At 39.0% G+C, this 72089-nt stretch overlaps 1 protein-coding gene across 1 annotated transcript; it reads left to right on the forward strand.

Annotated features, from left to right (window-relative positions):
* Positions 1–625: 625 nt before the first annotated feature.
* Positions 626–33233, forward strand: THBS2 (thrombospondin 2). Its single transcript, XM_048298695.1, has 22 exons — positions 626–881; positions 2016–2090; positions 3007–3563; positions 5065–5149; positions 9095–9288; positions 10078–10218; positions 10466–10562; positions 11300–11470; positions 12299–12475; positions 13216–13389; positions 13832–13959; positions 14065–14217; positions 15268–15486; positions 18550–18657; positions 20437–20596; positions 22048–22166; positions 22595–22829; positions 25643–25870; positions 26336–26607; positions 27603–27700; positions 29889–30028; positions 30719–33233. The coding sequence occupies exons 1-22, from the start codon at positions 875–877 to the stop codon at positions 30724–30726; spliced, it is 3546 nt and encodes a 1181-aa protein (XP_048154652.1). The 5' UTR covers positions 626–874; the 3' UTR covers positions 30727–33233.
* The last annotated feature ends 38856 nt before the right edge of the window (positions 33234–72089 follow it).

Here is a 72089-nt window from a genome sequence, read left to right on the forward strand (position 1 = left end):
GACCGAGGTGTTGGGCTCACTTGAGAAGCTGCTGACTGCCCTGCAATGAGCACTTTGCCAGCTGACCAAGGAACGTGACCGGGGCAAGTCTCGGGTTTGGTCTGTTGTACAATTTAAAAATAAAAAAGGATAAAAATGATAGAACTGAGCCCTTGAGAAGGCCGGTTTTTGCCGCGGTGGCGGCAGGAGCACCGAGCTCTCTGGCTACAAGTGCTCCCGGGGGAGCCGGGCCGGCCGAAGGGGCCGAGGATACGCTTCTCGCTCGCGGGAACCGGGCTCGGGACGCCCCGACGGCGGGGCCCGGCCGCGCCCCTGTCCCCGCTGCGGGGCCTGGCGCCGCCTCCCGGGGGCTCTGCCGCGCTCGGCCCCCGCCACACCGACGGCAGGCTCCCCTCCCGCCCCTCCGCGCCGCTCCGCTCCCCGGGGGGAGGCCGCTGCCGCCCTGCCCGCCTCCCGCACCGCCCCTGCACCGCCCGCCAGGGGCGGGCCCGGGGCCGCGATGGCCTCGCAGGTAGGCGAGGTGGGGAGGGGGCGGCGGGGGGTTATGTCACCGCCGCGGAGGGGCGAGCCGGGGGCGCGCCCCGGCGCCGCTGATTGACAGCGGGGCCCGGCCCGCAGCCCATAAAGGCGTCGGCGCGGGGCGCGGGGCCGAGGAGGGACTTGTGACGGTGTCGACAGCGGCGGCAGCATCGCATCGCATCGCATCGCATCGCATCGCATCGCATCGCATCGCATCGCATCGCATCGCATCGCATCGCATCGCATCGCATCGCATCGCATCGCATCGCATCGCATCGCCTCGCCTCGCATCGCATCGCACTCCACTCCCGACCGACCTCTCCCCGCAGAGCCCCAGCGCACCGTCGGCTCCCCGATGCCAGGTGAGGCGCAAGGCGGGGAGGTGCCGTGCCCGCCGCGAAGCCCCCTCGGGGGGCGGAGGAGGCTGTCAGCCCGCTCCCCCGCCGGCCTCTCGGAACTCGCTGTGGGCAGCCGCCCCGCTGCCGACCCCGCGGGGACTCGGGGTGCGAGGTGAGGGGAGCAGCCGCGGGACAGGCGGGTGTGCGGCACCTGCCCGCAGCAGCCCTGCCGCTGCCGCGCCCGCCGTCCGGGCACGGTCTGTTCCGCCGGGAACCGCTGAGTTCGAGAGGCGAGAGAGGCATCCTGGCCGCTGCCGGTAGTTGGCTGTAGCGGTGGTACCCTGGGGATGCCAGGTAATAGGAGTTCCCGTAGGACAAAGAAAATGTAGACAGAAAGCGCTGGCGGCATCCCTGCGTCCTTGCAAAAATGTGTGGAGTTGGCAGTGCTGAAGCTATTTGGCTGAACCCAGAGAACTGGATTTCTACACATTCCGGGGAATGCTTCTGCTCCATTCATTGTGAGTTGAGACACATATGGAGATGCAATTATGTGGTTTATAACTGCACAGTGCTACAGGGCAAACCCAGCATCACGTTAAGAGTCACTTTATCTAGCTATGGTTGGGTACAGAGGATTGTATATATATGGAAGAGAGAGGAGTTTGTATCATGGTGCTAAAAAAGGTACTGACAAGTACCCCTATTACTCAGAACCATCATCTAGTTTAGATCTCATTATCCTACAAGGATTTGTGGCTAAATATTGTGCTCCAAAGTAAAGATGTGCTAGCAATAAGCTGTATCTCCTGTAGTGTCATATGCTTTCTATGCCAGCTACTGAAATGTAATGGAGAAAATAAGAATTCATATGTTTTCTGTATGACTTTCCTTTTTTTTTTTTTTTTTTTTTTTTATTAAGGACATTTCCATTAAAAGGATCTTTAACTTTTATAATTTCTCTTCCCTTCATCTGATGTAACATTTTACTTCTGCCATCAAGAATAGACCCAGAATAAATATTACAAGAATCAGTCAAAATAAAAATTCTGATTTTATATGTATAGTTGCTGTTTACGGCATTTCATGAGGAAAATTGCACTATTTATAGTTGATAAATATTATTTCCTCAATACTTACTACTTTTTGATTTATTCATAGGAGTTATGCTGAAGAGGAGAGGGTTGTTGTGGCTTGCTGTCTTGATAACCCTGTGGGCTTCCTCAAATGCTCAGGGTAAGTTCAAACACTTCTTAACTGGATACAGAGTAACTCCCAAAGTTAAAAGTCGTTGTAAATGTTGGCTTACCTGAACTACAGTGGGAAAAGTAATAAGAAAGGAATTTTTTAGAAGTGCCTGGGATATTTGTGGTAGATATACCTTGCCAATGCTGAATGAAGATTTCTCAATATATCTCAAAATTACTTTTTTTAGAAATTTTTGATTAATATGTGTATAATCCCAGAAATAATTGATATACTTTTCTATGTGGTGGAAATGTATGGTGAAAGTAGCATAGACAGAATCACTGTGTGGGATGAATATTTTAAAAAGATAGAGGTGGAGAAATAGACATCTACAGATGAGATATAAGTAGAATACAAATTGGCACAATGCCAGATCCTCATTTACACCTCACCTATTGGTTGAAGTCTTTAAAAAGCAAATCTCTTTTTTGCGGTCATCATGTAGGCACACGGATCCTCATAATTTGATTTCCATTATCTGGTAATCAAAAGATAGGAATTGCCTCAAATTCCTTATCCATTCATATAAATTAAAATATTTAATGGATAAATTGCTACAGGCATCCATGTGTAGGCATATATGTGGCATATAGCATATATATATATACAAGTACCTACTATATAGTGCTAGAAAATATGAAGCCATACATATAAATATATAATCAAAAGTATTTGTACACATAGAAGAAGAGAATTGTCATGGAAATGAAAATGTTGGGTAGTAAATATGATTCACTTGCCTGCTAGCAGGAACAGTTCCATTTGTGGAAGTGGGAAAGTACTGGGTTTACTCTGCTGGTCCTTAATGTCTGTCATATAATTGCGGTTACTAATTATAGTGTACAGAGCTGTTTCTTGTAAGACTTTCTGTAGATGCATTGTCACACACTGTTAACTTTTTCAGATGGTGACAAGGAAGAGGAGACTACCTTCGATTTACTTCAAGTCAGTAGCATAAACCGAAAGACAATTGGAGCAAAGGTGTTCCGGGGCCCAGACCCCACTATGCCAGCATATCGTTTCATTCGGTTTGACCATATACCTCCATGTAAACCGGAGAAATTAAAAAAGATCATAAAACTAATACGGCAGAATGAGGGCTTTATCCTTTCAGCCACTCTGAGGCAGGACAGGCAATCTAGAGGCACTATCCTTGCTTTAGAGGGTCCCGGCATCAGTGAGAGGCAGTTTGAGATCATTTCCAATGGCCGGGCCAACACCCTGGACCTTATCTATTGGGTGGATGGCTTCCAGAACGTGATTTCCCTGGAAGACGTGGACCTTGCTGACTCACAGTGGAAGAACCTCACCGTGCAGATAACAGGGGAGAACTACAACCTCTATGTTGGCTGTGACCTTATTGACAGCTTCATCCTGGAGGAGCCTTTCTATGAGCAGCTGAAAGCAGAGAGCAGCAGGCTGTACTTGGCGAAGGGTTCCACTCGGGAGAATCATTTCAGGGTAGGTGACGTGGAGAAGCTGGGGTCTCTGGTGTGGTAAGAAGGTAACTGCAAGTAGTTTGGGAAGATGCAGTAGGTGCAGTTTTGTTCTCCCAATGCCTCTTGGATTTGATGGGGTCACAGGTGTTCCCAAGCAGACTTTCTTCAGAGTGTGTTTTTATTAATTGCTGGATCTGTGTTGTGTCATTTTGGGGTTCCTGAAAGCAAAGGCCTGGCAAACCAAAGTCTAAACCCAGGAAAAGTGTGAAAAACCAATTTTTGGGCTTTCCTATACATCTCTTTTCTTTTCCAGATGTAAGTCTTCTAGAGATGTTGGATTTTTGTGGTGATTTGTAGAATTCTTTGCAAATTTCTTGAAGAACTGGTTTTCCATTGAAATATATCTATTCAAATAATGAGAACATGTCAATATTTTTGCTTTTTATTTGAAAGAAGAAGGAAAAAAAGAATTTTTAATGGAGCTGAAGCATGTGGTATTGTTCCATCCTGTAACAGAACATCCTGGTTTGCCATTTTGAACATTTCTTTTCAATTTAAATCAAAAAAAGAGGAAAATGTTGAAAAAATAAATAGAATAAAGAGTTTTGATCAGCACTGTAAATGAGATTGTTTTTCTTTTTGTGAAAAACATTTGAGATGAAGTACTTATAAGCTTTCTGATTTTCCTATCAAATGAAAACAACCTTCTGCCTCCTATCATACAGTGATATGATCTGGCCCAACAGCTTTAAGGATGGCTTCTTTTCTCTCACAGCTGATATCAAACTGGAACTCATGGCTCCAAAAATTTCAAAAAGCCATTTTTTTCTCATCATGTTGTGCCATCTTGTTTTCAGGCAGAGCCTGACATGCTGGAGGGATGACCAGTTTTGGCAGGGACGTCAGAAGTTCTTGCCCACAGCCTCTCCATTCCTGCCTCCATGACTAACTCACTCCACCAGTAGTGCTCATACAACTGTTTCTGAAGATGTACTGTTAAGTGGCTCACTGAAATAATCTGGTTTTTAATTACTTTTTTTCTTCTTTGAGGATTTTTTTCCCCAAGTGAAATAGATACATGTCTGGTTTTAGAATGTTGTCTCAGGGTAGCATCAGCACAACTGAGAAAGCAGTGAACTATGGTGCATGGGAACAACTGGCTAAGGATGGAAGTGTGATGGTGCAGGAAAGTTGGCTTTGACCGTATGACAAATGTCTTGTAGAACTACAATCTAAAATTCACTATGGAAATGGAGATTTGAGCTCTTAGTGGATTAATATCTTTTAATGTGACATGTTTCAGAACATACCTAGCTTTGTGGCTTATAGCACTGAAATTGTATATAACAAAGCTATAACCACTTCTGTTTCTGTGTCTCAGGTTTAATGCCTTGTAGATTGTTTTTTATATATCTGCTTATGTCTGAATCTAGTCAGTAGCATGGGATTGAAACAGGAAAGTTATTAGTTACTCAAAAATTGATCTTACTGTTTTTAATTGCTATTTAAAATTATCATTACAGGGTCTTTTGCAAAATATTCAATTAATCTTTGGTACTTCAATAGAGGATGTTCTGCGTAAGAAAGGATGCCAGAGAAGCCAGTCAAGTAAGGCTTTTGATGTCTTGTTAACACTGTTCAATATTAATACTGTGAAATATTTAATAATGTGAGAGCTAGAAATGTCAGCAGTGACTTATCGTCCTAAAACTATGCAACAGATCCCTTTGAAATGAAAAGTAGAATGAGTTAATTTTTGGTGGTAATGGGAACTTATATGTTTATATGATGTCATTTCTACTCTCCAGTCTATTATTTTAGTTTGGTTGCTTAGGTCCATAACTCTGAGTCTCTAAGTTGGGAAAAAAAATGTTGAGCAAGAAATTAGTAGAAATGGAAGGAAAAATGCATATGTATGAAAATATATATTTTCTTACATGAGTTTTCTGTAATTCTTTGAGCACAAGATGGGTAATGGTTCTGAATTCTGCTTCTGACTGTCAATGGGCCCACAAACTAGTCTGCCATTCTTAAAGACACTGAATTCATTGGCTGAAAGAGGCTTTGGGTTTGAATCCCGAAATATTGTTAATGAAAACATCCTCAGGAAAATAAGAAATCAAAGGAAGAGGTAGGGAAGGCATGTATGTTATGGGCTGACGTGTTCTTGTTAGTCCAGTTCATGCTTACCCCGCCAGGAGGGGAGCACTCTGTGTGTAGGCGTGTAGTGGATTCCTCATAAAAGAATTAGGATTATTTGTCAAATGTGTCCTAAGGTTTTGTACTCAAGCTCATAGGAGGTGCTGACTGTTTTACTTCCCAGTGCTTGTAGCTGACAATAATTCTCAGTAAAGAATTATTTAGCAAATAATTCGATTCACAGTATTTTTACTTTTACTTTGCAACACGAAGAGAACGCTACAAGATGGAAATTTCTTGTGCAGGAACAGAAGGGAACAAATAGCACAGTAAGGCCATCAAAATTATTTAAGAGGTTTGTTATGTGCATGTCTGATTCTGACATTGCCTATCCAGCTTAATTACATACTCACAGAATGGGTCAGGTTGAAAAGGACCACAGGGTGTCATTGGTGTAACCTCTCTGCTCAGGCAGGGTCATCCTAGATCACATTTCACAGGATTATATCTGGATGGTTCTTGAATATCTCCAGTGAGGGAGACTCCACAACCTCTCTGGGCAACTGTTCCAGTGCTTAGTCACCCACACAGTAAAGAAGTTCCTCATGTTCAGGTGGAACTTCCTGTGTATCAGTATCTGCCCATTGCTTCTTGTGCTATTGCTTGGCACCACTGAACAGAGCCTGGCTCCATCCTCTTGGCACCTCCCTTCAGATACTCACAGACATTGATGAGGTCCTCTCTCAGTTGTCTCTCCTTGAGGCTGAATATGCCCAGCTCCTTCAGCCTTTCCTCAAAAGAGGGAGGCTCCAATCCTTTAATTACCTTTGTAGTCCTTGGCTGGACTCAATCCAGGAGCTCCATATCTTTCTTGTACTGAGGAGCCCAGAATTAGACAAAACACTTCAAATGTGTCTGAGGATGAGGAGAGGGGCAGAATGGTTCTTTTCTGCCCATCTCTCCAGCCTATCAAGATCTTTATGGAGGTCTGTACAGCCCTCTGGGCTAGTGGTCACTCCTCCCAGCTTTGTGTCATCAGTGAACTTGCTGAGGAGGCATCTGTCCCTTCATCCAAGTCATTGATGCATGGTTTAAACAATACTGGGCCCAGTACTGAAATCTGGGGGGATGCTGCTAATGACAATTACCACAGTTGAAAAGCCATGAGTGAAGTTACTGACCACAAGATACATATTTTCCCATTTTGATGGCTCACTTGTTGAGCTGAAGTACAGGCATTAAGATGACATATTTTTGTGTTAATGTTCCATAACAGCAAGGCAGATGTTACAAATGAAGGTCCCTCAGCCCTGAGGACACAAAAAGAGACAGGACTGTGTTTTCCCAATGTATCTTTAAGCCTAATATGGGAATGTGACATACGGTGAAATGGTGGCTTGGGAATGCTGTTTGGTTAAGGGTAGAAAAGTATGCCTGTGGCATAGTGGCTGCAAATCCTTTAGGCAGGATTTATACACTGCACTGGATAGGAAAGATAACAAAAATACACCTAAATAGGCACATCAATAAAATCCCTTCTTGAGTTATATCAACAGAATGACATTTGCATATGTGAGAGGATGCACATTTTACTCTTCTGGTTTCTCATTTTAAAGATAATCATGTGGTCCTTAGGAAATTAGCAGGAAGTCAGCAACAGGGAACTGATTTCCCAGTGATCCCCAGGCATCTTCTTTCAGTCATTGCCAAGTACCAGTAGGAAGTGGGGATTTAGTTCTTCTAACATAGTTTTGGTTTATGTTTCCTGCTGAGATTGCAATTTTATTAATGTCCTCAGAATGTTCTGGTCAAGGCACACTCCATGTTGGCTTGAAAAATATGAAATTAATGATCTGAGAAGTGCTGTGGGGGGATCTGAGAAATCTAATGTTTCAATGTGGTAGGAAAATTGCATTCTTTCCAGGGAATCAAAAACCAGCTGAAATAAACTGTTATGACACAGAGAGTTCTGATCTGCTATGTGGTTTTCTTCCATCCTGTAAAAGAGGCTGGACAATTGCTTCAACTTTGGAAAACTGTGAATAATTTTTTGTAGACCTTGGCTAGGTGCAGATGTTTCATAGCTAATTTAAAAGCACATCAAGCCAATAATTTTAAGTTTGGTTGAGAAGTAATCACTTAATGTCATATTGTGGGTTGGTTATTTGTTCTTTTATTTTTAGCCTTCCAAATGAATGAAGAATACTTTGCTCCTGTTTTCATGTACTTCTTTGTTTAAATATAACACTTTACATTGTATGGTAAAGCACCAAATCAAGCCCTTAACATCTCTGAAGCTTGGCCACCTTTGGTGATTTGTCAACACTGAATGGTGTTGGGGTTTTGAAGCATATGTTTTATGGCACATGTTCCTGTGCTGATTTCTTCTTTTTAAATTGCTGTATACTTTGCTTGTCTTTTCTCTTTGGTAACCTTGAGCTATTCCAACATCACTAAATCTGGTAAATAAGTCTTTGTTGAGAGATAGGGTAGTGTGGACTTCTGTACAGCTGATACCAAATTTGAGTGTATCATGGAGTCCTTAGAGAAATCTTCCATGGAATCCATAAGACATTTACCTGATAGACATTTAAATGCTTAACAGAACATAGACTGTTTTATGTAGTTTTCTATGTGCTTTTTTCTTATTAATTACAAATCAAGCTTTCTTTATGTTATTTTTCAGGAATGTGCTGTAGATAGGGATGTGTTTTAAAATTATATTAGAACATGTCCAGTTCTCCCTGTCGAATGCATGCAAAGTTCTGTTTTAGTTACAATCTGCCTTTTGGAGGAGGGTTTGAAATGACAAATCAAATAATCAGTCTGATCTTAGCTTGACCTCCATTTCACTTCAGAATGAAACTACTGTTATAACAGCTCCTCTTAGCTTAACACTGGGCAGTGCAATATAGAGCAGCCCAAAGTCTGGTATACATTGCATAATGGTCCAAATTTGATCCAACCGTGGAATTTATGGACGGAACAAGGACAACAACTTTCTGCAAGGAAACTCTTTCTCCTGCCTTTTTCCCTGCCTTGAGAAAGTTTGATAGGTCATGAACAAATCTGAATCCTTTTATGTCTGAGTGGCTAAATGGGTTTGCTTTTTTGATACTGTGTTCTTTTGTTAGCCTTCTTCATAAATGAATGTGTTGCAGTGCCAACAATTTTAAAGTGAGGGCCATGTGAGACACAGCTTGGCTCTTAATTTTGAAAAGGGAAAGCCTATAATTGGAACCAGCTGACATCTAACTCCTCTTTTATTCATGGGTTTAATAAGCATGAAGCTGTGCCAAAATAGATGTGTTTAAACCCTACTCATGGGTGCCAATCTGTGATTTCAGCAGGAATCTGTAATCTGTGGAAGAGCTTTGTATATGCTTCTCTTCTCTTTCATTCTCTTGCTACCAGCTGAAGTGAACACCATCAACGAGAGCACTGAGATCCTTCATTTGAGCCCTGCTGTCACAACCGAGTATGTGGGTGAGAAACCGGAGAAGGCCGAATTCTGTGACCGCTCCTGTGAAGAGCTGGGATCAATGTTCACAGAGCTCACCGGCCTGCGCATCGTGGTGAACAACTTGGCTGATAACCTCCAAAAAGTGGTAGGTACCTGTAAATCTGGAGAACTGACAGAGGTCTGCTGTGCAGTGCTCTTTCCTTACTTATTTTGTGCCCGGGCAGTTAATAGAGATTTCTGTATTACATATGAACACTTGTTACTATATCTACATAATGTAAAGATGTCCTCTTTTCATTGTGACTAGTTTGGTATTTCTCGAGTATAACACTTTCATCAAGACTTGGTTTTCACAGACTGGGTTTAAAAGAGCACACACACATGCACTCATACACAGGGGAAATCCTCCTAAAGGTTTGGAAATTGAAAGCTATCAATCCCAACCTTGCCTGCATACTGTTAAAGCCTTGTTACCATGTTTGCAACATTTATGAATGCATCAGTAAGTGGCTACATGGGGTACCTAAACTGTAAGTAAATGTATGGGATTTTCATAGTTGAAGCATGATGGTGATGTTTTGCTGAAGTCTGCCTCTCTTCTTATTCTGAATCAGCTAATTATTTCGGAAGGAATTTTATTGCTATGCCATATGTCTCAGGATTAAAATCTTCTCATCTAAAGATGAGCTGTACTAGAGGAAAGCAAAACGACTAAGAAGAGATTTCCCTTAGTATCGTGTGACTGTTTTTTACCATTGCTAGAAGAATTGCTATGCAGGACTACAATACTTGAGATCATCTTCCTTATCTACATAAATATGTAAAAATACTTTTTTTAATGGAAGAATTAAGTCCAGTGGTGTCTCAGTTTTGTCTATTTAAAACAGTTTGCTTATGAAATACACAACTTGTTTTCATTAACTCTGTCTTCTAGTCTGAAGAGAACCAAATTATGTGGGAACTGATTGGGCCTAACAAAACACTGAAGAGCCAACCAGTTTGCTGGCAGGATGGCCGTGTATTCGCAGATAATGAAAGCTGGATTGTAGATAGCTGCACCAAGTGCGTTTGCCAGGTAAGGTTTTGGAAACCTTCTTCTCTGCAGAAATGGACAGTGGGTTTAATCCAGCTCATCTGTCCAGGTCAGGTCGTATTTACTTAGAGTTTGGCCGAACTTCATGACATTTATAAAAAGTAGTCCCCATGTCCAGGGTAGTTAGATCAAATCAAAACATTTCCACACATGAAACTTCTCCAGATGCCCACCTTCATTTACCTCTGTCTGTGAGCATAAATCAGTAAGTTGATTTCTTTGCCTTTAGGATTCCAAAATTGTGTGCAATCAGATCACCTGCCCAGCAGTCTCCTGTGCTGATCCAGCTTTTGTTGAAGGTGAATGCTGTCCAGTCTGCTCTCACTGTGAGTATTTAGCTGAGGAGAAAGACAGATAGTCTTTGGCATTATTTAAAATCACTACTAGTGTTTTTGAAAGCTCAAAACAAGCAAGATGTCAAGGCGGGTAAGATCAAATATAAAACTTTTATGTGTACAAAGATCATATGAAGTAACTTGGGTGCCTGAAGTTACCCCCTGAAGGACTTGGTCTGTCCTCATTGATTATATTGGTTGCTTAGAATTAACATGATAACCTGCCTAGCTACCTTGGGCATAAACTGTTGAAAGCATGCTTCGCGCCAGTCATGTTTCACGTTTTTTTGCCCATTCAAAGCATAGGGCATATTCTTACAATGTGCTCTTGATCATGTTCACCATTATGTAGCTTTTAAAGGTGGGGCCACATCTCATCATACTGACCTATATTCTGAAGGCAAGGGCCATTTGGACTCAGTTTTGGGCTTGGTCCATTCTAGAGATAAGATGTTCTTCCTCCAAAGATCAGTGCTTCATGCAAACACACTGCACACAAGTTCATGAAGATCCAGGATTCTTACCTGAACTAACCTCTCATTATATTACACCATAATTCCCTTACTTCAGCAGCAGCTTGGGAAAGCAAAATTAGGAGAGATCTAAATGTTAAAGTACATATTCTACAGAGAAAAAGAAGTGAGTATCTTCTAAATAGGATAATAGAGCAACTTTGAAAACTAAGGCAAAAAAACAAAAGGCACTTTTTCTTGCCTTTTGCTCCGCAGCTGATGACAGTGAGGAGGGCTGGTCACCATGGTCAGACTGGACAAAGTGCTCAGTTACCTGTGGCTCTGGGACTCAGATGCGAGGAAGGTCGTGTGATGTCACCAGGAGTGCTTGCACAGGCCCACACATCCAAACAAGGATGTGCAGCTTTAAGAAATGTGACCATCGCAGTAAGTAATAAAATTTCTTCTTTTTTAAAAGCTTCTTTGGACATCTCAAAGCAAAACCAAGCTAAGTCAGGATAGTATGTACTTGAGAAATCCTATATGCACAATTAAAGTAGCTGTCATTAGATTCGTTGTCATTTTTCCCCTTTCGAATATTCCTCCCTTTCCTGACAATTTCATAGGTATGTACATTTTGGGCTCAGCTATGTTAATAAAAAAGATGATGAGTGATCCTTTTTTTAACATTATGAACTGGAGTCTTTTGTTTGAACTCAGTTTGGAGACAACCCTCAGTTCGTAACGATGATATACGGGGCTGTGTTTACATCTGCCATTCATTGATTGTTGGACCATTCCATTAACTTAGTTGTGTTTAGGAATACAATAATCATGGAAGATTTTTGCAAAATATCAAACTGCTTTTATATTTAAGGCACTTAAAAGGATGCTATTCCAGAAGCGTAATTAATACTATTGCAGGTACCTGTGATATCCGGGCTAATATAGTATGTAAGGCAGTATCTAGCAGCTGAGACTGCTAGATGTCCAAATGTGCATTTTGAACAAGTGTTTGTTTCACTGGAAAAGTTTATTTTTAAGTAAAATGTATAAAATAATTGTTAGTAATACACTGGTTACTGAAATTCCTAAGAAAGCTGTTCTTGAGTACCTGAGCTGGCATGCTGGGCTTTGTAAGTGAAATGGTGGGAAAGAGATGGGACATTCATCAGATGTGGTGAGAGGCTCATTAGAAGGCTAACTTCTCAAAGTGAGTTTGTATTAGTGCTCAAGGTGGGCTGTTTGCTTGAGTTTTGCTCTTTTCTTTGGCAGTACGTCAAGATGGTGGCTGGAGTCATTGGTCTCCCTGGTCTTCCTGTTCAGTAACCTGTGGTGTAGGAAATATCACCCGCATCCGCCTCTGCAATTCTCCTATTCCCCAGATGGGTGGGAAAAACTGTGTGGGAAATGGGCGTGAAACGGAGAAGTGTGAGAAGGCTCCATGTCCAGGTATGTCTGTGGTCTTGAATCAAAAGTAACACAATAATATTCCAGCTGAATTCCTTCTCTTTATTCAGATCTAAATGACAGTGAATTTCTATGACGGAAAATATAATTCTATCTTGCGAGTGAAATAACACACAAGGATGCTTCGAAAATGAGGACAACAATGCAGTCAGAGGTTCTGTAAACCTTCCAAGTTATAATTTGGCTTTAAATATTAAGAGTTAGAGAAATTTCCATTTTAGTGATATATCTCTGCATATCAAAAATAAACACTTCCTTTCTAAAAGGAAGCTGTCTCTGTACTTGTTCAGAATAGACATAGAATCCCCCAATAGTCAGATTTCTTTGAAATTGTGCATGCATTTTTTATACATTCAACACAATTTTTATTATAATTCTTTCTTATTCATCTACATTTCTAAGCCATTTTTAGAGACCTTTCATTCCACACACTTTCACTTCCCTTTCATATAATTTTTCCTCCCTTTTTTCTCTTTGCATATCCAGTTGGCATGGCATGCTGTTTTGAATTATTGGCCAAAAAATGCCTATGAAGCAGTTGGGTATTTTTCATTTGTTTGTTTCTGAAATACTGCTATCTCAGTGCAAACATCTGCCAACATCTTTCTATGTACGTAGCGAGAAACTGTCTCTAGCCAGGGATCTGATGAAGGGTTGTTGTCATTGGCACCAGATGTCCCCACTTTATTGCCTGTGATGCTCTTCTTTTCTGCATATCTTAGTGAATGGCCAGTGGGGTCCTTGGTCTCCGTGGTCTGCCTGCACTGTTACCTGTGGAGGAGGAATTCGTGAGCGGTCTCGCCTCTGTAACAGTCCAGAGCCACAGTATGGAGGAAAGCCATGCGTGGGAGATACCAAGCAGCATGATATGTGCAATAAGAAGGATTGCCCAATTGGTTGGTATTCATTCTTTATTCAGTCTGAGCAATTATTGTTGCTGTTATCTTTTTAATGGGTAATTTATGAAGTGACACTACAGGAGTCTGCTAACTATACCTTTGTTTCTGGAGAGGACATTTAACTATTTTGAGTACTGTTTTGTGGGATTTTATATATATTCTCAATAATGACTTCTTGAACAAGTATACCTTTCTTAAATAAGGATTCAACATGATGTAATGTATTCAAGCAGATGTAGCAATCCATAATCTTTTCATATTAAATCAATAGTACTTAGTCTTAAATGCACTTAATAACTCTAATTTTAGGGGTTTTATAAGAATCTGTTGCATCAAGTGTGGTTTAAGCTAATGATCAGAGAATACCTGTTTCTTAAATGAAGTTTTACATGCCTTTTATCCTCCTTACTTAATTTACAGTTTTGTTTGTATTTGCCAGATGGGTGTTTGTCAAATCCTTGCTTTCCTGGAGCAGAATGCAACAGTTACCCAGATGGGTCTTGGTCATGTGGGGCATGCCCAGCAGGATACCTTGGCAATGGTACCGTCTGTGAGGATCTTGATGAGGTATTGACTTTGTTTCCATTAACACCAGGCAATCACCATGAAAAATTAATATTTGGGAATTATACAGCCATCTAATTTTTTCCTTCTTTCTTTCTTTACCTGCAGTGTATAGCTGTGTCAGATGTTTGCTTTAAAGTGAATCAGGTCCATCGCTGTGTGAACACAAACCCGGGTTTCCACTGCTTGCCGTGTCCTCCACGCTATAAAGGAAGTCAGCCCTATGGAGTAGGGCTGGAAGTTGCCAAGACAGAGAAGCAAGTAAGTGAAGTTGAAGGGAATTTGATGGCTTTGAGTAATTCTCATTTGAAATATCTTTTAATGATGGCGTGTGATAAACTTGGATATCAAACAAAAATGGCCTGAAATAAATAACTGGTGTTCCAGAGTATTTTTGATTTGAGTAACAAAACACTGAATTTGGGATTGGCTTTTTTAAGGGTTTGATTTTCTTTAGGCATCTGCACAGTTGTACCAAATGAGCCTAAAATTCCAGGAGCAAACATTTCCCTGCTTTGCACTCCTTTCTCCAAGGTTTACATACCTATTCTGGAGAGTGGAAACTGAAGAATTAGGATTGTTTTTTTCATAAATATAATGCTGTTAATGTCAGTGTTATCAGACACATCTGAAGTTCTCAGTCCCTAAATTCCATTGGGCCAAAATTTATCAGCAGTGAAGGACAGCAGGAAGTGGAAGTGAGATTGAAGACTACAGTTTTCTAGACAAGACAAAGATGTTAAAGCGGAAGTAATGGGATGCCTTCTCTTTGTTGCTGTTGAATCAATCTGTGGTTAGCTCAGCTTTTGAATTCTACATGTAAACCATCTGTGTAAGATTCTCAAATACTGGCAATGAAAAATATAGTGATAAGCAAGGGGTAACAAAAACCTACATGAGGTCAACACAAGAATTCCTTAGGGTCTCTTTGATTTAAGAAAATAAGGTAGTCCTTTTATACTGTCAGGCAGAACACTAAAGAAAAGAGGTCAGTAAAATCTACTTTCTGTTGCAGTTAGTTTCTGGGGTTTAATGACATCTGGAAGAAGGCAGATACAGTGCTGAAATTGTTAACCACTTTAATTACTTTTTAAATAATGTCCAATTTTTCCTGTGGTTTCTTTTAATTACTTTCATTGTACATATTTGTTGGAATTGTGAACTGACAGAGCAGTATGATTTACTAACCACAATTAAAACAAAGTTCCTGTCTTCAGACTTCTAAATAACGGGTCTGATTTTGATAAAGTTGAGGCACACACAGCTGGCTGTGATTATCAAGTTTCAGTGAATATGCTCCATCATTTATAGGTCTGTGAACCTGAGAATCCATGCAAGGACAAGACACACAGCTGCCATAAGTCTGCAGACTGCATCTATCTGGGCCATTTCAGTGATCCAATGTACAAATGTGAATGTAGGACAGGGTATGCTGGTGATGGACGCATCTGTGGTGAGGATTCAGATTTGGATGGCTGGCCTAACAACAACTTGGTCTGTGCTGCTAATGCAACATACCACTGTGTGAAGGTGGGTGAAAAAGGTTGATAAAAATACCACGCATTAACAAAATGTTCTCTTTTTCCTAAGTAGTAGTGAGTAACGCTTTTAATTCGTGATGCTGGTAGTTGCTTTCAGTAAGCTTTTGACTGTTACAGCATGCTCATTTTCTAGGAGATGCTGTGGAATGTGTATTCACTTAATCTGGTAAAATACTGTAAGGGATTCTCAAAATTAAATCCAGAGTCCTCTGCTTTGGATTTCTTCCTATGCAGAATTGGATGATTGGGATGCCTGTGAATGGAGTTAGCACACTGAGCAGGAATTACCTAAAGCATGGCTGTGAAGCACACAGCTAGAGAGAACCAAACAGGGATTTGGGGGCCCAGGTGAGTGTGAAATCCTACCTGCAGGACTTGTAAAAAGACACTGACAGCCATGTAAGGGCTACACTTCTAAAAGCTCTCTTGAACTACTCCTTCCTTTCAAAGAGTTAAACAGACCACATGCTGTGAAAACTGGATTCAGAGCCTGAGATAATTTTTGGCAATAGGAGCCTAAGAGAGGAATGAATGTGAATAGTTAGAGGGGTTCTCCTTATTGCAAAAGCTCACAGGAACAGGATGAGAGATTCAGCCTCTCTCACCCTTCAGAGATGTGAAGTCCTAGCTCTCACTCTTCCAAGCATGACCTGCCTGCAACCATTGGCTCTACACCTGGCAACTGGGACTTGTCCAGTCTTGCTGTGCAGCTGGGATGTTGTAGTGAACAATGAAAGATTACTAGACCAATGAGAAAATCAGCATCAGGGAGCCTGAAAATGGTGGCATGTAGCTTCAGTAGGGTGTGTCCACCATGGTATGTTCCCTGGGACCTGGTTTGGTGCTCATCTGAAGCACACAGTAAGTCCTTCTTGGTTTCACGGCCTGAGGTTCCTTCCAGTGGGAATTGCTCAAAAATGGTGAGCCTCCTTGTAGGTCTCATCCCGATGCAGTTATACTGCTGTATGAAACCAGGCTGAAAGTTGTTCCAGGTCCACCAGTTTAACAATGGCCCAAACAGCTGAGGGACAAAGGCACTTCCTGACAGGCAATTCCCTGGATCTTTGTTCTGAGCGGTGGCCTTGCTGGTGGTTGAATGACAGCCACAGTACAAAGGGGCATACACTGTTTGCAACAGCAAATTAAGCAACTTGGATGGAGGAGTTTTGTCTGAGAAGAAGACATATGCAGGTGTTCAGTTTTAAACACCTACCTATGGGACCACTGACAACACTGGATTACCTGTATATGTTCACTAGGCAGATGCTCAAGTATTTTGCTGATCAGTCATGGCTCTCAGGGCAAGCTTTCTCTTCTGAGGTTTTTGAGGGCTTCTTTTCCCAGACCTGAAACATTTTTGTTTCTTCTCCGTGCTAAAGTGATCTACTTATAAACATTCTTGAAGTTCTAGCACAAAACCTTCTGCTTAAAAAAATGAGGAAAGAAATGCAAACCACTACTATAGTGGTTAAAACAAATACAGACCAAGAGGCTAGGAAAGTTTGAAATCAGGTTGTTTGAGGGAATAAGTTACTTGTGTGAATCTGGGCTCTATTATCTGAAGAGTTTCAGATATGGATGGAAATTTGGACCTCAAATGTAGGTCTTCCTCACGGTAATTGATGTCTGCTCATTGTGGATTCAGCCAACTCAGCTGTTGCAGTTCTTATAGCTTTCTTTCACTTCCTGTCATCAGAATTTCCAACGTGTTCACTCATGATGTAACACAAAGCACTAGTTTTGATTAAACACAGCATGCTGAACTCATTCAGGAAAAACTTGTTTCTAAAGATTGTTTCATGTTTTGTGTAATGTGTTGATCTAATAGGCACAAGTACTTCATTTAAGGGGATCCCTCCATCCACCAAAAAAAACGCATTAAAAATACCACAAATTTTCAGGCCCTTATGTTCTTTACAAAATATCCTAGTTGAGTAATTTGATTTTTAAAAGCTTCTTTTCTTGAGCTGATAATGATTGAAAATTAACTTACTCTTGTGACTAATTTCTTTCATTGTTTCAAAATTTTTTTTGTATCACTGGTAACCAATGTCGAGGTCAACAGTCAAGACTCTTCGCAGGTATTTGGTAAAAATTTTGGGTGTTTGATTCTTATCACAAAATTTTCAATTTTCTTAAGTTGTCTGTACTTTTAGAACCATTGAGATTGAAAACGTAACTATAATATTACTTTTTTAGAGTATGTGTTACAAAAAAGATATTTCTGGACTCTATTGACAGATTCAGTTTTGGGTGAGGTAGATCTGGAATGTGAGTAAAAATGAGAATAATAGAGTGTGTTTTCAGAGATGTATTTATTCACAGCAAGTGGTAGAATTGCAATCCATTTTAGCTGGTTTTAGTATTTTTAAGAACTCATGTTAAAAGTTTGGCAAGCAATTTACTTCTTATTTTTCAGCGTAACTTAAGAATTGCTTATTTAAAATAATCATTCTTTACAAAGCTGTTATGCAAAATAAAGAGATCCATTTGTCTTTTATTTTTAAAGACATGGGAGTGCAGAGGTACTGTTTTGCAGAACAGTATAAAGACACTTTTTTCAAAATTTTCTTATAGTGTTCCCCTTCATTAATGTGCAGTACTTTCCATTGCTGTGTAGTGGCTTTCCATGTGAACAACTGTTTCTGAAGACCTTCTCTTGGCTTGTATCTTTATTTTTCTGGCAACCAAACCTGGCCATTTTTTACATAAGCTTCAAACATATCTCATGAATTGTCTATTAAAAGTTCATGTAAGCATGCATGTCTGTGTGTGTGGTGTGTTTGTTCTCTGATAGTTTCCTCTAAAATTTACTAGAAAAGTCACTTGAATAGCAGCTGGGAAATAGAATTATTTGCAGATGTGTTTTACTTTACAATATGAAAGCAGCAAATGAGTACTATCTTTGGCAGAAAACAAACAGGCACTTTAAAAAGTACTTTGCTGATTGCTCTTATTTTATATTCTCTGGTGTACCATATCTACTCCTCTGCCCGGGCAAGTTACTCTGACATAATGTAAACATAATGCATTGATTATTTCTTTTGACCAGGATAACTGCCCCCTTCTGCCTAACTCTGGCCAAGAAGACTTTGATAAAGATGGCAAAGGAGATGCCTGTGATGAAGACGATGACAATGATGGTGTTGAAGATGACAAAGTAAGAGGTGTATCTGTCTGCAGTACACTTGACCTAAACATCTGGTTTTAAGGAAAAACATTACAATAGATGTAAACTTTATCGTTCAGAGCTTCAGCTGAGTTATTCTGCACTTCCTTCCCTGAATGATGGGTAGTGCAGAGTAAAGCTGTGTTCAGTCAAAGGAAAGTAGTATTGTGCAGAGCAAAGTAGCCCGGGGAACCGTAGGATCTATGTTCTCTGTATCAGTTTTGTGTTCAATTATGTACATGAAAACAGTTTAATGGAAAGTGGTGTTGGATTTTTTATATTGTAATGGGAGAATGACAAGTCTATGGTATTTGAAAAGCTGGTAAATGTTACATATATGATGTTATTTTCATTAATTGTAACCTGTTTCTAAAACAACTATAAACACAGCCAGTATCAAGGGGAAATGATGGGACGAAAATACCTAGCCTGGTTCATACTTTCCTTCAGATCTGCCCAGAAGACAAATTCATTTACCTGCAGAACCTAAAAGATAGACAGTCTAAAACTGTTACCTTGTACATTCAACAGAAGGACAGAGGCACTTTCAGAGTGTGCTTCACCCTGGCTTTTCTGAGCATGTTTAGGATGAGTTGGTATTAGAATTTTACTCTTCCTCTTTGTTCCCTTCAGAGGGAACCTAGATGCTCCAGAGCTTCAGATGGTTAAAGCTGGGTAAGAGCTTTGTTCATTTGGTGTCTGTTTGGAAAATTTAAAAAAAACCTCAAAGAATCATTTGATAAAGTAATATGATTTAGTATGTATATTTTTTAAAATTGTAGCTAGAAGTTATTTGATGAACAGCATAAGATTTTGACTGGCCTCTATATGTTGCCCTTGATTATACGAAACGTATTTCTGGGGAATTTAAAATATTGTGCTAAAAAATTATTTCCTGGTAAATGTTGGTTTTTTTCTCTTTAGCAGAGAAAAAGTAGTTTAAAGATTTTTTCATTATGTCTCCCTTCAGATTGCATGACACTGATGTAGCCCTCACACCCACTGTTTTGGTTTTCTTTCTTTCTTCTTTGCATTTCACAAAGTACTTTCTCATGCCTGTGCAAAAGTCCATGTGTAATTTGGGAATGTGTGAAACATGAGAATTCTTCTTCTGGCAGATTTTGAAATTCAAGTGATAGGAAGGTTTCAAAAGTCCATTAAAAGGAATGGTCTCAGGGAAAAATATTTTTGATAAATGACAGTATTTCATTTTAACATTTTAAAAAACTTTTTACATTTTATTATTGTGCTCAATAGAACACAACCAACAAAAAGTCAATACTTGTTTAAATTGAAAAATCAAAATATGTGATATCAACTTGAAAATACTGATATTAGTCTGTTCCAAAAAAGTCAGAGTAACAATTCTAGTTGGTTTTTTTTTGTTTTTCAAAAATTATAAAATGCAGCTGAAGTTGGCCTGATTTTGCAACATGTTCTGTTTTTTTTTTTCTAAAGTACATGTACCAGTGATACACCTTTATTTATATATCTGAGTACAGATCCAGTTTAAAATGCCTGTTGCTCTCCTTGTGAGATATGGAACACAATTCACATGTTTTGTACGAAACAGACACTGAGCCAGGCTGTCCAGATGCCATCCTGTTACCACCAAGATCTTCAGTATAGGTACAGCTTGTCCATTGAAAAAATAATGGATTAATATTTGATTTTTGAACTCTATCCAAGATGAACAGGAGTTACCACTTCATAGTGTGCTCTCATGAGTTGTGATTTATATTGTGAAATCTTCTATTTTTTCTTTCCTAGGACAATTGCCCTCTTCTGTTCAACCCTCGTCAGTTTGATTATGACAAGGATGAAGTTGGTGACCGCTGTGATAATTGCCCCTATGTGCACAACCCTGCTCAGATTGACACAGACAACAATGGGGAGGGTGACTCATGTGCTGTGGACATTGATGGAGATGGTATGATTTCACTTTTGAGAATTAGGTGCTGTTCCACAAGTGCACTTTATGTCCAGTAAGATGGGCTACCTGCTTTTGTATGTGGAATAAAATTGGGTCTAGCAGCTCAAAGACAGAGAAGGCTGAAGTTATCTGTCCTGTGTAGTATAGTTGCCCATACAGTCCCTAAATGACTACAGTTAATATTATTAAAAAATAAATCACAGCGAGTCTTTATCAGTGTAAACTTAAAAAAGAAAAATGTTTCCTTCATCTGTATTCCAAAGTAATCAGGGCCTAATATGACGCTTGTGTTGACCTTTCTTTTTAGGGAGGGAAAAGAACATCAGAACATTCACGCAGCTAAGACAATATCCATAGTAAAGTAATCTGCTTTTCCATGAATGTATGCAAAGCTCACAGTAATCCAAATACACATTTTTTTGTATGTTTTAAAATATTGTTAAAAATGTTTATTTCATCTACCAGTACATTCCTATATAACCCTAATTTGGTCAGAATTAAGAAGGGGGAAAACCACTTAAATATAGTTCAAAAATCATATCCCTGCAGCATTTCAAATGTGTGAGGATCCAGAAATACTAAAAGATGAATAAATCTAGCTTTGCATTTTCCTCAATAATGTTTAAAACTTTTGGATGCTTATCTGACTTTAGCTTCTGAACATTTTGAAGTCCTCACATCCTTCTTCTGATCATCAGGTTCATATTAGTACTTATGTTAGTTCTGCATTTGAAGAAAAATCCAATCATATGTTATTGGCTGAAAGATTATGCAAATATCCGGGGACCGTGTAATATAGGAAAGGGTTGTATCCTTGTATCTTTCCCAGACAGATATGCCAACATGTGTTTGCTTCTTTTCATCTTATTATAATTTTGAAGTAAATTGTTGGGTTTATAGTAAAGTCTCCTGAGGAGGTACAGTTTCTTTTGAAAATTTGTCATGCTATACAGTTAATGATGCACATGTTCTGGTAAAATTAAGTTATTAAATGCTGAGGCAGCTGAATATTAATACAGTTGTTTCTCTACCAAACTTCAGAATTTTGAACCTGATATAGCTGTGTGTTCTGTGGCATTTCTTAGAGTGGGGGAAGAAAATCCAAACCAAATTATTTAAAAAGAAAAATACTCTACCCCTTTATCTGTTATTCTGTGAAAAATGACTAAATTCTTTGGACATGATCAGCCCTTATTGTAGCAAAATTCTATAGAAAGATGGACACAGAAAACTTTATCATAGTAAGAAAAATGGAATTGATGCCATAATTTTTCTTTCAATTAGTCTTAACTATTTCATTTTGTAGCAATGATGTTGTAGCAGCCAAAAAGCTTATGAACCCCTTAAGAGCCGTGCTTCATTACTGGTGACTCCTACAGTCTATGGCCGTCTGTGTTGGATGTTGTATCATTTTGATTTTTTCAATATTTTGTTGTTTTTTCCCCCAGACATTTTTAATGAACGAGATAATTGTCCTTACGTCTACAACACAGACCAGAGTGATACAGATGGTGATGGAGTTGGTGATCAGTGTGATAATTGTCCATTGATGCATAATCCAGACCAGGTAAGTGATGAAAACAGTTTCCTTAATGGCAACATCAGAACAAGGGCAGAGAAAAGAACACAGGAATTGCTATCAGTCCCTGTACTGGACAGCTGAAGAGATGGATCTATATTGCTCACTTTCACATCTCACGTTGTGAGATCTCTTTGTCTCAGATGAAAGGGAAGTACAGTGGTGACTCCTTTAATGCATCTGCAAATAAAGCCCTGCCCTGCAATATCTTGGGGACCAAATCTTACCCACTGATAGAAGAACAAGTAGCCATATGAGCTTGAAGTTATGTGTGTGCTTTAAGCACAGTTGTCATTGTGGTATCACTTGTCACTACAGAAACCCTTGAAGAGAAGCACTGAGCAGTTAAGTTCCAGGCTGTTCTTTTGCATTGAGGGAAATAATAAAATTATTCTGTAAACTTTTTTTTGGGGTAGACTGATGCAGATAATGACCTTGTTGGTGACCAGTGTGACAATAATGAGGACATAGATGAAGATGGCCACCAGAACAACCAGGATAATTGCCCTTACATCCCCAACGCTAACCAGGCTGACCACGATCAGGATGGTAAAGGAGATGCCTGTGATTCTGACGATGACAATGATGGTGTCCCAGATGACAGGGACAACTGTCGCCTCAGATACAACCCTGAGCAGGAGGACTCAGATGGTAAGAACAAGGTCATATGAATTTCATTTAGTTCTTAGTATCTGATTTTCATCTTGGAGTATTAAGATCTAGTGAAGAGAGACTTCACATCAAACTGAGCTGCTTTTGATATTTGAGACACCGTGGAATTCAATGGAGCTGAACTGGCCAGTTTCGTCCAGGGTTAGAGCATTAGGAAGCATCTTTGACAGGAGCTCAAACATCCATCTACTTAATTATAGAAGAAAACCTTTAACAAATTAAAAAAAAAAAAACCCCAAAAAATCAATTTTTTAAAAAATATTCTTATTTTCACATTTAATTGAAATACTAAAAATCTTGGAAAATATTTCAAATAGCTTGAATTTCAAATGTCTTAAAAAATGGAAAGGGAGCTGTTTCAAAACAAGTTACCATCTGAAAATTAAAATGGAGAAAATATGGTTTACTGCTCTATTTTGAAAAACAGACTATTTTCCAGGATTTTTAAAGTCTAAAAGTATTGTTAATTTTTAATTATTTTTTAAAAATTGACTTCTGAGCAGCTTTTCTCAAATTTTCTTTATAGGCTGCTTTAAATATGTCTTGGTGATATACATGTCACAGTTTAAAAAATGGATATGTAATTGCTCTTTTTTCCAGTTTTTTGGTAAAATGTTGCTGGACACCTCAAAAAGTCCTTCTCCATGCTTGGCATTATTTAAATAATGAAACAGTGTTAGTTTCACAATTATTCTAATATTGAAAATGTTTATGATCCTTTGACAACCACCAAATACGTTTACAATAATGACCCTTGCAATAAATACAGGTAAGCAATTTCTGTTCCAAGTTATACAATTTGATGGAGTCGTTCCATGGCTGTGCTGTAGAAATTGAAATTTATTACCTACACAATATGTTTTTATGTACATTTAGAAAGATGAAATGCTGAACCTTGTCTAATTTCCTGTTAAGACAACTGCTGTCAGTAGGAAGTTTCTGGTTGGTAGTCAGTAGTAGCTCTTAATTTGTATAACCTTTCAGTCCTATAATATGTGTCCAGAATATTTTCGTACTTGCCAGTCTCTGGAATAGCCCCTTAATTTCATAAATCCAGAATAAGGGTGACCCCAAGCTGAGTCATCCATTACCTGGATCTTGTAAGGGAAACTACATTTATGTATGGATTAATGATTCACAAAAAACATATATTTCATCAGTTTAGCCAGCTCATCACTGTCATTAGCAGCAGGTCCAACAGAAATCTTGGAAAAGGGGTAAATAAAGCCAAAAATTGTTCCCATGCTCTTGAAGATGTGAGTTTTAGCATATAAAGATGAGGCCCTGGAGAGAGCTGTTGGATGTGACTGGATAAACAAACACTTTCTAACTTTCCTTGACAAGGAATGAATGTTGTCAGCAGCAACTCACTACCAAATGAACATCAGCTGGACTTTCAGTGAATAATTAGATTCTTTTGTGAATTATCTCTTTGATTTGGCAAAGGAAACAAAATAGGAAATTCACTCTCTTTTCTCCAATAAGTGCTAAGACAAACAGGTGGAGGAGCACACAGCTGGTCAGAATTTGGAGTTCTCTATGGCAGATATCCAGGGTGGAAAATGGGACCATTTTACCACGTATCTGAGCTGCAGAGAGCCCTGAGATACTAGATGTTTCAGTTTTCTCTAATACTGTTGCCTAAAACTCATTCTGCCTTCTCTCTGGAAGCACCATACTTGGGTAATGCTGTGCTGGTCAGTCACGGTAAGGTAGCTTTCTATTTTTCTGTGAAACATCTAGTAGTAGGTCAGTATTGAATGAGCTGGGTCGTTGCTATTTCCCAAGTTGTTAATTCCGATGTTCTTAGGGCAGTCATAAACACTGGGAAAAAAAAAAAAAATAGCAGATGCTCTGCTATGTGAGGATAGGAACAAATTAGTAGGCAGCACTGGTTTTGCGTTGGTACCCAATGTAATACCCAGTGGTTTCTGTTGTAAAAGTTGGAGCCATCTGGGAATTCGTTTCTATACTTGTCTAGCTTAGCTTTTTGACATTATTTTCAGGTGTTTGTGCTATTGTATGCAATGGAATAATAGAGCCATTGTCAATGAGATTTTTTATAGATACCTTCTTTCACTTCTTGCTCTTGGAGGCACATCCCATCTCCTGGTTTCCATTAATATTAAGGGGAAACTAAGAAAGGAAATAATTTTAGTTTTTTTAAAATATTGAGTGTAAAAGTAGTTGAGCAGAAGCACAACTGTAGATAAGCTGTATTTTTTTGTTATCTAAAAAACTGTTGTTCATACAACAAAACTTTACTTTTTCATTCCTCTGAGGCTAGTCCTGTTGAATACAGCACTGCCTTCTTTTCTCATGCACTTTTCTGAAGAACTATGTTTTTATTGAGTCAAATTGTTCTACTTACAAGTGAAAGAGTGGCTAAGCATGTATGCATATTTTACTGCAACACTCTCTTCCCTTTCTTTTGACATAGAGGTGACACATCTGCAATCTGAAGCATCTCAGATGGATTGTTGCAGAAAGAATCTTAAGTAATAAGAGTCTGTAATAAAGTCTAATATGATCAACAATGTATAAAGATTTAGTAATGTGTGGAGGATTAAGATTTTAATGCTATTGTTTGAATTGATTTGCACAGCACATATTAAAATGTGGTGTTGTATCCACATCTGGAACAAATCAAACGGAAAAAGTAATGCAAGCATTAGTGAATTACATCGACATAGCAAACTTCCAACTTTTCCCACCCTGATTCCAAAGTGGTGTATAGACTGGGGCTGGATAAATTGCTAACAATTGCCTTTGCTTATTCACATTGCTTACAGGTGATGGAAGAGGTGATATTTGCAAAGATGACTTTGACAATGACAATGTTCCAGATATTTATGATGTGTGCCCTGAAAACAATGCCATCAGTGAAACTGATTTCAGAAAGTTCCAGATGGTCCCTCTGGACCCCAAGGGAACAGCTCAGATTGATCCCAACTGGGTTATTCGCCACCAAGGCAAGGAACTGGTTCAGACTGCCAACTCGGATCCTGGAATAGCTGTAGGTGAGTATCAGATGTAAGTCATCATCTTTGGAAAAGTAATTAGTGATTCTGTGATAAGGAAAGGGAAATAAAGAAAGAGAAATGCACATTTTTGGTGCTGCAAACTTTGGACTAACCACGGAGACAGTGTATATGCCCAAAGTAAAAACAGCTCAATGCTGCCTGCATTTTTTGTCCATTCATCTCATCACTGACTCTAGCATACATAAAATACACAACTGAAAAAATTTATATTAGTGCCTTCTGTATTCAATGCACCTTGTAAGCAACTTATTTCTCTCCAGAAGTGTCCATGCAGGCAAGTGTAATTACCTCCTGTAATTACCTCCTCTTCTACAGGTAAGAAAACTGAGAAAGACCACTTATGACTCCTGCCAAAATTTAGTGTGTAGCTGGGACTCTTGGGTGTATGCAGCTGGACCCAGCATTGTAAGCCAATGTTTTGTCTCCTTTGTCATCTCCCAGGCTATGATGAGTTCAGCTCTGTTGACTTCAGCGGGACATTCTATGTTAACACAGACCGTGACGATGACTATGCCGGCTTTGTGTTTGGCTACCAGTCCAGCAGTCGGTTTTACGTTCTCATGTGGAAGCAGGTCACACAGACCTATTGGGAGGACAAACCCACCAGGGCTTATGGCTATTCTGGTGTGTCACTCAAAGTAGTGAATTCAACAACTGGTACTGGTGAACACTTACGAAATGCTCTCTGGCACACAGGAAACACCCCTGGACAGGTGAGAGATGTAAAACTTCAGGCCAACAGTGCATGACTAATATTTTAAAAATAAGGGACATGTCTCAAAAAGACTTTCACATCTCAATTTTTGCAGAGGTTTATCAGTTTTTCTTCAATTCCCTTGTTAGTAGTGTCAATAATAACATTTGCATTGTGTTTCAAAGAAAATCACATGTGTAAAAGGGAAGAGGAGGTGTGATCAAAAGGAGAAGGAGTGAGAGGTCTCAGAGGTCTCACAAATCCTTTGTTTTGTACTGGCACTTACTTCTTTGGTGTTCCAGCTTGTTTGAATTATACATGGTTTAGAGTACAGTAACCAGTGACAGAAAAAGAGAGAAGAAATGAAAGAAAAGAGAGAAAAACTGCTGTTGTTCCAAATAGGGTCCAACCATGGAAGGAACTTGTGCATTTTGGAAATTAGGTCTAGTAGGGCTTCAGATGTGGATAAGAATTGATAGGACTGTTACTGAGTGAGAATTTTCAAGGAGCAACCACAGGCAGTAACATCTGTGCAAGCTGCAGTCCCTCTCCCTCACTGGAGGCACTCGTGCAGCATCAACGCTGTCAGCATGGGTGTGTGTATGTGCAAACCTGAAGAGTTCCAGAAGCATTTGGACAGTATTCTCAGGCACATGATGTGACTCTTGGGGATGGTCCTTTGCATGGCCAGGAGTTGGACTTGATGAGCCTTGTGGGTGTCTTCCAATTCGGCTGATTCTGTGACTTCATGAGGGAAGTCAAGGTTCGATGCTGTAATGGTTTTCAGTGACTCTAGCTATGAAACTGCAGATGAATAACTGATCAACAGTTTAAGACAGAAACTTCCATTACTCTCACCCCATAAAAGAAGCCTTTTGATCATACAGTCAAATGTTAAACTATTTTCAGTTTCATGCTCTGCAGAAAATAAGCTTTGGCTGTATGTGCAGTTACTATGGTAGACTTACTGGAGAATGGTGTGTTTCTAATAAGGCATTTGTATTCCTACTGTAGGTGCGTACTTTGTGGCATGATCCCAAGAACATTGGCTGGAAAGATTATACTGCTTACAGGTGGCATTTGATTCATAGGCCTAAAACAGGATTAATAAAGTAAGAGATATTTCTGTACCTCTACATTTTCTAGTAGCAATAATTCTGTCTCTGTTGATTTAAAAGCTATGTTATCAGTTTCATTGTTGTTTCTGATAATTATGTTACTTGTGTGACAGTTTGTTGTCCAATATTTTGGGAACATTTTGTTATCTTCAGAATAAGTTATTTTCCTTTTCAGATGTATTTAATTTAGTCTGGATGATTCAATATTTACATCAGCTAAATACCCTTAAATTAAAGAAAAAAAAAACAGAATTCTTTCTCAATAGCTTTTCTGTAAAAAGACCAAAAATTCCTGAGCAAAACTCAAAGCAAGATTAGAACATGAGATTGCTCCCCAGCCTGTGGAATTTCAGTGAATGAAATTAATTAGAAACATGAGCATTGCCTCAGGGAAGTAGGCCAAGGTCCTGTCTACTTCAGCATCCTGTCTCCCGTAGTGGCTTATACAAGACACTGCAGAAGTGGCCATGAGCACATCTGTAATGCACACAAGGAGCTGTGGCATATGACTTTCTGTAGAGCCCAGATGTTTAGCTGATGTTCCAAAGACTGAGCATTAACTGCCCACGTCAGTTTTATCTTCTACTAACTACTGGAACTGTAAAGGATATTTTTCATGGGGTAGAGTCAGACGTTACCTCTAAAAGTCTTGTTTGTGCTTATGTGCAGGGGATTTTCATTTGTCTGTGAAAGACAAAGTGTAGACAAATTAGGATATACTGTTACCTGTTTCTTGGAAAGAGAGGGGTTTCTTTATGGATTGGTATATTGCAGTGCAAAGCATTGACTGATACAGGCCAACAGGAAACTTTATTTTTTTCATTCATGTTGCTGTTACCTTTAACGTCCTTTACAGAATCTACATAGGGTCAGACAAAAGATGTTACCACCGGTATCACATTAGATTAATCTAGCATGACAAATTCTGTGGTTTGGGGCATTAAATTCCTTCATACTTTAGGGTGTTCTGAGAGAAAATAAATTAATTATTTTGCTCATGTAATCATGAAACAATTCTATTTGTACAGAAATATCAATTCCATATGAACACAATCGGAGCTATGTAATTTTTTTTGGTGGGATGAATGAACTATTAAACTCTTCCCATATGTTTTGGGTTCTTGATATTTTGAGAATTATATTAAATAGGGTTATATGAACATGAAAATCTGTCTTTTTTTTTTGCTGTTCTTTTCGCCATCCATTAAATACTGATTTCAGGGAGCAGTTTCATACTTTGTGCACTTTTCAGGAAATAAAACACTTCTAGGAAGCTGCTCAAGTGTTTTCATTCTCATGTGAAGCCATCTGTATTGCTGTGTATAGCCAATGTATTGTCAGTTGAGCAGGACACTAATCCCTGCCTCCAGAGACTAGCCTAATTAACAAACTATAGAGTAATTTCTCATTTGGCCCAGGAGACTGAGAGCCTAAAAATGTTGACTATCTCAAGGTCTTCCAGGAGAAGTGGAGGATCCAAGTTTGAGGAAATGCAGTCTTTCTGATAAAGAAAGAATATGAAGTGCTGTCTTTCGAGGTCTTTTGTCTCCAGGGTGGATGCCTGAAATACTAAACAAACCTCCAAAAACCAAAAAATCCAAGTTCTCCCTTTCCAATTTATTATTAGTCTAGCTGTTTGTGTTCAAATCCTTCCAGCTTTCATTAAGCTCTTAAAATGTCTGAAATTGAGATTCAGCATGTCTCCAATTAATGTTTTGTTTGACTCTGAAGGGATGGTTCTTCCAATTTCTGATGTTGGCCCTTGCACCTAAAGATAAATAAATCAGCTGTTAACACAGCTGCAAAGACAGCTTTTCTCAGTGATGTGACAAGGTCGTGTGCTAACCCCTGAGTTCACTGGGACAGGGGCTTATCAGTGAATGCTAGTACATGACATAGTTCATTCCAGGAGACATGACTGTTCTAAATAAAGAACTGGGAAATCTTTTGCAGATGGTGTGCATAAAATCACTTAAGGAGCAGCCCCACTGCTTCTGATTAATGTGTTATGGCTACCAGCCAGGTGGGTGTGAGATAGGGATGAGAAGTGATCCCTACAATGAGGTTGGGTTTTCTGGTGCCTTGTTAAAATTAATTCTGTTCCAGTTTTTAGAGACTGTTACCAGCTCTTACACTGGACACTGTATTATCCTCCTTGTTTAATTTGTGTTCTTCTTTACAGAGTTCTGGTTTATGAAGGGAAACAAGTAATGGTGGATTCTGGACCAATCTATGATACAACTTTTGCTGGTGGACGATTAGGTCTTTTTGTCTTCTCTCAAGAGATGGTCTATTTCTCTGACCTCAAATATGAATGCAGAGGTTAGTTACAGAAAATTTCTAGAAAACACTGAAGCCTTTGATAACTTGTGGAGCAATCACAAAGTGTTTAAATGAAAAGTATCCTCTAAATGAAAAGCAATATGTAATATCATAGCATTTATTTGTTTGCATCATATTGATCTGTTGAAATGCCATGAATGCCCCTTGCTCCTACAGTAATCTCAATTTGAATAATAAACTCCAGATGGTTAATATTATCCACATGTAAAAAATGAGGTAGAAATTTCTGAGAGAGATTTGCTTAGAATTCTCTCTGTATATCCACTGTCCTCTGTAGGCTACTTCAGTATGTCCTGCAGGCAGAGGGATACTTCTGGATCACCCCTCTTTCGAGAGGCATGGAAAAGAAAGCAGATATCATTAATGAGCATGTCTGCCTGTAATGCCTTGTCTGAAATGTTTTGAAATACAGAAAATGCTTTTCCAGGTTTTCTTGTATGTGATTTTGTATTGACATTTAGATACATAGCTGCACATACATGTGCTTGTCTCTGTGTATATGTAGGCATATGCGTTTTTATATAAATGTACTCCCGTTTGTAGAAAAATGAAGAACAGAAAGCATTGTGCTGTATCTCTTTAGTGTATCATGGTGGAATTCTTATGTGATTGACTTCCTAACCAAAAAACTCCAACCACAATTAAGATATTTTCTCCCATTTCTTTCAGATGCTTGAGCAACGGTTGCTGCATTACCAGCAAAGTACTGTAGATGCTATGCAACCCAGACACCTCAGTACACCCTGGTACTCCAAGTTTCTATTTTTGTGTGCCTCCTGCCCTCTGTCCTCGTGCTCTACTCTCCAGGATCCTCCCAGCTGCCAGGAGTGCTTCAGCCATCCTTCCACCCAAGTGCCTTCTCACAGCCAGGACTAATGAAACCTAAACGTGAACGTCGGACCCACCACTGAAGCAAAAGCAGATTGATACATTAGAACACTTTTGTAGAGTGAAAACTTAGCAAAATGTGTTTGTTTACTTGTCTTTTTAAAAGAATGACGTTTACATATAAAAATGTAATTACTTAATGTATTTATATATATGGAGAAAAAGAGGGGGGATGATGATTATCAGTCGTTATGTTTAAGTGAGGAAAAATGTGTTTCAATTTTTTGGGTGTATGGTTGACACTTCCTTGCTCTGATCAAGACTGGACTTCAGTAAACAAAGCTTCTGGGTCTAATTTTAGCAAAGTGATGGAGGACCACACCAACAGTGAAAATTACTTTGGATATTAAAGTAAAGATCAATTATAAACATTTCTTGATTCAAAAAGGTGCTTAGTTGATAAGGTAACACTCTTTAAACTTATAATTGGTAGAACTGTCAAATTTGCAACCTAAAGCATTCTCTAGTAGGACCTTTATTCAGGCCAAACAGAATTGAACTAGAAACTCTCATGTGAAAGGGAAGAGTGATTCATTTAAACATCTGAAGCTATCACTATTGTCTGATTACAAAAAATTATTTCCAGTTGCCCTGTTTTCTTCATATTCTGCATTGCCTTGTAATAAAGAATATACCATGATCATGTGGAGCAAAATGAACCTGAACCACTTTTCCACCTCTGCTGCAAAAAGCACTTTGACATCCTGAATCCTGATGTGGGTTTTTGAAAAGGTGGCAACGCCGTCATTAGTTAATTTGGTAACATATGAGTTTAAGGTTCCATTTATAAATATTTTGGTAGTATTTATGGTGATTATCACACTAAGCTACCTTCTCTGATAATTGATTTTAAAGCATATAATGCATCAGTAATACATTCACAAATAATATTTTAAAGCTATTTTTGAAAGCATATCAAAATATGTAGATATTGTCAAAGCATGGCCTACACTTAAGTATAGTTCCATGGGTTATAGTCATGTATACTTTGAAGTTAAATGAATAATAATAAGGAATTTACAAATGGAACCTTAATATATATCCAGTTACCCTAATTTGAATATTTTTGTATTGTTACCTATGTCTGCTGTATATAGAACTTCTTAAATAATGCTGAAGGGGTACCAGTGTTTATTCTAAACAGATACAACAGTTACTCAGATAAACAATAGTATAGACATGTTTAACATTTTTGCTTTGTTTAAATTGTATGAGCTTTGTTCACAAAAAGAACACACGCTGGTGTAATTTTATTCATAGATGGGATACCTGATGGAAGAATACAGTACCTCTGCCTTCTTCTGGGGCACAGGGAGCTAAATGTCGAATCAACTTTTTCTCCCTTGAAATAGATTTTGTTGCTATATTCATTAGAACGGAATCAACAGTTGATGGCTTTATTGCACATTTTATAGTATTCATATTATCAAATCTTTTTTTAAAAATTATTTTCAGTTTGTTTTGTTTTGTTGCTGGTTTTGTTTTGCTTTGGATTTTTTTTTTTCATGAATCCTCTTCATGAGGTTTCTAAATATTTCAGTTTCTTTTGGTGTTTCAAATGGCATCCCCAAGTTCCAAGCAGAAAGGAGGATGACTTCATTAAATGTAATAAGTAATGGCTGTGTAGGGTTTTTTGTTTTGTCAGAGAGAGACATCAGTTTAGGGATGAAGATGTTAATATTTGGACTGTATCATAATTTTCCTATTCTATGTAAGTTATTTATGATGGGTTTTTTTTAATTTCTTTTTCTTTTTTTTCCTTGCAAGTGTGTGTGAGAGAGTGAGATTGATGAAATTTCATTTTGTTTTGCCAAAGATTGTAAATAATTATTTATTTGTTTACAAGGACGGACCTTTATCAATTGACGTCCTGATTCATTTAGTCAGATCCTCATTTTTATATATATATTTTAAGAAATTAATAATAGGAAATAAACTGTAAAAAGGTTTTATAATCCAAAATCTCTTTACCTTTTCTGTAGTTAAAGTTTTTCTTTAAAGAAAACACTCCATTCCCCTAAGCCCTTAGTTAAGCCTCTTGTCTTGCTGTAAACCACTTCATTTCAAGTAAACGGGGACATCTGTTGCTTTGCTAAAAAATCACTGACTGTCTTCTAAGGTTGTAAACAGCAGGTTTCCTAGTATCTCTGACAAGACATCATTCCCCATGAAGTCTTTATCTGGCAAACAATCACAAATTTTATTTATAGCGTTGTGAATGAGAAATTTGGTCCTGCTTCTCTGTATTGTCTCTTGGCCATGTGTTTCAACAAATATATCTTATTTTGCAACTGCTGCTTCTCTGAGTCCCATCTGAATCATTGGGATTCGTTGGTGTCAGTGGGGATTGCCTTCCTGCTGCAGAATTTCAGGAACCAGTGAATCATCACAAACCAAACAGAATAAAATACAAGAAAATAATTCTTAGCATGAGACATCTTTCCTGTGAGTATAAACTACTGACAGGGAGAGGAATTTGAATTGGATTAGGAAAAATAAGAATGACCAGCATGTCAAAATGCCAGTTTTGAGGTGTTAACACAAGTTCTAACTTTTCTTTGCCTTAAAAATATTCCAGCTATTTGGTTTCCTTGGCTTTTGACTCCCATGAGAGTACTTGAAACATTACACAAGAAAGCCATGTAGTCTTCAGTACATTTTTTGATGAGTCCTTTAAAACAATACAAATGTTCAGTCTTGTAGACAGCTGCAAGGACATCAATGATTGACATTATTCAGCTAATAGAGTGATTAAGAACTTTTTATTCGCTTTCTCAAGAGTTTTGTAAAACTGGTATGGATCTTCATGAGTGTTTTGAACATGAGCACTTATTTATGATTCTATGGGGAAAAATCTCTCCATGGCACCAAACAAACCCACACAAAACTAAACACAGGGAAATAAAATGACTGGAAATGTGTGAAAACATAACAGCAGCACTGTAGTGCTAGTACAGGGTCTCACAGAAAAACAGGAGGGAAGAACCAAAAAAAGCAAAATTGCTGTGAATGAGCAGGTTCACCAAAGCAGTGGCATGCTTTGACCTGTGTCCATTGTTCCAACTACATTTTTTAAGTATCTTTTGAGTATCTTTTGAAGATACTCAGATGTATTTGCATAAGCTGGTAAAAATACATAAAAATTTTACAGAGTCTACACTTCTTGTTCCCAAAAAGAGATGGGTATGGAGGAAGAAGGTCTGAAATGCCTGTGGAGAACCTGTATTTTCTCACAAGGGGAAGCTGAGTAGAGCAGGTGAGGATTCTGCCACTAACACATGAGTAATACTAGGCAGAATTCTTTTCACTTCCATGGGCATCAGGCTCCCACCTACTAAAATTCAGTGATAAATTTCCTCACCTTTAAAGTACTTGTTATATCTTGTATGTGTCTTACTGGTTTTGGGCCAACCAGAAAACCAGGAAATCCTGAAATCCCAAAACCCTCCTAAAATTAAGTTCTGATGTGAATTCTTGACCACTTTTAAAGCATGGGGGTTTTGGGTAAACTTTGGATAAGCCACTGAATTCTGAAAAGCTAAGCTGAACTCACAGTATTTAAGGATTTGTCCATTATAAGAGAAACACATTTGCTATGGTTTCTTCCAGAAAGAAAGGAAATAAATCCACCCAAGGATTATACCTGTGATTTTGCACATCAGGCAGCCCAAATAACAGCATCATGACTGCTAGCATATGTGTGTACTCCTTGCTAGCTACACAGTGGGGCAGGAGCTGAACAGACTGTCACAGTCAGTGGGCCAAACCCTCATCTTGATCAGCTCAGTAGGAGTTTTGCTACGGACTTGAGTGATAGCTGGATGAATTCAGTGTTCAGTTTGTGCTCCAGACATCCATAGAGGAAGAGCTCTAGTGCTTGCATGGGAACATCTGCTCTCTAAAGCCATTTGAAAAAAAAAATGTAACTATGTAATAACTTGGCACAGCATTGTTTCCATTGTGGAGAAGACCACCCTTGTAGATCAGGAAGGGGGGCTTTGAAGAAAAAGAAACCTGGTGCTGATTAAACCAAAGGATCTTCTAATCCATTATCCTGCTCCTTGAAAGCTACTGGTATCAAATTCACCAGAGGAAGGTGTCAAATATTTATCATTTAAAACCATACATTAGCAGTCCTAGAAGGGAAACATAATTTTTAGCCCCAAGCAGTTAATGGGTGGGTCTGCCTTTGTGCCTGTGTGGTTTATTTTGCACTAATATAACTGCAAATATTATTGTTATTCATATAAATATCCCAGCTTTTTAATCCCACTTCTCCTATTGAGAGCTCTGGAGATTGATTATACACTCTATGCAGTATAAATTTCCTTTTACTGATTTCAGGTCTGTTGCTGTTTAATTTCATTGACAGGCTTGATTTCTCACAGACTTTGGAAAGGAATGGATAGTATATATTTCATCATAAATCTCTGTGTTAGAAAAATAATATCCTACTTTGCTTTTACTGCTTGTGTGCATGGGTCTGTAATGGGTTCATGTGGTACATCAAAGGTACAAGAATTTCCTCTGCTTGCTGAAAAGATCAGCTGTTGTGTTGTTGCAATTTTGTTTTAGGTACAGGATGCTCCCCATGTTTATGGCCTTCTTCAAATCTAGCATTCTAGCCATTGTACAAATATATCATATATGAACGTGCACACATGGGGAGAAAAATCTTTGTATTTTGCAAAGGTTAAGTATCATTCTGTGCTTGGCTTGTCCTTGATGCCTTCCCTAGCCAGCTGCTACTGGCCACAGTTGGCATCAGGCAAATGAGTCAGACAGACCTTTTACAACCTTTTCTCCTGTCAATTATCATTGATCACTATCTGTTCTTCTGATGTATTTAGAGCTAGAAGTGTTTGGTATTCTCCTCCAGAAGCAAGCAAATTTCTTTTCAGACACCTGCTGTCATTTCTGAACTCTTTTCAGAACTGCTAAATGCACTCTGGAAGCTGGAGGGCTGCATCGCAAATCACAGTTCAAATCTTAGCAACGGCTGTAATAAGGTAACTAACTCAGAAAATTATTTTAGTCATTGAGATTACACAGTCATTCAGTAACTTCTTGCAGATACAGTCTTCACACCCCTTTTAGAAGCTGATTTTCTCTCTTTAAATAATGTTGATGGAAAAGAAAAACAAAGCAGAGGATAGCAAGCTGCAGGTACTGTCAGCAACTGCAATGGATAATTTTTGATCAATCCTTTTTTTTGTATATGTGGAGAAAAATGGTTTCAATTTCATTCAAGGCAGTCTTTGATCATTCAATCCAGTTTTCTTCCTGGAGTTGCTGCTACTGCCTTCTTACAAGTAGCAACAACCTCCAATGGAACGACATTGTTAAGGCACTCCTTGCTGGTGAGACTGGAGTACTTTAGAGTATTTTAGAGCTGGAGCCCAAGCAAATTAATCTGTCCTGGTTTTTAAAGGTTCAGCTACAGTGTCTAGGTTCTTGCAGCCAGAAGCAAAGGACCACCCATCTAGATGTGGATGTAATCCAGTGGGTTTAACTATATGCAGCAGCTCACCCTGGATGCTGAAGAGACAGTGTCTCCAATTGAAACTAGAGACAACTGGAAGATCAATTGCTTTCTCAAGTGAGATTGAGCTCCAAAGATGTTGTCAATCACTGTTCTAGATATCAGCTGTTCTTCATTTTGAAAGTTCCAATGTTTGTGAAGGAGAGGGAAGAAAACCAGAACATTGTTAAATGCTCAGGCTAAGATTTGCACAATTTTCAGAGAAATGGAGCATACACGGGCAGTAAAATGGCAAGAGACCACATTATTTTTTTTTTTGGCTTTTTTTTCTTCTTGGAAATTCTGCTTTTTAAGTATTTCTTTTTAAAGGCAGAAATAAAGAGTCACTTTGCTTTCAGATTTGTTATTAATATATCAATGTAGAGCTCCCACTTATTTGAGAAGGAAGCAAACTCAATTTTACAGAGGACACAGAGATTATTTTTTCTACGGTTCCAAATCCCTCCATAGGATTTAATTCATTGTTTTTAGTTGAAGACTTTACAGTTTTCTTTGTTTATTTAACAATATTAAAATAGTCAACAATGATAAATTATTTTTATGTATCAGCTTACTTGATGTCTCCACCAAAGACTGGTGTCTGCACTAGAAATACACCTTAAATCAGTATTATTCATTAAATGGAAAGAAATTAAGCCATTCATGGTTATAGATAGGAAGATGTCCCAAGTGTGCATAGAAGCTGTATTGTCCATCACTGGACAATCAAGAAACCTATCGTTCTTCATGCCTAGCATCAGCCATCCCTGTGGTGTGAGAAGATAATATCCTCCTGCTCCTAAACATAAGGGAAAGGGAAGCTGTAGCTGAACAGAAATGAAGCAGAGAGTTTCTGAGCACTAGGGCAATGACTTTATCAGAAGACCATCCATTTTAAAACAAGAAGGAACAAGTCATTATGACATGAAAAAATCAGCTCCTGTTATTTCCTGTTTAGAATTTCCTCTAACAATGAATTAACCTCCCTTTAAGAGAAATTAAGATAGGCAATGTTAACTGAAGGCTTCCATATTCCTTTGTTTACCTCTGAAAATTCTAATTATTCATTCAACCATGGGGCACTATGCTGGAGATATAGATCAAAAGAACTCTTTCCTGCTAACTTGTTAGATTTGGCAGGTTGATACTAGTACACTGGAAGACCCAGACTTTCAAACATATCTGCAGTTTTGAGTACAGAAATATATTTCAGAGCTAATGCCTAATTTAACAAATTACTCTGGTATTTAATATACTGAGTTTATTAGTAAGAAAAATAATATTTATGGAATATTTTCAAAGCCGAGGTGAAATATTTACTATATTATATTTGAAGACTTGTGGATAATATCCACTTTTCTGCAGTGATTGAAAGGTATTTCATGTAATAAATAAATGTGCAATAAATGTGTAATAAATGTGCACAGTGAGGAGCAGGGGGAGTGCATCTGGATTTGTGTGGTTCAGCTCTGAGGCACAAAACCTTGGGAAATTCAATTGAAAAAGTCTATTAATATAGGCTTTCTGTTGATTACTGAGTCAAGGATATTTACTCACTTTACTCACCCTGTGGGTCAGTCACAAAGCACTTGTGACTATGCCTATACAAATAGACAAACCTGTAGTTTTTTTCTGTTTCCATCTACAGTAACATAAAAATGAGAAGCCTTGTTTTGGTTTTTGGAGCAACCATTCTTAACTTCATGGAAGACATGAAGTCTGGTTCTTACTGAAATCACATGCCCTGGGCAGGAATGTTCTATTCAGAACCATTTGACTCTTTTGTGGAGGGGAAGAACTGTTCTCTTCCAGTTCTCTTCCAGAAGGCATTAACAGCCTTCTGATGAGAGGGATAGCGCAACTGAGTTACTGAAATCAGAGCCTGGCATCTGTGGCACGAATCCACTTGACCTATCATGACAGTCAAAGAAACAGCCAAGGTAAGATATTGTAGCGGGTTGAGTTTGAAACCGGGCGGAAACACTAATTAAATGTAGTGGTTTTGATTCAAAATATTCATTATTTACTTATTTTCCTTCTGTGAGATAAGAATTAGGAGAAAAGCAAAGCAGGCACAAACCTTAAACAGTTGCAGTACAATGAAAGAGCTTTATTACTAACAGAATTAAAAGTAAAGAGAAAACAACAAAACAAAATTAAAGTAAATTCCCCCCCCCCCCTCTTTCCAGCACTTCTCTCCTTTTATCCAGCTCACACAAGGGATAACAGAACATGGGATGTTAGTCAGTGTTGCAGTTCTTGAAAAGTCTCTCTCTTATGCTTAAGGAAAAAAGGGTTTTCCTTCAGTTGCACGTGGTTCCCAAACTGCCACCAATAGCAGACCCGCCTGGAAACAAACAGTCTGCTGTGTGTAGAACATCTCTCCCATGAAGAATTTCACAGTTCTTTCACACTACAGAACATGGGCCATCACATGGGGTTATTCATCTTTTTAAGGATAAGTTATTTTGGCCTGCACACAGAGGCTTTTCTTCGCCACAAGTCTCTAACAGCCTCTTACTACTTCTATATAGCCTGGCATAGGCACTCTTCACAAACTTCATAGGCACACGTTGATTCTCCACCCCCCCCCCATGTTCTTCAAATGGATTAAAGAGACAAACAGTTTGTGGTATTACAGTTTCTTACCACGGCATGCAAGAAGGTTTCTTTTAAGCTGCGCGCCAGAATCGCGGCACCGCCCTCTTTTCTCCTGTCGCCATGCTCAGCTCCGTCCCACGTGACTCACTTCTCTTTCTCTCTGACTCTGAAGCCGCCATGTTGAAGAGTGTTCTTGTTCGGGCTTTACGGTGGGGAAAGCCTCGCTCCCTCTGTGCTGCTGGCTGCGTGGTGTCCTCTTCAGTTCAGCACGGAGTGTGCTGGCTGCAGACAGGAGGCTCTGCCGGCTCCCACTGGCTCCGCCGGCTCCGCATGGAGAGGAGAGGGACCCGCCTGTCCCCAGAAGCCGCGCTGGATGGGTTTAGCTGTGAGCAGTCCATGGCTGGTTTGAGCTGCCTGCGGCTCTGGGACAGTCCCCCTCAGTGACCCAGGGTCCGTGCCGCAGCGATGGGAAAGGGGGAAAGGGGCAGTGGCCCCGGCCCGGCCCAGCGGGGCCGGGAGGCTTGGAGCCCCCCCACCTTCCAGCAGGCGAGCTCCGACCAAAAAGGGGAAGTCCCGCCTTTCCGTGCGGTTTAAATATGTAAATTGTGAGAAGCGTAATTGGTCTTAAAGACTGTCCATCAACTCAGGGTCAACCCAACACAGATATCCTGCATCCTGGGTTCAGTCTTCTACAGAGAAGGGGAGAATACGTGCCAAGGCCACGGATAGTTAATCAAGCACTGAGGTTTGCAGATCAGCTCCATGGTTTCTGTGTTGCCTTTGCTACAAATACTTTCCCCTATGCTTATGCCAATGCATCTGTGTACAATCTAGTTCCAGATTTAACACCTGAATACTGCACTTAAGATTTATTTCTTTTCTTAATGATGCATACAGACTAAAATTAAACAGTCTTACTTGCTTATTTCTGGAACATTTGTGCCAGCACTGCTTTTTTTCTTCTATGAACTGGAGTTTCATAGTGCTCCTGTATGTCCCAGAGCATGAAATGATTTGGAAGAGGTCTTAAAGAAACTCCAGTGCAAAACACTGTAGTGTTATAATACTGAAGGATCATAGCTTGAGCATTTTCATTCCTGTCTAGGAAAAGTTTGTAATGTGATGGGTCCTATTTCTCAAAAAGTCTGCATGGTTTAGCTCCATAATTTTATCCTTTATATAACTTTCTTCCCTCTTGTTTCTCCTGACAGAGCATTAAATACTGCGATTTAACAATGCAGTTGGTAAATTACAACCTATTTCATATCAGCTATTACTTCCTATCACTTTCTTAGGTCATGGACAATTCCCAAAACAGAGTGGAGCCGCTGTAGTTTTTGTAATACTTTCAGAAATAAAAGATTATTTGTAAAACTAGTGCATTAATTTCTATAGTTTCAAAATAAATTAATGTGTGTATTTGCACATATGGCCTTCTTATAAAGAGAAAGTTCACTTTTCTGTCCAATTGTGATGCTGCATTTCCATATGGATATGGAAAAGTCATTATCAATGTACATTTCTGTGCCCCTTCCTGCAATATTCTAGTAAAGTTTTAACACTGAGGAATGGGTTGGAAAACCTTTGGGCTGTGATGTCTAAATAATTCAAGACACAGGACTGGAATTTCTCAAGAGGGAAGATTAATTTTTGCAAGAAACTGTAAACATTTCACTGTGATTAGTAAGTAGGGTAATAAATGGAAGCATCTGAGACATCTTTACCTCTTCTACTCATTCAATAGTCTACATAGATGTGTCCTTGTGGGATAAGCCAGTGTTGGCAATTTGCCTTATTATGACTGCCAGTTTTCCATTGACATGTTCAAAATTTTGAGATACATACATTTTTTAGCAAAAACCTTGACACTTATGTTGCAAATGTTTTGCATTTAAAATGTAAAATAAAACTGAAACTGTGAAAGAGTTATTAACTCAAAAGGAAACAATCTCAGAGCATTTTAGTTTTCTGCTATAACCATAATTTTCTATCTCATCATCGGGGACTGTGACACATATTTATGTCTGTGATATCCCTATTTCATGAGAAGTTGTTCCATTTCTCCCAGGGGTAACCTATAGGAAAGATAGAAAATCCTCCCCTTTTTGCCTGCCACAAATCTCGGAAGTGCATAGCAATGCCATGGTGGTGGGAGGCAGTCAGCATGACAAACCGTCACATTCTGAGAAGGAAACAAAAGAAAAATGAAGACAAAAAGGCCGATGGAAGGGATCGGTATTGCTATTTGCCAGGTCCAACAGCATCAAATAGCAGTTCCTTATCGGGGCTTTTAGGGATTTCTAAATTTTCTTCAGTTTAATTTCCTGAAGTATATTAAGCCAAGGAGATTTTTTTTTAAAACTTGTCTAATAAATAACTGTGAATGTCAAAATAGCTGTTACCTTATCTATCTAAAGTTTGTTTTCATTCTCTTCTATTGATGATACTTCAGGGAGTAAATTGCAGAAACCAATCCTTATTTTCATACTAAATGAAACACATTTTATATACTGTAAAGAGAATTGTTTTACCATCAGAGAGAGCTTTTTTGCTTATTTAGAAAGTATTATGGAGCTTCATGAGTGCCAGAGATGCTGCCATGGAGGAAGGGAAAAATCCTACCCTTGTGATGAGACTGAGATAGTGCATGGTGAGGAGCAGGGGGAGTGCATCTGGATTTGTGTGGTTCAGCTCTGAGGCACAAAACCTTGGGAAATTCAATTGAAAAAGTCTATTAATATAGGCTTTCTGTTGATTACTGAGTCAAGGATATTTACTCACTTTACTCACCCTGTGGGTCAGTCACAAAGCACTTGTGACTATGCCTATACAAATAGACAAACCTGTATTTAAACATACGCAAAGTAAATGTTCACTTGCACAGGGCTTTGCATGCAATTCACAATGAAAAATGCACTTATCGCAAAATTCCTGTTGACAACAGCATAGCTTCTGACTCAAAATAGTCACAGACAAAAAATATCAGTACTAAACTTTCAGGTTCAGTGGCAGATGGAGACATATTGTGAGGATTTGTGCTGCAAAGGGGCCTCCACTTTTTTACAGTATTTATGCCAATATCACTTTACTGAAGCTATTGAAAAGCCAGCAGAAATCTGTCAGATGGAGACATGTAACATTCCAGATGTGGCTTAGAGGAATGAGTACAGGAAAAGCAGCAGCAATAAAATCTCACGAAATTTTATATTGACTGACAAACCACACAAAAGACGTGGGCAGAGGGAGAAAAATACACTGCTCGGGTCATACTCAGTACTTGCAGAAATGTATGGTCTAGTCTGCAGAGACTATCAGCCAGTATCTGAACCACCTAAGACGCCTGGCAGGATACCCTGGGGAACTGCTGTGCTGTGTGCATCAGAAGCCAGCTGCTAGGCTTTCTTCGTTGCTGTGCATTTTTATTAAATAGCCAGAAAACCAGAAAGCCAAATTCTTGCTTCACTTGTGCAAAGGCAGGATGAAGAGTTTGATGTATGCATAAAACACATAAGTTATCTTCCTCAGAGTGAGTTTACAGAGGTGGCAATTTTCATTTACATTCCTTTTGCTTGGGAGATTTTTCTCTTCTTCTGTTTTCTTAAAACTTTCAGAACAGTATGAAGGCCACTGATCCATGTTCATAGCTAGGAAATACTGAGTATTCTTAAAGATGAAAACAGAAATGATTTGAGATTGTTGATGTTGAGCTGAGGGCAACTGTTAAATCATATTTCCCAAAGGAATACTGGTAATAAAGGATTAGCCATTCCATTTGGTCTGTGTACCACGATGTCCTTTTTGCACATATAGCTGTAAGTAAAGATCTATGATCTAAAGATATGTGAGACAGAAGATGTTATAGTAAATAAGTGTTGGGGTGGGAGGAGGAGAAGAGGGAGGGAGGCAAGAAAACCAACCACCAAACCCAACAAGAAATGGTATTTAACCATCTGAGTAGATATCTACACCTGCCTTAACTTTTTATACACCCTTTTCCGTTAGTGAAGAGAAACATTCTTTCTTGGAGCATTTTTTTTTAAAATTTAGATATATAAAATAGGACAAGCAAAGCTGAAAAGCTCAAGTCCAAGCCAAAAGCAGTATGCTCTTACAAAACTATTGTTTTGGATGCAGAGGGAAAACATACTCCTGTAATGATCTACTCAAAAGTGAATATAACGTTATAGTTATTCCATATTTTTCTGGTACGGCCTTTAAGTGAGAACATTTCTCTTACAAACTCCTAGTGGGATATAAATAAAATCATTCCATAAAGGCTTTTCAAGGTGCACTTAATTTTATCCAGGCAAATGGGAACAAGTGTTTGTTTGACTATGTAGATTCAGGAGGATTCACTGCCTGTGTTCACTGGACTGACTTCATCCAAGCTGACCTTGTGTTTGACTCAACATCCCTGCACTAAGGCATTTGAATATAATGACTCATTAATGACTTATTTCTGAGCTTAAGCAAAAAACTCTGAACAGACAGAAGGACCCAAATGCTTGTGATTCTGGATCCTAGCAGCTGCATTCACCTGACATTTCTAATTTTAGAGATATTAACAATATTGCAGCAGATATGTCATCTCCTAAAAATGTAGTAATGATGCTGTGATATATAGACCATTGCTTGGATGTAAGAAGTCTCATCACTAAACCAAAAATCACTTTTGAGTAACTGTTCCAGCTGGCTCTGCTTGGAGCAGGGGAGTTGGGCTAGACATTTTCCAGCAGTCCCTTCCCATTTCAGCCACTCCATGACCCTATAGAAAATGATGGAAAAATAAAGGAGCTCTTACACAGGCTGCTAGAAGCACTGGATTTAGGTGCTTCATTGTTAATGGTAAAGTTTCAGCAACAAATTAGACTGAGCAAGAAAATCTGTAATCAGTGGTGAACTTAAATCTGATTTTAGAACAGTGATATGTGTGAGGCTGTACAGTTGTCTTACATTTAACTTGTATTTAGTACCACACAGAGACTATCAAATTACACAAATCTTGAAGGAAGACAGGGTCCTGACTACTCTATTAGACAGATGCAGGAAGGGAGTGTAGTCCTACTTAGACCAGTAGATGCCTAGAGCTGGAACTGGCTTTAACCACTAACAGAACTACCTGAGTGGGTCCAAGATACCTGCTTTCCATCAGAAAATTAAGACACTTGGAGAGCATCGTGATGATGCATCTTAGCAAGGACTTCCACCTCTTTATTACTCTGACTGAAAATCATTTACCTTAACAGTAGTCTAAACAAGAAGAGTTTAAAACAACAAAAAAAACCAACCAAACAAAAAAAAAATCCAAACAGTCAAAATAAGTAAATGATTAAGGATACAGAAAATGCTTTGTATCAATTTTACAGTGAAAAATTAACTAGTACCTGAAGTAGGGTTTTTAAAAATCTTAGTTTCTCAAAGAAATGAAGCTGGCACAACTATGCTCTCCATCTGTCTATCATCTGCTACAAATGACTTACAGAAGTTTTAAGCTCATTGGACTGTTTTTAAATTGACTTGACAGAGCTGAAGTTGACAGACATTTTGAAGATTATAAAGTATATATGGCTTTTTGTGCCAATAGGATTGATTAAATTTTCTCTTCCATGTGGATTCTCTTTTTACTAGTAAGTTACAAAAAGACTGAAATCTTTCCTCATAATTAGCAGATCTCTAATCTCTTTCTCCTTGATATCTTATAAAGCTCATGAGGAATGAAAATTCAGCTAAAATACACAAATGGATTGGAAGCCAGTCATTAGTTCCAGTGCCCGTGCTCGTGTCCTTGGAAATACCTCAGAATGCTCATGAGTCATCTATTCATGTGAAACTAAAACAAACAAACAAAACCAAGTTGTAATTTCTTTGTTCTTTATTAATACTAATCAAGCCTCATGGATAACTTGCTAGGTACTGCACAAGCACAGTTTAGGTGCATTTTGCTGTGCTGGAAAATCTGTTAAGTGCCCAAGATAGACTAAAGGTATACATGTTCAAGCCTGTGTGGAAGTCATGAGTGGAGGGAAGGGCAGATGGAGAGTGGTGTAATAGGCAGGTCAAGGGGGTTTCCCCAGATTTCCCCAAAAGGTCATAGAGGAACAGAACACAATTTTCCCAAATGCTGGGTTTTGTTCTTCCTCATTAGTATCTAATGGGAAGTCTTAGGCAGGATTTGAAAAGCTGAGAGGAATTAGTTTAGTTTATCCTCTAGCAGGTAAGATCTTTTAGACTAATTATCTTCCTTCATGTTGTTGGACACTGACATTGTCTATGGCAATATGGATAAAAGTAAAGGTGGGCATTCAGGGGGAAAGGTAGGAAATGAGTTAGGGGAAAAAAAAAGTCATGTCATTCAAGGGTCTGCTACTTCTATTTAAATGAAAAATAGTTTTATACTATATCAAATCATTGCTGTAGAATAGAAAAGATCCATGGTCCAGACCCACAGGGCAACCGCTACCCAACCCATTCCTGACAGATGATTTTCTTGGTCTGTTCTTCAGAGCAGGAATTTCACAACTGCCCTAGATATCATGCTTAACCACAGCTACAGAGAGAAAAAATTCCCTAATTCATGAAGTATTTCTAGCTGCTCTTTGAACCAACTACTTCTTGTCCTATCCACAGACAATACTTCACTGCTAAACTCTGTGGCAACCTTTTACATATTTTCAGACCTGTTTTTTTCTGTATCCCTTCCTCCCATGCAAGCCAGTATCAATTTATTCTCATAAGTAACACATTATAGGGCCAAAAACACCTTTCTTGTTTTCCTATTTAGTGTCTTCAGGTGTCCTGTATTTTTAACATGCCTGTTAAAAAATGCCCCAAATCTCATTAGAAGCAGAGCAGAAGGATTGCATCATGTGTCTTGCAAAACCACTCTCCAGTTTATAAATGCCCATTATGAAGTTGAATTTTTTCAAAAGTTTATTTTGTGGTCACCTCTCATGTACAGTATTGCCCAAATTTTGTGCAACCTGCTTTCCGTTTGGAGAGAAAGTGGTTGCTTTTCCACTAGTCTGTATCAGTTGTCCCCTGCTATGGATGTGCTGGAGGAATGGTCGGCCCCTTTGAGAGCAGGACTGATTTTTTCTTTCAAAATCTGGATGTCCTTTGCTTCTGTGATTCTACTCAGTGCTGTGAATTCCTTTCTGAACCAGCACGGACATAGGGTAAAGAAGCAAAAGTACATAATGTTTATTTGCTTTCTATTAATGAACTTAACAAAGCCACTGGCCTCTGTAAAAAAAGCTTAGAAGTTATTCCAGTCTCCACATGGATAGTTAGGTAAGGACATGTCTACTGATGCTTTTAAGGTCTCTTTAAATACTTGCAGTTTCTGAGGTCCTTGCTAAAAATGTGTCTTCTTTGAGCAAGAAGTAATTCTGTCTTAAAATATGGGCATTGTTTCAATCCTGCAATCCCAGTGTGGAACAGCTTATCCCAAAGAAGGAATCTCATTTCATTTCTGTCTACAAACTAAATCTGATTAATGAACTTTCAGGGAACAGCAACCTAATTAGCACTGTTAAGCTAACACTACTGCATGTATTGACTACAATGATTATCCTGGGAGAATATGAATGTAGAGAAGAAACTGTACTGTTACACATGAACTGCCCTTTACAGTTTTGGCATTACAGCAGGTGCACATAGAAGAAGTAGGAATGTCCCCAGCAGATCCTGCTGGCGAAAGATTTCAAACTGCAACCTTTCAAACTGCATACTGCGTGTGCATAGCAATAGGGGATTACACATATGGACAAATACTGTAAGTGGAAATAAATGGTTCAGCAGTCACACTTCATAACAGTGGTGAGAATCAGAACCTCATGTTTGCAACTCTTCATCACTTCTGTGTGGGAATATCTGAAAGCCTTAATTGTCCATGGACCTAATCATGAGGTGATGATCACTGCCAACAAAGTGCTGAGAGCTCTCAGCTCTCACTGCAGAGTGGGGACATGAGGATACTTGGTACTTCACAGCAACGGCAGCATCATCCTGCTTCTCCAAACACATGCTGTTTTCTGAAGTTCCTGACTGAGAACAATTGTTGTTCCTAAACACAGAACAGCAGCTCAGCTGGAGTCCCAGCTGCACTCAGGCCGACAGCCTCAAATCCCTAGTGTCTCTTCAAAGCAATCTGTTTCTGGCTCGGTGAAGAAATAAAACATTTGATCTATGACTTGCAGAAGACCATTCTTTCCCCCATCCTCCTGTGCCTTTCACATCTCCTTGAATTGCATCACACCACCAGTGTGCAAGTGAAGGCAATTCTGGTGATGCCAACAGGACTCCTCCAAGCAGGCTACGTGTTGTGAAAGAGCTGCTCCTCCTCAGAGACCTGGAGCAGCGCCTGGAGTGAGCACAGGCTGCCAGCCTTGGAGAAACATTCCTGTTCTTGAACAGGGTCAAGGGGCAGTGGCGGCCCAGTGATTCATCAAATCAATCAGGCATCAAGGAGCAATTCCAGCAAAAGAGTCCAAAGTAAACACTATGCTTCTGAGAAGTATAAATGACACAAGAAGCCAAAAGAGTCCTTGAAGAAATGGTATGGTAATATTTCATTAGACCACCTATTGCCACAGTTAAACAGCTTCATTATGTACAAGCATAAGGTGATGAGGTCTTGAAAAATAGGAAAGCCCCACAGGAAGGATGGGATGTGTTCTCACTCAAAAAGCAGACTGAAAAACAGCTTCAGAAAACCCAGTCCTGAAGCTTTTAAAAAAATAACGAGGCAATTTTGCCTACAAGAATTCTTTAAGGTGGTTATACTTTCTGAGTGTATTAGTTAATGAATATTAGTTGTTTTGGGTTCTTTCTAATGCACAACAAATGTTTACTGATGCCAGGACTATGATAATGGGATTACTGTCAGTGTTTTAAATCCTGTAACCAATGACAGTGTGTACAGTATATTATTTTCATTTTTACTGGCAGATAAGGTGTTGTGCAACTTGATAGAAAGGACACTTTTTTTTTTAATGTTACTCTCCTCAAAATCTCTTAGGCTAAATTTATTCAGAAAAGTGAGACTCTTTGAAAGATAAATCCCAGATTACAAAATTTATGGTTATCATATAGTCCTAATGCTTGTGGTCCAAATCTTTGACTACTGTCTTTCTGACAGTATGGTGATTTTAAAGGTTACAACAGCCCAGCCTACCTCTGGCTAAACCCCTAGGAGAGAGGGAGAGGGAAGGAGGCAGGCCACAGAGGGCCCTGAAAAATTGTTATTCAGATGCACTCAAATGTTATTCTGAACTTCTCTGGTCTGAAAGACTTGGCAGGGCTGACTCTTTTGTAAAACTTGAGGTAATTTGTGGTTCATACCAGGTTTGGTGGTCTTTGAGTGAAGCACAAAAGCAGACCTGCCAAACAAGGTGGTTCAGAGATGCAAAGACCATATGAAAAGTTTCTGCCAGTGTACAGCCAAGTTACAGTTGCATTCATGCTCACTTTTTCAGAAACCAGAAAATCAAATGTGCAATCCCACACAGGAATTGGAGCCAGCATTTGTATCTGTTCCTTAGAGCTATTTCCCCTGCTGTGCTCTTTCAATACCAAGCTTTGCCTTTCAGTGGGACAACAGCCATCCCACTGCATGAATTTCTGCTTCTTCTTCACTAGGGAATTAAATATGACATGCTATGTTGCAATGTAGCTTCAACTTTTCTGTCATCCCACTGGAAATGACCTTTGGCTTTCTCAGACAAGTTATGGTATTGATAGAGGCTGTGCTGGTGGAGGAGGCTTCATCCTTTTCTTTCAAGAAGTTCTGTAATGGAGAAACATCAGGGGTTTTTTTAAATGTTATAAAAATAATTTCCCAGTTTTCATGATACTCACTTCTGCTCTTACTGGTGCTCTCTCACAAATGAAACCTCAGCCCTGCTGTTCTGTTTGGATGGATGGAGGAACCACTCTGTATCCCAGCACACCTGTTGAAAAGGTTGTGAAAGCATTTTGTGTGAACCAAGGATTCTGCAGCAACCAGTGCAGCTGCAGATCAGCGGTTTCACTGTGTTCTCAGGAGCGCAAAAAGTCTTTGTAATAGTCTCTTCCCAGTGAAAAATACAGTTAATTTTGTAACCACATATATTTATACTGTTAATACATATTAAATGTATGATTCTATGAACTTGTGGCTTAGGACAGTTCTTCCACACATAATTTCAGTGAGATGGTTCCTACCTATCAATGATACTTATGGTTTAACCAGGTGTTTCAGCATTATTTATAGTTTCTATGTGGCAAGAACAATGCTTGATATGAGCACCAGCTGATAAATAGCCTGGCCTCAGATTATGAGCCTGCAACCAAAGAGCTCTGTAGGTAGGGGTGGGATTGGGGGTGTAGGGACTGAAGAATCAGGTAACAGGGAAACCGGTGTGAAAAGTGTCATTGAATACCTGCTGTTTGATATTTAGATATAAGTGGATAAATAGTAACCTGGAAACATTTTACATATTTTATTAGATGCCCAAAACCAAAGGTGCAGACAAAGGGCATTGATTTTTATTTTTTAAAATAGAACTAGTTTGAATGGAAAGTAGAATCAACTACACATGCTTGCAAAAGACACAGATGCACAACCATACATTATTTTCTTTTTAAGGTCAGTGGATGAATTTTCAGGTGTTTCACACATTCATGAACTTGACATGACAGGACATGTCAGTATTATCATAGAAAATGTCACAAACAATTAATGTAATTTTATATTATTTAAATGAATATAATACGGATTGAAGTTCAGACACTGGAAAAGAAACAAGGGACAGAAGACTTTACAATTAGAATGAAACGTTAATAGGTTTTCTCATTATTGTATAAGCACCTAATTCATAATTGAGTGAATGGAGAAGAATTAAGTGGACATTTCTAATCCATATTTGGATAGAAAAATAGGTTTTGTCATACACAAGACAGAACTAACTCTGTTTGTATCATAGATATTTATCATTAGATAGTAGATACTTACCACTGTGAAACTGGGTAAAAGACTTTCTTTTAATAAACTCTGAGTAGCAATTTAGGACTTTTATGTCTTCCCATGTTTTCTGCCAATCTCAGTTTGTTTAATCTTTCCTTTTAACTCAAACTTTCCAGGCAGCTGATCAGTTTTAAACTGTCTCCAGTTAGTTCACATCTTTCTTGAAATACAGAGCCCTACCCTTTACATAGCACTCCATTAAGCAATGTCTGCATAGTGCAGCAGAAAGCAGAACAACTTCTTTTATTCTGCAGGCTGGATTCTTATTTAAATATGCAAACATGCTTTGTTTGGGTTTGTTTGACTGGTGTTTTTTTGCATCTGTATAACAATGCTGACAGATTCAGCTGGTTACTGTTAGTCCCACGTCACATTCTTTAGTAGTTGCTCTCCATCTCGTATTTGTCAGCTTGATTATTTCTTTCAGATATTGCCTATTGCTTGTTCTGACAAATTTCCTACAGGGTTTTTTTTGAGAGTAGGCTATATCTGTGATATGTAACTATTTAAGTTAGTATAGTCTGTTCTGCATTCTGCATGGGTTAATTTGGTTTCTAAAAAGGCACGTTATTGTAAAATAACACATCAGTAACAGATATGGTAGAAAAAAAAATGTTTCTTTTGTGACTTTTGAGGTCACAAACTGAGTTTCAGCTGTACTCTCTACTATGCAGACAGGAAAATGTTTCTCTTTGCCAGAGTTCCTTAGTCTGATTTACCATACTCTTTAGCTTAGGTCTCCTTTGCTTATGAAAAATTACCTTGCCAGTGTTTGACTTGAGGTATTCTCTTGTGTACTAGTGCAGAATCAGCTCTTGGAGAGCTTGGTCATGAAATCAGACTTGCTTCCAAGCATAATGAGATTTGGATAGCTACATAGATTGAGAGTTTTTGGCAAAAAGATGTCCTGACAACTGACAGCTGGAGCAAGCACTGCATAAGTGCTTCAGTAAACTTTGTGGAAAGGGGATGAATGGCTACCATCTGAAGATACATCTTATAACTTAGCCAGTCATCAGCACTGGGTAAAAAAGAGTGGCATGTCTGGGTTTCAGAAGGATCCTGGAGCAATATGTTCTCTTCCGTTAAAATTCTCTGCTACCATTTATCAGGGTGCAATGAGAGTTTTTTTCATATCTTCATTTCTCAAACAGATTAAAATTATATGGAGAATCTTTAGTATGCACTTCTACTCATTAACCTCCCAAGTTGCTTCATAAACACACAAACACATCATACTGTGAGGGGATTGCACAACACTATTTATTAATTCATCTTAAGTCTATAGTCTCAAACTTCATAGTCTTTGGAAATCTATCCAGGGGCTATAACCCTAGTAAGACCCCAGAACTCTTTTCTCATGGATAGTGAATGTTAGATAAACCATAGTGGGGTTTGTTATTTATCTATCTTATGTTTGTTTTTCTTACTAATTTTTTGATTCACTCCGCTTGAACATTTCAGAATGAAATATTATTGCTTAAGTCAAGGAAAAAGAAATGCAAGCCAAGGTTAAAGAAAGAAACATGAATATTTATAGTTCACACAATTCTGTAATTGTTTTGTCTGGGTCAATATGATCTACAAAATCTTCCTTGGCAATGAAAACTCGAACGAAAAATTTTGGTCAAATCTGATTAAATTTATGCAATAGTGATAGAAGAACTAAATCCTTCTGTCTGATAGACAAATTCTTCTCTTTTGTGCATTATTGTTTTTCTTATTGTTTGCTATGCAGTGGTCCTTGGAGGTTCCAGTGGTCACTGGGGCCCATTCTGTAAGCTGAGGGTGAGAAAGAGTCTTCTCTTGAAAGGTCCTGTAATGGAATCAAGCAGGCTTGGGAAAGGGTAGAAATGCATAACACACGAAATGATTTGCAAATCCATTGTTTCAAAATTATTCCAGTTTTTATCCACTGGTGGATTGGGCTAGAGTTTATTTATTGTATCTTAGTATATCAAATGTGAGCTGGAGCAATGGTGGGTATAAAAGGAAAAAAAAATTAGATAAAGCAAAGGCAGAATCAGGTGAAAGTAGGATGGGTGATGATGGTGAACTGATGTCTCTCTAGCCAGATAGGTAAGCTTGTTAAGGAACAGAAGGAAAAAGTTAACTAGGTAGAGAGCATATTTTCACAACCATATCAGTTCCTGAAGATCCCTCAGAAACTGTTTAGTGCTGAAACAAAATCTCAGTCCAGTTTTTCTCTCTACTGTACAAGTCTCCACAGGGGAAGAGTAGAATAATGCCTAGTTCTGTTGTTAACCTTGTCTGTGCACCTGCAGTGAGTGAAGAGAGAGGCTATTGTTTTAAAAAATCATTTTATTCCCTCCTGAGTATCTGCTGAATTTTCCAAGGTGTAACTGAAAACCCTAGCAAATGAACTCAGACTGACTTTAGTGTCGTAGGTGACCTCAGACGTGTGTGCTTTTAGTGGTAATCTCCTGATCTCTCTCACTACCCATGTAGTAGTTCTTGCTGCAGAGTCATCCTGGAGTGTGTGAATCTGATGCCCTTTGAATGAAGTGAAACCAGCAGATGCATTCCAGAAGCAATGAACTGCTCCTCCCCATGACCTGCTGCTGCCAATGAAATTTCAGGACACCCAAAAACCAGAGCATCCTCTCTGCCGGCCTTGGAACAAATGCAGCAATGTGTCCCTCCCCTAAACGGCAGATCTATTTATCCTTCTTCCACTTCTTTGTCTGCCTTTAGCCTTCCAAACAGAGGTGTTATTCGTCTGAAGGCCCACTGGGACTGAACTCAAATCTTGCTTTGGTTTCATGCTGTGAGCTAACTCCTGGGTACGTTGGGTTTTGAGTCAGGTGGTCAGAAGTGCCCAGATGAGTCCATTGTTACTCCTAATTACTACTGGCTAAAACGTTTGCATGCCTCACACCAAGACAATATAACAGTTTGATACTTAAAGGGAGTGAAAGTAAAAATATGGAAGAGTGCAGAGGCAATAAAATAGTGCCCTCATCATCCTTCTGCTTTAGTGGTAATGTGAAGCTGAAAAACAAAACAAAACAAAAACTTAAATAAACTTCAAATAGTGGGTAAGTTATCACTGGAATACAGTTCAAAATTCAAGCTGACATGAAATTTGAGCTGATATGACTAAAAAAAAAGTTCCTCTCTAGAGTTTGAAGTGTATGGAGACAAGACTTTGCATATTTTTTCCTCCTCTCCTGTCTTCATTGCTGCAATGACATTATCTTTCTCTTTTACGGTAAAACATGAATTATTTGGGAAAATGTAAGCTCAGTCAGTCATACAAGCCAGCACCAAAACAATCCAAGCAAGTTTTGAAAAATATGTGAAAAACAAACAAAAAAAAGGTATCAGTCGTCATCTCTGCTTGTCTATGAGTCTGTAGATCAATCTGTTTCACTATAAATATGCAATTTAATAAAGGAGTCACATGATTTCTTTCATGTGCATAAAGAGATTTTGTAAAAACTCCCAAACAACCATGAGCAAAACAGTAGCAACAACAAAATGGATTTTAGCCTTAACCTATTGCTCCAAAAGCATTTGACCTTGACTCCTGGAGCAGAGCTCAGCTGGTAAGTATTCAGTATATTCAATTTTTTCTGAACTCTTTTCTTTCTCTAGCGTGTATGTTTATGCTCTGGTTTTCCATTGAACCTTACCCCCAAAAATATGGTATATTCTTGGTGGACTCCTTAAAGTTTGTCAGAAATATTTCTGTTTATGCTTAGGTCAAGCCTATGAAAATAGTAGGTCATTTCCACTTTTTAAAAGCTGATCAAAATAAGCTCATTGACACCTTTACTGGACCACAAAAAAGGTAATTTGCAAAGTGGGCAATCCAGTGGAAATTCTCTAGTGATATATTCTACCTTGGTTATACAGTCTGTGCTGCTAAGCTATGTGATCAAATCAGATCAGCTGTGAGAAAATTTCAATTCTATTAGTGTTAACGTAGGCTTTCAGCTTTCAAGGTTGATATTAGCCAAATGAATTTTACTAGAAGTGAATGCCCTACTGCATTTATATGGAATCAGGGCAATCTGTAAGCCAGGTAAGGGAGAGGAAGGAGAAAGGGCTTGTCTGAAGTGTGAAATAACGTGATGTACTTGGGTCTGACATATGGAGGAACCATGAATTTCAGGAGATGGAAAAAACCCCCGAGTATGTGCTTTGGGAATTTTTGCCAGCTAGACACAGATCATTATCTACAATCCTTAACCATTGCTTACTTCTGGTGGGCTGCACAGGGCCTGTGCAAAACCTAAGAGTCACTTATGTTCCTAAACACAAATGGGACTTAAACGTGACTAAATAGAGTGTGGACCTGATGTATATGGCTTTCTGCCAGAATTGATTTCACCTTAGGAAGATTAAGAAGTAAATGACCTGCTCAAGGAAAAAAATCAAGCCACCTGGCTTTTCTTTATTGTTGTTCTAAGGAAAGTATTAAGATTTGTGTAGAGATCTATCACCAGAATATTACCTCCTCAGTAAGAAGCATTTCTGCAGTTCATTAAGATGGAGAACTATCAACTCTGTAGCAGGGAAGCCATGCAAATGAGGCCTTCTAAGGACTGAAAAAAAACCCAGATTTCACGGAGAGCATTTGAATATTTTTAAAATATTTTGGACTTGAACATTAGAACTTGTTGAAAGACAAGCCTGGGGAGGTCTTAATACAGATTTACTAGCCATTTTGGAAATATTTGCATATACTGCATTAGGTCTACTAAACTATAATCTGGATGACCAGGTTTGTACAGACAATCACAATACTCCAAAGAGGAGCACTTTGATACTTTCTATCTGTCTCTCTGGACTGCTGATAACATTACTGAGATAATTATATGAATAGTACAATCTGCTGAGTAGCTTCCTAAAATAGCAGGTGTCATTTTGAGTGAGAGAAGGATAAGTGAATTGCAGAATTCAGCCTAATTTATATTCATTTGACAAAAAAATAATGTAATTTAAATCCTGACAAAATTTCTACATGGACATTAAAGATGAAAGACAAGAAGAATCTGTTCAGAAAGCTTAATAATTTTATTATTAAGCAGGACTTTAGAAGGGTTTGAATATTCTGTCTAAGAGTGTCTTTAATTTGTGGATGTATACATCATCTTTAAGAAGTTTCATATAAAATCTGCTCAAATTACAACTAGAAGGTTACAACTGGCTAAAACCTTGAAAAGTTCATCACAAAATCTAAAAGTCTGTCTGAGCTCCTTCTGGCTCCAGGGTTAGTAATAAAGATTCTGGAATCACAATTCATGTAAAATTCTACTGAAAAGATAGTACACTGTTGCCTGCAATAGAGAAGAGAAACTATTTTTTTAAGCACTGAATTTAGAAGATCAGACACTGATCAGTGTGAATCAGTATGAATTTTGCATAGCTGTAATTCGGAGTAAAAGGTGAATTCAGAGAAAAAATTAAAATATTTTCTTAGTCAAGTCTGCTTAAACAGAAAGTGTGCTACAGTGCCCAGCAATCCACTCACTTATAAGCTGTGTTAAATCACACCGGGCATAATTGAGCCTATGTGCTCCCTGCTTTATTATGTCATCTTTTGTTTGATACAGGAAAAAAATTCTGACTTTAAGGAATTGATTACATTTCGTCTTGTAAAGTGGAAATGTATCTGTTGTTTCAGAATCTCTGCATAAGCCCTTAAAAACAACTTAAAAACTCCCAACTCTGTGAAAAAATCTTATTTCCTGGTGTGTGTAAAATGCTCAGAGCTAAAATGTTTTCATCATTTCAGCCATAGAGAAAGGTTTCATGACTGGTCATGAAAACAATTTCATGACTTCCAGCCATGTGAAAGAACTAAGGAAGTCTGTGTCTGAACCTACCCTTCTTCTGATTCCCAACAGCATTTTCCACAATCTGAGTTGCACCACATTTTGCTGTGTAGTTCCTTTTGCTGTTTCCAATTCCTATGCAAGAGGCATTCAAGGACACATAAATCGGTTTTTTAAAATGTTTGGGTTTGTGGGTTAAAAAAAAAATCTATTTGTAATAGAAGTTCTGTCCTCTCAACACTGCAAAAATTCAGTCATGTCCACTATAATTTTTTTTCTGAGCTCCTTATTTGTCTTGGAATGCAATATGTATTCAAGTCCCTGACAGTGGCTAAAGCCACTGGTGATTTTAAATGTTATTTGTATTGTGTAGGTTTATACCAAGTGTTTGTATAGTAAGTGTAATACCTACTCATACCCTACCCTGAAATATATTCTACTTCAGGTAACTGTGCATTTCACAAGTTTGGAGTCAAGACAACAAATTTGGACAAATTTTATCTGTGGGTTTTGTACTCTGTGAAAGATGCCATGGAGAAGACAATGGGCATGGATCCCTCATCATTCAGATCTGCTTTCACCACAGGCTTCAAGTCACTGCTTGTCTGCCTGTTCACTTGTGTTCATCAGCACTCAGAGAACTAGAATAAAATGAAGTACCTTAGGCTGCTTTATTCATGCATACATGTCACTTCGAGGGATTTAGAAACAATTAGTTCCTCCAAGACGACCAAAGCCTGAAATTGAAATAAAACAAGACTGCTAACACACCTTTGCCAATAGAATTATCTGTCTGGATGCTTCTCTGTAAAGCTGTGTGTTTGATTCCCAACTGTTTGCATTATCAATGTCTATGCTAAGGAGATTTTTAAACAATGGGGCAGAAATTGCCTGTGGCAGAGGAGTGTGAGACTCTAAATGAGCTGCATGATCCACAGCCCTATCAGGACTACCAGGAGCTGGGAAGTTGATCTTGCACAGCCACGAAGTAAGAACGTGTGTAATTGAGGTTGCTTTGTCCTGAGAATTCCTTGTGAGAAAGATTTGCATATGGTACAGTGTCCCAGAATAGGGGAATCGCTAAAGAAAGGCTAATGTGTTTGGCTGTCTGTTACACAGAAACAAAGCAAAGCAAAACAAAAAAAGACGGAAAAAACAATGCCTTTTTGGCAGGAGGGTAAATGAGTCATTGGGTAAAAATCCTGCAGCTGGATAGCACTGTAGTTGAGACAGTTAATTACATACAAGGAGATGTCAGGATACAGCTCAGACAGCAAGAGGGAATGGAACAGAGGTTTGGTCATGGCAGCCAGCGTTCTCTCAGCTGGGAAGTGCTGAGCTTGCACGCAGAGCCTGGGCACATATCCTGGCCAGAAGAATCCAGCCTGTGGCACACGGGCACAGAGGCTGAAACCCGTCTGTGGATGTGGGCTCAAAGCAGATGTGGCTATTTAGAGATTTGAAAATTCCCAAGTTAAAGAGGTTGAATATGGCGTTTGGAATAAAGGCTAGCTCTGCTTTTAGACATTCTAAGGTGAAAATAAATACTCAGATACTCAAGACTTAAGTGATCAAATGCACAGAACTGAAAAACTGAGATTTTCCTCTAAGTAGGAAAGAAGATCCATGTCTCCATTGCAATACAGCAGGGTTAAGATAAGAAAGATCTGAGTAAACCATTGTGGGCTATGCTCACTGAGGGTGGTATTCAGCTGAGGCTTTATTCAGGCTTCTGTATATGAACTAAAGTCTGAGCACTCACTGACAGTCCAGTCAACAAAATTAATGGAACCCATATTGAATAATTAACTTGACCCTATGGCAGATACTTGGCAATAATTAATAGAATAACTTTCCAGACTTCATCAACGTCCATACAGCTGCTTGTACACGAGGATTTAATACCCCAAGGCACCCCACCTGTCCACCAGGAAGGCATTAATCCTCTGCAGGTCCTGGAACATATTTGCCAGCTCTGTGTGGATCCCTTGGATCCACATCTCCAATGAAGAAGCCTGTGTGGGGGCAGCAGAATAAAGCCTTCTTGATTGTATAGACTAGACCACTGTTGACTATAATACCTAAGCACCAGCAAGGAGCAGAAGATGCTTTTAAGTAGGTGCAGCAGCTGTTAGACAGCTACTGACTGGAGCATTCTGGTACTCTGTGTTTGGACACTGAATGGTTCAATTGCCTCTATCTCACTTCAGAAAGCATTGCACTAATAGTGTGTATTAGGAAAGGGATTAGGTTAGGGCTAAATATTAAATACTGTGATTCAGTCATGCTCCTGAGGCCTAGCAGACTCTTTCCTGAAAATAGATTAGCTTCTGTACTTTAATGAAAGACAATTTTTTCATTTTCACTGTGTTTTCTCCTTCCTTAAGGAAATGAGAAGTTTGTCCCTTGTGAGGCACATTAGATCATTGTCTCCTCCCTTCCCTTAAATACACTTGTTAATTTCAAGATAGATAAAAATATTTTTTAGCACAAAGCTACAACAACAAACATAGAACAAGCATATGTCCAGGCATTTTAACCTTTGCCAAACACTGTAAATTTGTTATGAGGCAAAGACTAAATATTTATGTTTGCTTCTTCTTGTTGTTGTCCTAGCATTTGGCAGACGTCATGGGACATGGCACAGCAGCAGCAAGAATGAACTGTGGTGCAGTATGGCTGGAGCAGGTCTCATTAAAGGAAAGATCCAGATTCCTGTCCTATCAAGCCAGCTACTGAAGTTTGGTCTTTATTTACTTTACCATAGCCCTGCATTTGAGGTCCATAGTCAAAAGTCCATGACAGAACTGCAATGCCTGCCAAAGGTTAAATGACTAGTCCAGTCCAATAATGATTTGATTTCCTTTTACCTGCATACTTTTGCACCTTTTAGTCATAAATTCTCTTCTCCTCATACACTTGCTTGCCATACATTCCCAGCTTGGATACTACTACCCTTGGCCTAGTCTTTGTCCAGTTTGCATTTGCATTTTAAATGATACTTAAAATATGTGTCTTAGGGAAGCCTAGAATGTGTAAAGCAACAGGACATAAAGAGACTCCTGAACTAATAACAACCTCAGCTAAGATTTCCAGATGAAAAATAATAGCATGGCGCTGATTTGCCAGTTCGTGGTTGGCTGCTAATGGAAGTTTTACTAGAGAAATCAAGGTTTCTCACCCATTAAAATAATAGTTCAGAAATTTGTGAGTAAGTGGTATGAAAACCCTATGAAATGTATTTTGATTGAAGTGCTTCAATTATGTTTTTAATGTTTTTAGTGCATTTGCCAAAAACACCATTTAAATTTGACAATAAAGACACAGAGTTAAATCCTGTCATCACTGGAGCTAACATCAACCTCTTCTTGACTTTCCCTAGAGCTCAAATTTCACTCATAACTAGTATGCTTTTTTCCTATCTTGCTAATAAAATTAATAACCCATTATGAAGCCACTGGCATATTTTCCCATCTCCAGAGCAGAGCATGTTCCCCTGAGTTTGTTCTGGGAGGAGACATTCTGGGAACTGTTTTCCCTTCTGTCTGGAATGAGGACTCGGGATGCTCATGTGCTACCAACAATCTGATGAAGCCCTTATGTGTGGTCCAGATCCAGGCTATGTATTGGACCAGGGGAAGAGACATGCCAGACAGAGGAGAAAGTGGGCCAGGTGCCACATCTGATACTGCTTCCCCTTCCTGAAAATCAGTGTGCAAAACTACGTACATAACTGTCCTGAATAACCAGATGATACTTTTATTTCTCTTTCTGTTCTAGTGTTTAACACTCATTGTTGCCTTGTTTCTTGAGTGGAAAACCTCCACATCAAACTTTGATGATATTATGGACCTTTCTTCTTCCATGCACTGTGCAGGAGCTGGCAAGCAAGTCCAAATCTCCTGTCTGCTGGCTCATAGCCCACAGCTGCAGGAAGTCTCAAATTTTTTACACAGAAAGAATTTCTGACTCCAAAATTATTTCCAGGAGCTCTCCAGTATGGGAACTGTCTAAAGGAAAGAAAACAGCAGGAACAGTTAAAAGAACAGCACTGCATATGGTCACAATCTATGTTCTAAGTAAAAAATAAATTTTTCTACAGTGCCAGATATAGTAATTCTGAGGAAAGATTTTTTTTTTTTAAAATTCACTTTTATTACCAACATTATTGCTGTTAAGAAGAATATCTGAAAGGCTCAGCTATGTCCTGTGTAGGAAAAAAGCAGTGAGCTGTGCATGGTGTTACTTTCCTGGGGATTTGAAATAGAAAAGTGGGCTAAAAGTGCACGATATGATCACTTAATGTTAGCTACTTATACTAACAATCTGATTTTTATTTTGCAGGGAAGATGATCCTTTTGATGATGATCCATTTTAGAACCTGAGTTCAAAGTTTAGCAACTGATATGCAGCTATCACTACTAATTAATTGTTCTCACTTTACTGCTCTCTTTGGGCTCTTCACAGGGATGGTTTTGAGATTATCCCTCTGAAATCTTACTGATGAGCATCAGAGGCACAGCAACAACCTCCAGGGCAAAGAATTATTTTTTTTTACTTATTGGTCAATTTTGTCCAAGGTTTGTTTTTCCTTAAGTTCAGTATGTCCCCTATTTTCTTGTTATTCACACACTTTCAATCCAAAGAGCCAGCAGTGGTGTCTAAGAGACATTCTTGTTCAGCCAGAGGAGACTGTTTTATCTTCCATGCTCAGCACTGAGCTTTTAACACAGGTGTGTCACAAAGTCTTAAGAGGAAAGAAAGGGACATTAAGAAGCAAAACAGAGCTCTGAGAGTATGGAAATAATTTTTCCTACTAATTTTCCTTTCATGATGTTTCATGTCCAAAAGCCAAAAAATGTGGTAAGAAGAAAAAACACAGAACAAAATCCAAATGCTATCTATCCCAATCAAACAAACCGCCAAACAAATAGAAATTAATTCCAAAATATTCCATAATATGCACTCTCCAATATCCAAAAATAATACTTTACTTCATGTTTCCATTACTTCCCTTTGCAACTCAGAACTGTACTTGGCAACACACCTCTCTCTATTGTTCCTGTCATAACATTTATCAAATTACTGTTTGCACTGCAGTGACTCCTGTGTTTGACCCTCGTGTAGACAAACTTCTCTAAGATTTCAACAGTATAACATGGGCAGTGCTGGCAAGAGAGCTGTGCTACCACAGATGCCAGCTTGGGAATGCCTACCAAGTGTCTGGGATTCCCTGGGCACATTTATTTTTCACCTTGAATCTTTCTTTGAAGTGGAAATGTAGTACATGCCTAGGCTGACTGGTAGCCTTTGCAGGGCAGATGGTTTTATCAGACTTTCCATCTGCAGACCGGGGCATTCTCTCTGTCACATGTCCCAAGATCCCAGACTGCTGCGTGCCTTGTTTGGAAGTGCTGCTCCTGCACGTTGTGGTGGATTACCATATGCAGCCAGCCCAGCACTGTGCAACTGCACAGGTTCTGGGAAGTGCTGGCTGAACCCCTTGAACGTCTCCTTCTCATGTGGGCTGCACATGCAGCGGAAGTTAAATGCCTCCTGTGCACATCAAATTTATTACTTGTGCTCAGAAAAAAATGCATAGCAGGTCTGATTCTCATGGATGGGCTGTTCCCTTTGTTCACTCACATTTTACTGTGTACAGGATAATATGCTTCCCTAAAATGACATGGCTTTGGACTAACATAGAAGACAGAGATTCAGGCATAATTCACTGGGTAAATGGGGCAATTGCCTCTTTTCTGACAGCAAGTACAGAGCTAAGGGAGGACATGTGGAGTCCAAGCTGCCAGCACCTGGTACAGCAGGCAGTTCAGGCAGTGAGCCCACAGGGTGACTTGGGGTAGCTGCGTGGCCAGTGTGCACCAGGGAGCCCACCCAGAACCCCACGGGAGCTTCTGCAAAAGCTGTGGCTATGAAAAGTCCTGGACAGAAGAGCAAAGCTGGAGAGAAGGATTCATGGTGAGAAAATACTCTGGGTTACAAAAGGGCTTTGTTTTCAAACATTTGATTTTAACCTGATTTAATCCTGTGGTTTTGGTGCCTGAACCCTACAAGAAAAGTGGGACAGTTCTCCATGAAGTTTTGGACTCAGATTCTTGTCCAAGAAACACAGATCATGTATCAAGACACATGAGCATTACTGTGTGCAGATTTCTGTGTAGGTAATCCAAAGCTAGGGATCCAAAAGGTAGTGAGGCAGATACCTAACAGTTTGCTCATGCCAACTCAAGGCTTGTCCTGTGGGTTCACTGCTGTCAGGACCTGAGGTACATTTCAAGTTCCTTCATTGGTAAATGGGAGGAGAGAGACTGACACAGACAGCAAATCAGCTCTTGGCTGTCTTGACCTGTACCTCACAATAGATTATAGAGGGAGTGATAAGAACTATTTAGATTAGCTTTAGATTAGTATCTGAACCATAGCTGTTGGTAGCTGAAGTCAGATGGGATGAACATTTTAAGGATCTGCTATAGATTAACTCTAGCAGGCAACTAAGCACAGTTTGAACTCCCTCTGTCCTTCCCCAGTGGGACAGGAGAAATTATAGTAACAGCAAAACAAAGAAAACTCATGGTTTCAGATAGAGATAGGTAGTTAAATAAGCAAAGGAAAGAGGAAGAAGATAGAAAACAAAACAAATGATGCAAAGGCAAATAATTCATTACTGCCCCCAAGCAGATCGATGCCCAGCCAGTCTCCAAGCAATTGCTACCATGCCAAAATCTCCCCCACTTTGTTTTATTACTGAGCAAGATGTTATATGGCACGGAATATCCCTTTTGTCAGTTAGGATCATCTGTCCCAGTTGCATCACCTCTCAACTTCTTGTGCATCCCAAATTTACTCACTGAGGTGAAGAGTTATAAACACTAACTCTTCAATGTTGTGCAAGAACAGGTGAGAAATTGCTGCCGTATTATCATCCCTGTTTTAGTTACAAATTAAAACCACAGCACATTACAGGCTGCTATGAAGAAAATAAACTCCATCCCAGACAGATCCAACACAGGATTAAATTGAGAGAACCTCTGTGGTGAATTGTGAGTATGATACAGTCAAAAGTAAATGTACAGGTGTGTTTCAGATTTAAATGGTGTTACAGTGTCTGAAATCCTTACTTTGACAAACACAACACAGAGAGAAGTAAACAGGAAATAAATTTTCAAAATATATAAAATGTTTGTAACTATAATTGGACTATGAATACATTCCACTGCTCCACAAAAATATGTTTATTCTTCCTAGTTATTATGAACTTTATTGTAGTAGCCTTATTACTCCTCAATCCTGGCAATGCTGAGCCACTTCTAGGCAAGCACACCCAGGTCCTCCATAAATTAATCCTTTCCTAGTGCTTAGGGATGATATTATTGTCAAAGTAGTGATAGCTGATAAAAAGATCAGAGAAAGTTCCTTTAGTCCTGACTACATTGTGGAATTACAGGGATTATATTAAAGTGAACAAAGGACAAAAGGGTTGATATGTTTGTATGGGTATATCTTTGTACAGAAGCTGAGCTAGGCCCCTCCTCTTCATTAACTCTCTAGTAATAACATAATTGAGGAAGTGGAAGAATGGCCAGAGTGATTATTGGAGAGTGGATGATATGATTAAAGGGAATTTCTTTTTCACAAAGTCTGTACATATTGTCATGGTCCCTAGCAGTGCCAGGTATAATGCACTTTAGGCTACTGTGAACTCATTTGAAATCTGTTGGATATATGAAGGAACGAGTTAACCCCAGAGAAAAAGTTCAATTGCAACAGAGAGGATGAAGCAAAAAAATGGGAAGAGGTTTTTACTAATATTATTTAGAAACAAATATAATTATATAGAATCAAGTTGCTTGAATTATTCCCTTTTTGATTATCACGCAGGTGAGGTACTGTCCTGGTTACAGAGAGGGGGCAGAGTTTAGCGCTGTCGAGTTGTGACCACGTTGTTATTCTATACCACCTACCTTATCTCTGGAAGTGTGGTTTTGTCAGGAAAAGCCCAATGCCTTTTCCTGGAAGTTGGCCATTTTGCCTCGCTCTGGGATGGTGTCAGCATCAACCGCTGCGGATTCAATCCCTCTGCTGTCCTGCTGGTCCCCCGTCCCGTTCTGTCTGGAGTGCGACTGCGAACCTTTAGTGCTGAAAGGGACAGAGGCAAAACACGATCAAACAACAGCACCAGCAGGAAGCTGGCAGCAGCAGAGGGGACAACCCCAACCCAGTTGAGTCCAGCTGAGCTGAGTAGAGCACAGCTGAGTGGAGCAGTAGGAAGAGCAGCAGTGACCTGCAGGGTGACCCCACAGCACGGTGGGAAGTCAGCAGTGGCAGTGTGAGCAGCTGGGCAGGAGTGAGCTTGGCAGAGCAGTGGCACAACCCCTACTTGGATGCTGTAGCTTCAGGGGGGGTTTGTTTATCACTGCTTTTCATTATTTTGGGCTGGGGGGTGGGAAACATGAGAAAAGGCATATTGCCTTCTTTCCCGAATACCATGTGGCACGGTGTGGGAATGGTTGCCATATTGCTTTTGTCTGGGAAAATCACACAGACCTGCCCTGCAGAGAATGTCTGTCATCTTGCTTTAGTTCCTGGTGGTGAATACCTTTCTGTGGGTAAAACACCTTCTCTCTTTTTTTGATATACTTTTGCTATTAATACTGCTGCTGTTATTGGGCATGTCTTGTTCCACTGCTTTGTGCTTTCAGTAAATTGTGATCTCAACCCATAGTCTCTCCTTTTTTTGTCAGAATATCTCCTTTTTTTGTCCCTCCCTTACTGGGAGGGGCAGGGAAGGGGAGTGGCTTATTTGGCCTTTAATTTCCTGCTTATGTTAAAAGCAGCGCACATACCATTACTAATTAAAAAGTATGTGATGATAAAAACAAACCTGTATAAACACATGTCCATTTGTTAATTTGATAAATTGCTTAGAAAAATGTAATTTTTTTTTGCTTTGGTGTCAATTATGCACGGTTTTGCCATCTGTTCTATTTTCCAAATTTCATAGTTGGCTCTGTGGTGAAAAAAATGGAATATTCACCATAAAGTTTGTCATCTGTAGAGTTCTGAGGTATTTTAGTGTGATCTTATTCCTTTGTCTCATTGCTGGCCATTTTTCAAACAGTTACATTCATGTGTCTCTTGTCTCTCTTTGCACTCATATTGCAGTAGATTCCTTGACACTTTTCTGTTATTCTGATATTACTATTATTAGCATTTTAAAACAGGTCATTCAGTTATTTAATGAAACAAATTTTCACCTCGTCACAGTAGTACAGGTTAATGAGAAGTTATGGCTTCTGGTCCCTTAGAAAATGTAACAGAAAAGTTTCTGATGGTAAGTTATAATGTTGAAAAGTGGAAAAGCTCAAACTGATACCCAGATTTGGAAACCTAATAATTATGGAAATTTAGACCCAGAGTAAATCTGAACTTCATTGACTCTTTACAATGAGATAAACCAGGACTGTACCATTGTACTTTCCTATTTTATTATATGAGATCTGGTGATCTCTAATTGTAATGTAAGATTTCAATGATCAGTAATTCTAGCAAATTATCTTAAAGCTCACACCAATTGGTGGATATCATTCACATCTTAATCAGTTCAAACCCTATAAAATAATGCATCCTTAGGAAAAGAACAACCACAAATTTAAGTCTCACATACTGTGTGTTGTGGAAATGTGGAAAACCATTTCACATTTAACAGAAAATTTTAGGAATGACAGATTACATTTGTGCCAGTGCCTTAATTTTTTTGTTGGCAGAACACATTCAAGAGTCAGATTTTCACGTCCTTTTGAACTGTAGACATGCCAATGACAGCGAGTAAAATTTCTCATTCTATAGGCTTTTCTTTTTAGAAGGATTATCTCACTTTTCTGTGAGACAAAGGGAAATAAAACTCTAGAAAATGGACTAGAAGCAAAAAACAAGGAAAATAATCCATTGCAATGGAACTTTACTTTTCAGCGTGGCTGCTTACAAAACCTCTGAGAGAACACTGGACCATACTGGATGCAGGGTTTATAACTAAAACCTTTGAATAGCATTATCACTGCTAGCTGTTGACATGATCTGTAGTACTCACTAATCGCTACAGTCCTGGCTTTGCACAGGCAGACTCAGTTCAGCTGTTCTTGGTTTGGAAAGCCTCTGCTGAAACCAGGGTATCCTTTCTGTCCTAAGAGAGCATTGCTTCTCTTTTCAGTTGTGTTCGACCAGAGCACATGCAGTACAGGCATATTTTTGCATTAGATGAAGCTGCAATCTACTGTTTGTTTCATAAATCATATCTTTATAGGAAGTCCTCTTGAGCTAAATCTAATTTTTAACCTTTTTGTTCCCAAGTCTTCTGATATTTTTCTCTGTGATATCGCATAAAGCACTTGGTTTATAAATCTCACTGTATTTTATTATCTTTTTGTCTGAGTTAGACCTTGCACAAATGAGATTAGAGACTGCTTCATTATTCAGTTAATAATTTGGAATTTGAAACTGTTTAGGAATACTTAAAATCTTGACAGTACATGGAGGGAAGGCACTCTAAGAAACCCTGGGCAAATCCTGCAAAGGCTCTGTAGTGATGAGAAAGGATTTTACAGGCTTGGGATAAATATATGTGGGAATTCTTTCTAGATCTTTAGCCAACTTCTTAAAGGTGAACTAAATGAAAACAGTTTTGTTGCATTGTTTTTGCTCTTTGCTTCTTTTCTCTTGGCAACTGCTCTGCACTTATCTTTATCAGATAAAACAGCATACGGTAAACTAAATCATATGTTCTCTGGCATAAATCTTTTTAATGCTAAAGTTTTCTCAGGGCCTAAGTGATAACTCCGGATGTTGACTCATTTGATAAATGGTATCTCATGATCATGACTGCAGCCTCAAAAACTCCCGGATAAAGTTATGTCCCATGCTTTGAGGTTCTGCTCTGTGCTGAATAGGAGAAAACTGAAAACAGTCTGCTTGGGCAAGGCAAAGGGTGGTCTCGAGTGCAGCATGTTGTTTAAGGCTCAGTCTTCTGAGACAGATACTGGGACAACTTTCCCCCCTGCCAGGCCCTGACACTGTTCTCCAAGTAAAAGCCAGGGTATAGACTCTGCTGTCAGAGAAGTTGTGCCTAAGTGCTGCTCTTTTCCTGAGTGGGGCAGATCACAGCCATATCTGTCAGGCTGCAACCCACATACCAACTCAGTGGCTGCCTCAGGCTTCTTGTGCCCCATCCAACCTGGCTATCAGCTAGTGGTGGTCCATGCCATCTAGCAGCACCTGCTGACACCAGCAAGACTGTCCCTCTGTCAGCTGTGTGGCCTGTCAGGTGCTTGGAAATTACCTGTAGGAAAACACCATGCCTTGAGACGTTGCTCTGTGAGTAGCAGGGCTGATAAAATCTGTTATCTTATGGGCTTGGGTCCTTTGAAGTGCTCCAAAAGTGTTAATCCCAAACTTCTCCCACCAGTCATAACACTTTTTAGGGCAGACCCAAGGAAGACACAGACCATGCAGCAACTGATATCCAGCTAGGCACCTCCATATTTTGGCCACAGCTTGCGTCTTCATTGATGAGTCAGCTCCTGGATCCAAGTATATTCACTCAGGTCTACTAACACAAAAATTCAACAGGTACAGGCGGACAATGAATAATCCTCATCTTAATTAAATAAATATTAGTAAACAAGTGGATTTTCAGTGTCGATGTTACTGATTTTAAGGCTTTATGGACCACAGAGAACCCCAGTTTTATAAACACCTCTGTACTTCACAAGGTTTCTTGTAGTTGGTAGCAGTTTACATGTGTACACCTGACTTCACAAAATCCACTCATAGGGCATTTTCAGTGGTTTTCACTTGAAGTGAACTTGAAGTTCAGTTATAAGACATTCATCTACCTGTACTTCTGGTTCCAGAAGGTACTTTCAGAAGGGCTGATTTAGTGGCTTACTCCTATTTACCAAAGTAATGTGTTTATTGATGTGTCATTCCCTTTGTTGTAGCCCATTGCAACTATTTTGAAGCTGAATGGAAGGACACTGAGGAACACTTTTTTGAATAGTCATGCTATTCTGTATGTTTGTTTGCTTGTTTGTTTTTTAATGTGAAAGGCATTTAAGAAACTACGTTCAGGCACAGTATTATACAGTTATCTGGTCTCCTTTTTAGTTACTGTACCTCTGAATAAAAAGAGATGGAAATTAATCTGGGTGATTTTCACATTCATCTAAGGAAACGGAAAGGTGAAGAGTTGTATGACCTACTGATTTAAAAAGGAGACTGGGACCTTACTCCTGCAGCTGGTATTAGTTTACCTGCTGCCCTACCTTGTAACTTCAGAGATCATTGGGGTTTGCTGTTGCTGTTAATTCATCTTTATTAGCTGTCAAATTATTTCTAGATATTTCCAGGACAGAAGTAAGTGCATTTAGTCTGCACCATAAATTGCATAGAGCCAAGAAATAGATATAGACATGGGAGTTCATTCTTATCTACTGGAAAATTATTAGAATAATCCTTGTTATGGGTTTAACTCAGTGGAAATAAGGCTTTACCAACAACTCCCAGGCACAGTTCAGGACCCAGCCATGAATTAGTGTGCTTGCCTCCTGATTATGCATGAGATGCACTAAGGAGGCACAGGGCCTGTGTGCATCCACTGAGAGATGCACAGAGTACAAATTCGTTACATAAGCTGCATATGTGTAATAAGATGTATCCACACAGAGCACACATGAGACTGGTTTGGGATGTTCTCTAAACAGATTTTCTGCATGAGTGCTATAGCCCAGGCAGACAGACTTTAGTATTCCCAGGTGAAAGGCCAAATTTATCAATTTCAATTTTCTTTTTCTCCCATGAGAAACTTTTCTAGATAGAAACAGAGGCGTGCTAAATGCAAGCTTCTGATACCACCACACAGTGAGTTCAGGTGTCTTTGCTTCACTTTAATCTATGACTATGTTGGTCACAGAAAAGAAAATACTGGATAGGCCAGGGGACTTGAGATAATCCTGACAGTTGGCAGTCTGGGTCTTTTAGCTGGGATTTACTGAGATTTCAGAGACCTTAAACAAAACATATGGTCCTTCACTGACATTGTGCTCATTAGGAAACCTAATTAGATAAAAAGTAACAGTAATGGAACTCATCTCTTACATGAGATTTCCTAAAATACTGGAAGGAACCAAGTCCACAATTCTCATTGAAGTCCAGCGAGAAATGAAAAACTAATTTACCTCAAGTGATAGGACAAGAGGGCAAGTTTAGATTAGATATTATGAAGAAATTCTTAACTGTGAGGGTGGTGAAGAACTAGAAGAGGTTGCCTTAAGAAGTTGTGGATGCCAAATCCCTGGAAGTGTTCCAGGCCATGTTGGATGGCTCTTCGAGGAACTTCATATAGTGGAAGTTGTCCCTGCCCATGGCAGGGAGGTTGGAACTAGAGGATCTTTAAGGTCCCTTCTAACTCAAACCATTCTATGATTCTGTGAAGAAGTCTTGAAAATTCTGTCTTTTTAACTTTTTATAGTCTTCTATACATGTCATGTTTACAAACACTCTATGATTTCACTGCATAGGTACAAGTAGAGACCATAAAAACTATCCAGTATTGGATTTCTGAGCTATTTGTTGTTTCTTTTGTCACAAAAAATTGTGAGAAACATAAGATACAACAGACAGTGCAATAGTAAGGGTACTGGAAAAAATTGTCACAACAGTATCTACTGCCAAATGCTTTCATTGAAAACAATCTGCTGCAAACTTAATGAGATTTACTGCATTTAAAATGAATTTTAAAACTTTAAAATTTTTCTCCCAGCTAGTTTTATATAAAAATGATGCTAATACTAGCCCCTGTAAGAATACAGCTAGAAAGATATTCCTGATAATTATTTTTAAAGCAGGAAACTTGCAATTGGTGTAAATAGCATCTCCAGTAAACGTACAATGACAAGCTTTTGGCCTCATTACTAGAGGATTTAATTACATTTATGTTACATAAGATTTTTTTCTTTGTCTGTCTTCCTAGGCATTTTTTGCATCCATCTGTCCAATTGCATCCTAAGGGACCCAGGGAGTGTGAGAGAGTGAGACTGTTTTGTGTCTGTCTAGGCAGTTGTTCCACATCTACTCTTCTCTGCACCACACTGTAACTAAAAACCTATTCATTTAAGTCTTGAAATACGTATTTCAAAATGCATTCATTAGAAATGAATCTCCTTTCCCTTTCTCAACTGCATTCTTGCAGGGCTATTGAAGCTTGAGCCCTGAGTTCAGTCTTGTCAGGTCCCCACCCTTCTCTGAGTCCAGGTTCAAGCTGTATTTGGGTTCTTTTCTGCTGATGTCTTCAAATTCAGCAGGGAAGTTCAAGAGAGGATAGATGAGCCCTTACACTGCTTAGGCCAGTCTCCATTTCAGAGCTGGAAAGTGACAAAAAGTGCAAAAGTGAAGTTTGTCCAGGAAGGTTTTGAACAGAAAGCCATAAATAATCTTTCTCTTTTTTTCCATTCTTTCCCCCTTCTCAAGAGAAGGCATTTCCAGTAAAAGCTAAATTTGTCTCATGAATTGGCTCTGTTCTTTTCAACACTGCTGAATGCTTTGTTGCCAAGAGGGACCCCTAGTGTTTTTGTCATGTTTCATCTCTTTCAGGCTTGTGGGGTTTTGTGTATAAAATACATTTAAATGCAAAAATAATTAGGTGCATATTATATACACATGTATATAGAGAGTGCAGGGTCAATTTTTTTATGCAATGGACTCAAAAAATGCACCTAATCTCTGTCTAGATCTGCAGGGCTGGCTGTTTTCAAAGAGGTACTACATCCTGGGGAAAGCCAATTTTATTATTTTATAATTTTATAATTTTGCAGTGATGATAGACACACTGAACAGGTAAACTTGGTTATACCACATCTCACAAATAGCAAAGGGCATTACCTTTTTCCTACTATTTTGTGGCATCTTTTTTAAGAGCATAAGAAGGCAGGTAACATAAATCAGTAAAAGTCTTTGTGAAATATGCCCATTTGGTGACAGGAAAGTCCTGTAGTCCAGTCATGAGCTGGCTGGCAATTCACCCAAGCCAACACAGGGGTGAGAGTCAGGGGCTTGACTTTCCCCCCCACCTGCTGGGGGCTGCGCTCTGCTGACAACCTCAGACACTTGAAACATGGTTTTCCTAGTCTCACCTGGCACGGGTACAGCTCACCACACCATGATAAGCTTGGTGCAGATGGGATGCCATGGGATGCCCGGGGAGCCCCTGTCACCTTCCCCAGAGAGTGTCCTCTGAGAAAGTGACTGAAGAACTGATGGCCTGAACTACTCATGCAGATGCATTTTCTACATTGTCAAGACATTTGGCAGCATCAGATTTGAATGTAGTTTTTCTCTGTTATCCAGTACAGGAATGTCACCAGCTGGGCAAAAATTGCTCATACTCGGAATCCTTAAGTTTGTCTTATGTATTTTGATGAGAGATTTTTTGACTGGGGAAAATACTAATTGGTTGAAACAGAGATATGCAGAAAAGTTAATTTTGACAGTCAGCTTGTATTTCAAGTTGCCAGAAAATTTTGACCTTTTATAAGCAAAATGTTCTAATTTTCCAGCTCAATATGTTTTGGTAAAACAATGTGCACCAAAAGCAGTTAGAAAGAGTGAAATTCAGACGGAGATTTCTTAAAAGTAGCCAAAAATAGTAGAGTACCTGATGTAATTAATTCAGACATTTGCTTAATATAAATTTTCAATATTTAGTCTTCTGCCTGTGTACTAGTCCCAGCATCTCCCCACCTTTTCCTGCTTTGCTCTCTGAGGGACTGTGGTTAATGGCTTTTATCCATATGAGATTTTGATGTGTGATTTCTCCTAACTTAAATAGGAACTTCTTCTCCAACGTCATGATGAGATTTTTTTCAGATATGTCAGTTGATTCCTTAAGGTGAAGCCTGTTTTCTAATCATGAGCAGTGCCCAGTTCTGAAATTTACCCTTAACTAAATGAAAACACAATTTTAAAATAAATTTTCCAACATGTAATGTTTTACCTTGAGGATGAGAAAAGTCATAACTTTTTCATTAACTTGACTACAAAACTTATCCCCTTTATCATATCATCAATAAAACAAAGAATTGCACACAGTAAGTTGAAATTTCTGTGTAAAACTTTCTACAGGACATACCTTTCTTATCTTCTATTTTAGAA

Source organism: Corvus hawaiiensis, chromosome 3 (assembly GCF_020740725.1).
Source record: "Corvus hawaiiensis isolate bCorHaw1 chromosome 3, bCorHaw1.pri.cur, whole genome shotgun sequence".
In the NCBI taxonomy this organism is placed as follows: Eukaryota; Metazoa; Chordata; class Aves; order Passeriformes; family Corvidae; genus Corvus; species Corvus hawaiiensis.

What these genes read in the sequence shown, in the direction of transcription:
- THBS2 (XM_048298695.1), top strand. An exon ending in CTGATAACCTCCAAAAAGTG is followed by an intron (nt 9,289 to 10,077) that starts GTAGGTACCTGT and finishes TCTGTCTTCTAG; the next exon opens with TCTGAAGAGAACCAAATTAT. An exon ending in CTGTCCAGTCTGCTCTCACT is followed by an intron (nt 10,563 to 11,299) that starts GTGAGTATTTAG and finishes TTTGCTCCGCAG; the next exon opens with CTGATGACAGTGAGGAGGGC.